The sequence below is a fragment of the Aotus nancymaae genome, unplaced genomic scaffold, assembly GCF_030222135.1.
Source record: "Aotus nancymaae isolate 86718 unplaced genomic scaffold, 86718_ANA_hifiasm-v0.15.2.pri h1tg000014l, whole genome shotgun sequence".
NCBI classification, from domain to species: domain Eukaryota; kingdom Metazoa; phylum Chordata; class Mammalia; order Primates; family Aotidae; genus Aotus; species Aotus nancymaae.
In genome coordinates, this window is record NW_026988425.1 from 97,708,377 (window position 1) to 97,780,465 (window position 72,089).

A 72,089-nucleotide genomic window follows, 5' to 3' on the forward strand; every position below is an offset into this window, starting at 1 on the left:
AAGCTGTGTAAATCAGTTACCTATTGACACAGTAGTATGGCCTAACATACCATCCACAACTCAGAATCATATGACAATGGGCAAGATTTCCTAGAAAAGGGAAGATGATCATTAGCATTTCTTAGCAATGAAGTCTTTTTTAATTAAGATATGTATATTTCATTTTTAGACATAATACTACTGCATACATAATAGTATATGGTATAGTATAAACACAGATTTTATGTGCACCAGGAAACAAAGATTTGTGTGACTTGCTTTATTGTGACATTCAATTTATTGTGGTGGTCTGGAATGAAACCAACAATATCTCCAAAGTATGCCTATATTTTTATCTCATTTCTAACATTGTTTTAATAGCTAGGACCATTTTATCAGTATGTAAATTCACTCTATTATATTTTAATTCCTGAAGTAATTTTTATGTGATATTAGTATATATAACAACTCTAACTTTCTTTTGATTCATCTTGCATGGTATATATCCCTTTACTTTTAACTTACCCATTTTATAATATTTGAATTTCTTATAAACACCTAATAGGAGTACATTTTACTTTTCTCATTCTGACAATGTATAACTTTAATTGTTATATTTAAACCCTGCTTTCTTTTTCTATTTAATTTTTTAACCTTTTAATTTGAAATCATTATAAACTCATGAGAAGATAAAAAATCTGACAGAAATGTCCTATGTAGCCACCACTCCGGTTATACAATGTTGGTAGTTTACAGCATTATAGTGCACTTCCAAATTCAGAAAATTGATTAACTCAATACTATTCATTAGACTATGGATCACCTTTGGAAATTACAAATTTGTATATACAATAATTTTTCATATATTTTAGGAATAATTCTATACCATATCACATTGAGATATTAATATAATCACTACCATACTCAAGATAAGGTATTGTAACATCACTACAAAGGAACTCTATCATACTGCCCCTTATCATATCTTCTTCACCCTAATCTCTGGAAACCACTTATTCACTCTTCATAGCTTTAGTTTTGTCATTTTCAAGAATGTTACATAAGTTGAATTATATAGTATGTAATATTTTTTATAAAGACTTGTTGTACTCAGCAAAATGCCCTTAAGATGTATGCAACAAGTTGTGTGTATAATACTTTATTCCTTTTGCTTGTTGAGTAGTATTCCATCACACATAATACAGTTTATTTAACTATTTACCCACTGAAAAACATCTGGACTGCTTCCAGTGTTTGATTATTACAAATAATACCATGGTGAATATTTATATACAACATATTTGTTAACATAAGTTTTTTGTTTCTAGAATAAATGTCCAAGAATGTGATTTCTGGCTCATAAGGGAAGTGTGTAATTTTTACAAAGCCACCAGACCAATTTCAGAGTGACTGTATTGTTTTATATTATAGCATGTTATGAGTGATCAAATTTTTCACACTCTTTTTATGCATTTATATGCCATTCATATAATTTCTTTAGTGAAATGTGTGTTAAATAATTTTGCAACTTTTAAATTGTATTTCTTGTGTCATTTTACTGTCAACTATAGAGAGATCTCTAAGTATTAGGTATGAGCCTTTTGCTGAATATCGGATTTGCAAATATTCATTCCCAGCCAATGGCTTGTCTTTCCACCCCATAAACAGAGATTTCCAACAACCAGAAGTTCTTAATTCTAATGAAGTTTAAGTTATTTGTTTCTCTTTTATGGGTCTTCCTTTGGTGTCTTTAAGAATATGTAACCCAGCCATAAATCATGAAGATTTTCTCTACTACGATTTTCTAAAAGTTTAATACCTTTATTAGGCATTTGTATAAAGCATGAGGTTCACTTTTTACAATTAATACTCCATTGTTTTATTATCATTTATTGAAAAATGTTTCCTTCCTAGATTCAATGATTGTTGATACTTTGTCTAAAGTTACTTGCATATATTCGTATGGTTTTATTTCTAGGTTCTTATTTCTGTTCCATAGGCCTAACTCTCTGCCAACACCACACTCTGAGGACTACTATAGCTATGTAGATTTTAAATCTGGTAGTGTTATTCTACTAAGTTAATTATTGTCTATCAAAATTGTTTACATTATCCAATTCCTTTTAAATTTCATATAAATTTTAAGATAATCTCTTGTCTATACCCATTAAAAATCTTGTTGAAATTTTAACAGAAATAGAATTGATCTACAGATAAATTTGGAGAGAATTAAAGTCTTCACTATGCTGAAGATTGAATTTATGAACATGGTATATCTCTTCATTTACATCTTTTAAAAAAAATTAATCAGCGTTTCATCGTTTACAGCATATAGAACCTGTTCATATTTTCTATTTATACCTATACATTTTATCTTTGGAACAATTGTAAATATATTCTTCTTTCAATTTTTATTTCCACATTTTCATAGATAACATAAAAATAGAATTTTTACCTAAGTTTTTATTTTATATACTATGATATTGCTAAGTTTCTTTAATAGTTCTAGGATAATTTTGTGTATTCTTTGGGATTTTCTATGTGAGCTCATATGTTCTTGGGATACTTTTATTCCATCTTTTCTTAACCACATTCTTTTATTTTTTTATTGTCTTATGGCACTGACTGGGCCTTAAAGTACTATGATAAATAAGAGTGACATCCTCCTCTTTGTTCCAACTTTGGGAGGAAAGCATTCAGATTTTCACCAGTAAGTATTATGTTAGCTTTAGGTTTTTATTAGATGTCTTTATTAGGTTGAGGAATGTTCCTTTTATTCTCAGTTTGTTTAAGGTTTGTTTTCTTATATGCCAGGAATAAATATTGGTTTTAGTCAAATAATTTATCTGCATTAATTAATAGATATAAATTATAATTTTCTTCTTTAGTCTGTTAATAAGGTTAATTGCATTGATGCATTTTCAAATACTAAAAATGATTAAATTTCTAGAGTAAACCCCATTTAATAATTGTAAATATCTATATCTATATACATCTGTATAGCTATATTTCTATCTACGTATCTTGCTGGATTTGATTCACTAATATATTGCAGAAGTCTTTTGTGTCTATGTTTATGAAGAATACTCTCTCTCTGTGTATTTTCTTTTGTTTTCTTTTTGTACTGTCTTTCTCTCATTTTTCTATCAGCATAATGCTGGCCTTAGGAGTATTTTTGTATTAGAGTTATATTATGACATTTATTAATATAGTAGTATATTTCAGATTTTTGAGTACTTGGTTAATATTTCTCTTTTTCTGGGGTGTATGTCTAAAGAAAGAGGTTTAAAATATGTTATAAAAGAAATGCAAAGAGAAAGAGAGAGGCAATATTTGCCTATTGAAAAGAGAAATATATAAATTAGACAATCTTTTTGAAAGAATCTATCAAGAACTGTCATGGGTTTGAGATTTTACCAATTCACAGGCTACACTACTCTAACACTGTTTCATAGTGCTGACAGAAGATGTAAGTCTCCTATTTCAGTGACAAAACTATTTCACTAATATTCATAGGAGTAGCCAGAGAGTATCAGTGTTTTCTTATGTCAGTTATCTAAGCCCCAGTTCTTACAGGGAGATGTCAAGGGGGTCGGGTGACACCTACACATGTCCTGGGTCACACTACTGGAGAGAAATCTTGAGTTCGGAGAACCTAGTATTTGAAAATGAATAGCAAACATGCCTACATATTGCTCTGGAAGGGTATAGTATCTCTATCTACCAAGTCTAACTGTTATACACATTTTTTTGAAAACATAATTTAGGCAAAAGGTAGTCAATACTTATGCTTTCAAACCATACAGAAACATAACAGAGCCATAAATCACTGTCTCCTAACAGAGAAGTGCCCGTGTTGTTTTCGTTCCTGCCCTTTTCCCCCTTAAGTATAAAGGATCAGTTCTAGAAAACCTGTCTCAAAGGGTCCCACTTTGTAGTGAAAATTATGTCATTGGTCTATAATGCAACAGTGCATGGTAAAAGTAGAAAGCAAGAGTAGCAGTATAAATCTTTTCATTTTACAGGTGTAAAATTTTATAAGGAAAGGAGACCCACAAGCAGGAAGGAAGGGAGAGAGAAACAGAGAGAGACAAACAGGCAAAGAGAGAGAGAGGAGCCAAAGAGCAAGAAAGCAAGATGTAAAATGGGATCAGCTGGAATTTTGAGCATTATATTCAGCAGAGCAAGAGACCCAGGAGAAAAGAAATCTGTGCTGTGAACAAAGGAACTCATGATATGACAAAAATCCCAACTTTATGCTTTCAGATTTCAAGTCACACAATTTTCTCCATGAAGGTTCCCTGTTGGAGGCTGAGGAAAGAGAAGGAAGATTGAATAATTTTTCCTAGGATGATAAAGCAGTATTTGAATGTATTGCTTTTATTGGACTGAGTTGTTCGTTACATTATGCTTTTGGTATGTATTTTTCTTTTGAGAATGGCATACAGAGACCAGAGGTGACCTATAGATTTAATAAAACAATTACTTGTCTGTGTAACGGATTTCTAGGAAGAAAAATAGTAACTTGCTTAATTAACCAAATTGTTAATTAAATCATTATTTCATTAAACATTTACTGAAAACCTGATGTGTTCCAGGTAATAAGATGTTGGAGATTATCCAGAGAAATGTGAGACTAAGAAACAAGAATGGAGAACCTCATCATATTCTTAGAAAATTGTTATAAAGGATACAAAAAAATAAGTCAAAGGCTAGAAGGAGATATTGAGAACTTTTAAACTTAATATTTACAATTTATGGGCTTTCTATCTTGACTAAAAAAACTTTTGAATTTATTTTTTTTTTTTGAGATGGAGTCTTACTCTGTTGCCCAGGCTGGAGTGCAGTGGTGCAGTCTTGGCTCACTTCAACCTCCACCTCCTGGGTTAAAGCAATTCTCCTTCCTCAGCTCCCCAAGTAGGTGGGATTATAGGCATGCACCACCACACCCAGCTAATTTTTGTATTTTTAGTAGAGATGGGGTTTCTCCATGTTGTCGAGGTTTGTCTTGAACTCCATACCTCAGATTATCCACCCACCTCTGTCTCCCAAAGTGCTGGGAGTACAAGTGTGAGCCACCATACCCAGTCAAGACTTTTGAAACTTTTAAACATTAACTAATTTATTTTCTAAGGAAAGATGCAAATGAAATAAAAAGTTTGAAAATTCAGGCAAATGAGAGTACAGTATTATCCTTTGCAGGAAAAATTAGAAGACGGGAAGAAAGACAGCAGAGATGAAGATGAATATAGACCTAGATTGTATTGTAGATGTGGTGGGAGCAAATATTAAGATAGTAGGTTCAGCATGGCTTCATTTATTTTTCCTGTAAAATAGGTGATAAAGTTTTAGCCTGTGAAGGCAGAATGCAGAGAACTGCTAAGTAACTTGAAAATAAAAATGTAGAGCACACAGGAGACACATAAAAAGGGAAATTAGTGTGGATATTCTACAGCTTAGAATCTCAGCAGCTGTAGATCAAGGGCTGGCAAACTACTACTGTAAAAGACCAGATAGTAAATATTTTAGGTTTTGTGAGCCATATGGTCTCTGTTGCAAGTACTCAACTCTGCCATTGTAGCTAAAAACAGCCATACATAATAAATAAACAAATGGGTATGGCTGTGTTTCAATAAAACTCTATTCACATAAACAGGCAACAGGCCCAACAAATTTCTGATAGAGGATAGGCCTTTCAGAATACATTCACAACAAAAATTGGAAACATTTTTGTTTCAACAATTGGCTACATTTCAGGAGATAAATTGAAATATGCTCTATAAATTAACTTGGATGTAACTTTCAATCACTAAAAATATTTGGAAGTGTGGAAATTAAGGGAGAAATTAAAAAGGGGCAAAAGAAAACATAAACAGGTTGGGGTTGGAAGAGGAAAACTAAGTCAACAAATGGCAATTTATGTGAAGGAGAAAGAGCAAAAGGAATGTCAGTGAAGAAAGAAGAATTTCCTGCTATGGCTACTTCTTTCTATTATTTCTGCTGTTCTTCCTCACTCATGGCTGTTCTTTGCTAACTGTACACACACTCTTTTTTCATCCATTATCCAGCGTGTGTGAAATCTTTTTATGATATTTTAGTTGGATGGAATACTAGTATACTAATAAAAGAAGAAAAATTCCTCTTTATGCATACAATTGCCAAAAAAAAAGATAAATGAAATCCAAAACAGCATTTGAAAAACACAGAAATTCTACATATAAAAAAAAAAGATGTAGTACTATATAAAGAACAAATATTTAAATAAATATATTCAGTGCATTTTAATATAAATCTAATAAATTTCTAATATTGTTTGTAAAGTTACATATACTAATATGTATATGAAAGACTACAGTAAAGCATATTGCTCTGTGGAAGACTGTTTTACTTATTTGATATATGAAATGAAGTAGTAAAATCTTTAGTCTTACTTTAAAAAAACAGTGGTATTTATAAAAGTCTAGTAATTCTTCTACATAAACCAAAATTATCATTGGATTTATACCCAGAGTGATAACAAAATATTTGAAAACTTTAGCAGATTTAACCTGAGGAATGAATTTCTCTTGTTTGAAAATTTCTTATTCCTATAAAAGAATGCAAAAAGGCACTGAAACTGTTTTGAAATCTTATTTATGCCACTACTGATATGGCAATGCTGGGAATGGAAGAGTGTGGTCCCTTTAAATAAATAACACTGAAGCGGGAAACAAAAGTGCTGGGTAGAGAGGGTGTGGTCCCTGGCCACGGCTCTACTCCCATGGACATGGACGTGGACCTAGCTGAGGACAGGCACGCCTGCCTTCATGCCAAATGTTACATTTCCCAAGACCACCCTGGCCCGCCTTGCCTCCATTCTGTGCCTAAAAAATCCCAAGATTTGGCCAGGTGCGGTGGCTCACGCCTGTAATCCCAGTACTTTAGGAGGCCGAGGTGGGCAGATCATGAGGTCAAGAGATCGAGATCATCTTGGCCAAGACAGTGAAACTAAAAATACAAAAATTAGCTGGCGGCAGTGGTAGGCACCACCTGTAATCCCAGCTACTCGGGACGCTGAGGCAGGAGAATTGCTTGAACCCAGGATGCAGAGGTTGCAGTGAGCTGAGATCGCACCACTGCACTCCAGCCTGCGGACAGAGTGAGACTCCATCTCAAAACAAACAAACTAAAACCAAGACTGTAGCAGGCACACTCACACAGCAACTGGACGTTGTGAGGAACACATGGGAAGAAAATACAAGCATCTGGTCAGGGAGCACACACCAGCGGAAGAGTAGGCCAATAGATGCCAGCATGCTGGCAGGCCATCCACCTGTGGGACTAGATGAAGTTTGGCTGGGGCAGTCAGAGGACAGCCAGGGCTGCCAAGTGGCCCAACTCCAGGGGAAAACCATCTCCTTTCTGGCTCCCACATAGGCAGAGAGTTACTTCCAGTCAATAAAACTTTGCACTCATTCCCCAAGCCCATGTGTGATCTGATTGTTCCAGTACACCAAGGCAAGAACCCAGGATACAGAAAGTCCTCTGTCCTTGCAACAAGGTAGAGGGTCTAATTGAGCTAGTTAACACAACCACCTATAGACAACAAACTAAGAGAGCACCCTGTAACACACGCCCACTGGGGCTTCAGGAGCTGTAAACATTCACCCCTAGACACTGCCATGGGGCCGGTGCCCCACAACCTGCCAGACCGTATGCTCATCTTGAGATTTGAGCAGTGGGGCACTGAAGAAGCAAGCCACTCCCCCTGTGCCATGCCCTGCAAGGGGGACAAGGGAGCCTTTCCCATGTCAGTATTAACTGAAAAATGTGATGCTAGAACCGTAATATTTATATGTCAACTATCGATGGTCTCCCTCAACTTAACCACAATTTCAAAAATACATATACTATTTACATTGATAAACCAGTAGCCAATACCTTATATATTTTCAAATGTATGAATCATCAAGAGACAAACGTTTTTCACATGGGTACATAAGAATACTCTAAAAATCACCCACAATGAAGACATAGATTATAGGCATGTTGATGCAGTAATGTCTTTCTTAGATTAAGAAACAATTTGTTAACATTTATTATAATTATTAATATCAACTGACACTACCTACAAACAATTTCATAAAAGCAAATCCCCATTTGCTGTGAAATTCCAGGTATATTATGACAGTATAAGTGAACACAATTTCACGATACCTCTTTCTCCCCTACCATGTAAAGGTTTAATATTAACTAATATTAATGTTCCCCTGAATCCCTGAATTTTCTTCATCATCATCTTCTTTTTTTTTTAATCAGAGCCCTTTCAAAAGCAATGAACAGTGCCCAATCATAGGCACATTTTAGAACTCGGTAACTGGTTCTTCATAACTCAGTAGCTTTACGCTATTATACAATTTGCACTGCCCTAAGTGAACTTTTTAGGGAGTGGGTGATATGAAGAGGAAGGTTTGAAAAAATATTAGAATATTACACATATGTTTCACCATGCTCCCATCACCAAATATAAAAAACATGCAGAATTCTCTTCAAAACAAATAGCTTTGTGTTAGCAAAATGGCACTGAGATTTTCTTAAACAAATTGTTTTGAGAGCAATCTTTTTTCATGAAGCACTCTAGTTAATATTATATTTTCTGGATTACTTAAAGGAGCTGGGGAAGGAATGTGATAAGTATTTATAAAGAATCTGTAGTAGCTTATCCAGTCAGCCAAGGAAGAAAGAATAAATCTGAGAGAACAAAAAGAATTTCTTTTTTTTCTTTTTGATTAAAAAAAAAAGATTTTTATGTATGGGCAACAACCTATTCATTTCAGAGGAATGACAGAATACCAGTCCACAAAAGCTTATAGCAAGCCTGAAGCAGTAGTTACACATTCTCAACATTTACTCTAGAAAGAAACATTGGGTCTGTCAGGCTTGATGCTCTGAGATTTATTTGACTGACTTCATGATCTTACTCTGGGGCATTATTGCTTTTCCGATTTCCCTCTGTTTCCTTAAATCCTACTCCTTCTTTAATGCTTGGCTCATTTTCTACCCTCATTCACTATGTTGTTTCTCCAGATTACTCCAGGTTCTTTTGATTTTCCTTTTTCTGAAGTTGCAATGCATATTTTAAAATTCAAACTGCAAAACTCCTTGCTCAAAAACTATTATGTTTGTTTCTGCATCTCTCATACCTAGCTAGGTATTTCATATGTAGTAGGTATTTCAGACATACTTGCTTACCAAAGGAATACTAAACACTGTTTGCTTTTGTATTTATTGTTTAATATGTCTTATTTCAAAGATAATTTAAAAAGTGAAGATGCAATAAAACCAAACCTATAACAGTTTTAGAATTATGAATGAACGGAAAAGTTGTGCTACTATTGAAATTGTTTAATGGAACCAGCACAGTGGCACACACCTGTGTCCTGGCACTTTGGGAGGCAAAGCCAGGCAGATCATGAGGACAAGAGATTGAGATGATCCTGACCAACATGGTGAAATCCTGTTTCTACTAAAAATACAAAAATTAGCGGGGCGTGGTGGTGAGTGCCTATAGTTCCAACTACTCAGGGGGCTGAGGTGGAAGAATGGCTTGAGTCCAGGAAACAGAGGTTGCAGTGAGCCAAGATCACACCACTGCACTCCAGCCAAGATCGCACCACAGCACTCCAGCCTGGTGGCAGAGCTGGCCGTCTCAAAAACAAAAAAACAAAACAAAACAAAAAAATAAATTGCTTAATGATGGTACACAACTGAATCCAGGGAATATAAATATGTTGGCTAGTATAATGACTTCAAATAGGGAATTCTTAAGAAGTTTAGGGAGTTAGAAAAACTAAGAAACTAAATAAACAAGGGTTTTTAAAGATATCTAGCTAGAGAGAACACACACACACACACACACACATATATACACACACACATATTTTGGCAACAAATTTCTATTGAATTTCTTTGAAGCCATGCTTTGCCTTTTTCCATACTTAATCCTATAAGGAGTAAATAATATTGAGAATAGGCATATTACAGTAATAATTTTTTAACTTTAAAATTTATTATGAGAAATGAAAAAATATGGCATTCTTAATTGGGACATAAAAATAGAAGAGGAATTGCTATAAAGTGGGAAATATTTGGAAGAAACCAATAATTTCTTAACACATAGTAATTTCTTGTAATTATACTGGCAGGTTCAGGATACAGAGAGAAGTGAAGTTGCCAAAAAGAGGTCTAAGCCTGGTGCTTTAATGGAGAACAGATCTGACTCATAGAAAATTTATCTTCACGCAGTATTTCTTGGACAGTTAAAGGTCATAAAGAGAAACAGATGAATAAGTGAAAGTCATCAAATTTTCATAAGATACCAGCTCTAAAAGAGAATGTGAGAGAGGAGAAGCATTTTCCCTTGGGGTGTTGTTGAAAACAAATACAAGCATTTTAAAAATTTTTCAACGACCTGAGGCACTGAATAACATTTGAAGCTAATAACATGTTAACTAAAGAGCTTAAAATGAAAACTTGAGTAATATTATGTCCATAAAGGCTTTGAAAAACTCTCATATATTTCTGAGACTCTGGAAGGCCACACATATGCATGGAGTGGTAAACATGCCTAAAGCAGTGCATGCTAAAGAAAATTCTGAGAGGACACTGAGCTCTCACTTCTGACTGATCTTGAGGCTGTCACATGCAGGAAGTGAAGGCTAAGCCACAGATATTAACTGACAAGGTAAGTTTAGAGGTGTGAAAATCACTGCTGATACAGGTTAGCCATCAACAAAGTAAGTCAATATATTTAAAATGATTGAAGTAATACAAAATACCTTGTCTGGTCTTAATGGAAATAAATCAATAACAGAAGACAGTTCAGTAAATTACAAGTATTTGAAAATTCAGCCACAAACGCATAAATAAGCGACGAGAGAAAAAAATCACAAAGGAAATTTAAAAATACTTTGAGATGAATAAAATAAATCAAAACATATCAAAAGTTACAGAACGAAGCTAATAAAATATTTTTAAAATGTATTTCTATAAATGCCTAATAAAAAGTATCAAATGAATGATCCAATTTTTCAACTAAATAAATATAAAAAGCAAGAGTAAACTAAACCAAAATCAAGCATTAAAAAAACGAGAACACATGGACACAGGGAGGGGAGCACTACACACTGGGGTCTGTTGGGGGGAAATAGGGGAGGGACAGTGGGGGGTGGGGAGTTGGGGAGAGATAGCATGGGGAGAAATGCCAGATATAGGTGAAGGGGAGGAAGGCAGCAAATCACATTGCCACGTATGCACCTATGCAACAATCTTGCATGTTCTTCACATGTACCCAAAAACCTAAAATGCAATAAAATAAAAAGAGCAAATCTAAACTTTTCATCTCTTTTTTAAAACTAGAACAGCATTTCATTGCCACAGAATACAATTTAGTCATCTTTCTATTCTTGAGGGATATTGGTTTTATGATCAGACTTTAAAGGATTCATGCCTTCAAATACCTACTCAATTAAAAAAATACTTTACTTTTAAAAGAAAAAAAATTAACAATTTGATCAGACATTTAAAAGTAGACAATAAAAATGTAATTAAAAAATTGATAAAACTAAAATTTTGTGCTTTGAAAAATTGAAAAGTTTTATCTGTACTGTACAAGAGAATTAGACAAGACTCAAAGAACTAAAATTAGAAATACAAGCGGTAACATTACTACAGAACTTAGATTAAGTTAATCAAATTAAATTGATTAGAAGGGAAGGATAAAAACAATTGTATTACAAAATTAGATAGCCTAGATGAAATGGACAAATTACTAGAAAAAGATACTACCACAACTGACCCAAGAAAAAAAATAGTCTGAAAAGACTAATAACAAGTATAATAGATGTAAAACAAGAAAATAATTAAGTTTATAAGATGGTTTCTCAGGTGAATTCTACTAAATGTATAAGTTAGAATTAATATTTATGCTTCAAAAACTCTTCCTAATATGCAGGATGAGGGAGTATTTCCTAACTTATTCTATGAGGCCAGTGTTACCCTGATTTCAAAAACAGAGAAGGACATCCTAAGAAAAGAAAAATTACAGATTAACATTACTTATGAATTTCTACATAAAAATATTCAACAAAAGTACTAACAAACTTAATTGAGTGACATTAAAATAATTACATAGTATAACTAAGTGGAATTTATTCAAGTAATTCAAAAATGTTCAAATTACAAAAATCAGTCAGTTTAATACAACATGTTAATAGAGTGTAAGAGAAAGACTCAATAGAGATGAAAAAATGTGATAAAATTCGACTTTTCCTTGTAATAAAATTACTCAATGAAAATAGAGAGGAAGTAAGGACAAAAAGCACCTATGAAAAACCTACAGATACTATCATAATAGTTAAATAGCTAAAGCTTTTTTCCTAAGATTAGGTAAAAGATAAGAATGGCCAGTCTTGCCACTTTAATTAAACATTGTAGTGGAGGTTATAGTAAGAGAAATTAGTCAAGAATATAGAAAAAATGTATACAGATTGAAAGGAAGAAATAAAACTGTGGATGACAAAATCTTTTATATATAACATTTTAAGGTGTATACACACACATATCACACACACAATTAGAGCTAATGAACACAAATATCAAGATTGTTAGATACAAGACCAATAAACAAAAATCAATTATATCTCTATAAACTAGCAACAGACAGGGTTCAGTGGCTCATGCCTGTAACACTAGCACTTTGGGAGACTGAGGCAGGTGGATTATATGAGGTCAGGAGTTCAAAACCAGCCTGAACAACATGGTAAAACCCTGTGTCTACTAAAAATACAAAAATTAGCTGGGCATGGTGGTATGCACCTGTAATCCAAGCTACTTGGGAGGCTGAGGCAGGAGAATCACTTGAACCCGGAAGGCAGAGGTTGCAATGAGCTGAGATCCTGTCACTGTACTCTAGCCTGGGAGACAGAGTAAGACTTCATCTCAAAAACAAACTAGCAATAAGTAATTCATCAATAAAATTAATTAAATAATTTCATTTATAATATCAAAAATATAATATTTAGGAATAAATATAATAAAAGAAGTACAAGATTTTTACACTGAAATGTTAAAAAGCTATTGAAAATTTTTAATAAGATCCAAATAAATGAATAAAATATTCCATGGTTATGAATTGGTAGACAATATTACTAAGACCAAAATGCTGTCCAAATTGATCTACATATTCAATAAGCTCCCTATCAATATCCCAATATGCTTCTCTTTTGTTTGCAGAAATTGAGAAGCCAATTATAAAATTAATTATTCTGGCAATGAACCCAGAATAAACAAAACAATTTTGAAAAAGCTGAAGAAAAAGGAGTCACATTTCCCAATTTTAAAACTTACCTAAATTTTCAGTAATCAAGATAGTGTTTGATGAGGCATAGGAAAAACAGGTCAATAGAATAGAATTGAAAGTCCAGAAATAAAGTCATACATTAATAGCCAATTGATTTTTGACAAGATCTTCAATATGGAAAAAACAATGCTTTCAATAGAGAGTACTGGGAAAACTAGATACACACATAAGAATAAAGCTGGACCCCTACCTTATATCATATAAAAAATTAATTCAAGATGGATCAAAGACCCAAATGAAAGAGCTAACACTATAAAACTTCTGTAAGAAAATATAGGTATACATTTTTTGTGAACTTGGATTAGGCAATGGCTTCTCAGGCACGTAAGGCAGAAACAACCAAATAAAAGATAAAGTGGACTTCATAAAATTAAATCTTTTGTTCTTTAAATCAGCTATAAAGTGAAAAGGCAGTATGCAAAATGGAAATAATTTTTTGAAAATCATTATATCTGATGTGTGTCATTGGAAGAACATATAAATAACTCTTAACAACTCAACAATAACAACAAAAAATGTCCAAAAGATTTGAATAGTCATTCCTTCAAAGAAAATATACAAATAACCAGTTAGCACATAAACAGATGCTTAGTATCATTAGTCATCAGGAAAATGCAAATCAACATTTTAAGATACTCTTTCATACCCATGAATAAGACAATAACATGTTTTGATGCAAATGTAGAGAAACGGGTAAACTCATACACTACTTATGAAACTGTAGATTTATACAGCCATTTAGGGAACAGTCTGGCACTCTCTCAAAAAGTTAAAATAGTGTCAGGTTCATTTCTGTAGTCCCAGGAACTCAGGAGGCTGAAGTGGGAAGATCACTTGAGACCAGGAGATGAAGGCTGTAGTGAGCCAAGATTGTATCACCGAACTCCAGACTGCCTGACAGAGATAAACCCCAACTCTTAAAAAAAAAAAAAGAAAAAGAAAACCATATGACCCTCCAATACCACTTCTAGTTATATACCTATAAGAAGTGAAAACATGTTCACAACAAAACTTGTGCCCAAATTTTTATAGAACTATTGGTAAGAGCCGAAAAATAGAAAAAAACCATTTGGGTCAATCAAGTGATGAATGGATAAATAAAAAAAAGTGGTATTGGAGGGTCGTATGGTAATTTTTTTTTTTTTTTTTTTTTTTTAAGAGTTGGGATTTCGCTTGTTCAGGCAGTCTGGAGTTCAGTGATACAATCATGGCTCACTACAGCCTCCATCTCCTGATCTCAAGTGATCTTCCCACTTGAGCCTCCTGAGTTGCTGGGACTACGGAAGTGAGCCACTGTGCCTGACCCTAACTATGTTTACCCTTTTTTTGCCGGGCGCGGTGGTTCACGCCTGTCATCTCAGCACTCTGGGAGAATGAGGTGGGTGGATCACTAGATCAGGAGTTCGAGATTAGCCTGGCCAACATGGTGAAACTCCATCTCTAGTAAAAATAGAAAATTAGCCGGGCGTGGCATCGGGCGCCTGTAATCCCAGCTACCTAGGAGGCTGAGGCAAGAGAATTGCTTGAAACCAGAAGGCTGAGGTTGCAGTCAGTCGAGGTTGCACCACTGCACTCCAGACTGGTCAACAAGAGCAAAACTCTGTTTCAAAAAAAAAAAAAAAAATGTAATAAAATAATGATACCTGCTAAAACATGCATGAAGATTAAGAATATTATATTAAGGAAAGCAGTAAGGTGCAAGAAAGCCAAGTATGCATCTATGTTTATGAACTGCCAAAAATAGGTAAATCCCTGGAGGTAAGTCTATTACTGGTTACTAGGGGATAGGGCAGAAGGGAATGAAAGTGACTGCTACTTTGTCGCGATTTTGGGGGGGGCTGATGAAAATGTTCTAAAACTAGATAATGGTGATGGTTGTACAAACTTGATAAATATATTTTAAAAAACAGTGAATTGTATTTAAAAGGATAAAGATTAGAATATGTAAATTATATCTCAAAAAATCAACTTTATTCTGGTATAATTTACATAGAACAATTGTACATTTTTAGTACACAAAATGTTGACAGATACATACACTTCTGTAACCAACACCCCAGATGTCTCCATCATCCCAGAAAGTTTCCTTTTACCACTTTGTAGTGAAAATCTAATCACCCCCTGGGCTTTATACCACATATTACATTTACTCAACTTTCAATTCTTACAGATTATATAAACCTGTATATCCTCCATTTATTTAGTTATAAAATCTCTTTTATGAATGTTCTGTGGTTTTCAATGTGTAGGTCTTGCACATCTATTATTAAATTTCTCTGAATATTTCATAGTTTTGATGTCATTTTAAACACTGTATTTGTAAATTAACTTTCTGATTATTTAATGCTAATATATGAAAATTGAATTGTTTTTATTTTATATATTGATCTGGTATCCTGTAGCCTTCTTAACTCAGTTATTAGTTCTTATGGTTTCATTTTACTGGGGAAGATTCCATAGAAGTTTTTACATAGATGATTATGTTATCTATAATTAAAGACAGTTTTATTTATTCCTTTCCAAATCCACAGGCATCTTATTTCTTTTAAATCTATTGAGTCATCGTGGGATTTTTTTGTTTTGTTTTCATACTAAAACTTCGTGTATCTTGTTATATAGTCCATGTGTGCTTGCAAAGAACTACTATTGGGTGTAGTTTTCTGTAAATGTCAATAAGGTCTGTTTGTTACACAGTTTTTTCCAGTGACTTTCTGTTAGTTATCCTATAATTTAAGAGAAGATATATTGAAATTGCTAACAATAATTGTACATTTTTCACTCTATTAGCTTTTTCCATTGTTTGCTTCTTGTATTTTAAAGGTCTTTCATTAGGTTTATTAAGATAACTCCCCTAATGAAATCATTATAACCCCTAGACAAACTGATTGCTTTATTACTATGGAATAACTTTCTTCATCTTTAGCAATATGTCTTGCTTTGTCTGTCATTAATATAGCCACTCTAGATTTTTTTTTAATAAGTGGTAATGTTTTTCTATCTATAATTTTAAATTATCTGTGGCTTGATTTTTATCTATTATTTTAACTTATCTGTGGCTTTATATTTAGTTTCTTGAAGATACCACATAGTTGGGTGCAGTGGTTTTAAAACATGATTATAAATTATATTTTTCCTTTCAAAAGTTGGAGTCTAAAGCTCTTCTTTAGTATAGACTGTTCTTAGTTACTCATTTTTAACAAATTGAATAAAGTAGACATGGTGGTGTGAGACTTTAGAAACTAGGTCATAAAAGGCACTGAAGCTTCCTTCTTGCTCTCTCTTATATAGCTCATTCTTGGGAAACTATTTGCTTTATCACAATGACATTCAGGGAGCATTGTGGAAAAATTCACGTAGTAAGGACTTGAGGAATCCTGCCAACAAGTGTATCTTCCAGCCCCTGTCAAGCCTTTCAGGGATGATAGTACTGGTCAAGAACTCAATTGCAACCTCACAAGAGTCTGTGAGTCAAAACCTCCCAGTACAGCTGCTTCCAGTTTTCTGACCCGAGAAAATATGTGAGATATAATATTACAGTTGTTGTTTTAACGTGCTAAGTTTGAGGGTAATTTATTATACAGCAGTACATGCTAAAGCAGTGTTTTTCTATTTTATTCAACATAACAATCTTAATATTTAATTGGTTTCTTCAGAACATTGGCATTTAGTGTGATTATCAATATGATTGGGCTTAAATCCGCCATATTGCTAGTTGTAGTCTCTTTCTCCCTCTTGTTGCAATCCATGAACATGAAATACACCTTTATCATTTAGATCTTCTTTCACTTCCCTCAGCAATTTTTTTCTTGTCAGATTAGAAGTTTCCAATATTTTCAATAAATTCATTCCTAAATAGTATACCGGTTTTGACAATTGCAAACATTATTTTTAACTTGTATTTTTCAACCTTTGTTTGTGGTATATAAAACTACAATTGAATTTTGTGTATTGTCTATACATACAGATGTCTTAAAGTAACATTAAGATAGGAAAAAAAGTTAATTTCTTTTATGTCACTCCTTTTTCAATAAGTTTGTTAATTTTGTTTGAATTTTCTGTCAAGGAAAATGTATTGTTTTAGTTCTGTGTCCTGACAGCGTACAATGAATGTTGTAAGGACCTTCTAAAAACAGTGATCCTGCTTTGTCTCATTACAATTTAAAGAAATAGGCCAGTGGGAAGGATTTCAGATTAGATGGTGACAGGTGTGATAGCTCTATATTTGGTTAGCCTGTTACCTGATATTACCAAAACTAAGTCATAAAATATTATAACTTGCCTATATGTAGAAATGATATTGTCTTCATTCTTTGTTTGGGGAACCACTGGCCAGTTTCATGTTGAATGTATGGCAATGTGACATTAAAATAGATATGCAAGTATATTTAGTATATATCTCTAGACACACATCTCTTATTTGTTTTATTGCCAAAAAGGTGAGAAGTATATGTAATTTCTTCTTATTGCCCTAACTCCTAAAGTTCTAAAAAATTATATGCAGGCATTGTCATTTGCTTAAGAATCAAAAGGACAGGCACTTTATAAAAAAGAAGGTTCCTATTCATGTAATAGTCACTACAGAGCTATTTTTTCTAGGCAATATTTATTTTTTCCAAAGATTAAATGAGCATTTATTGCTTAAAAACTCGGAAAACATTTTTGTGATTAAAAAGCAATATTTCTTACCACTCCTATTCAATATAGTATTGGAAGTTCTAGCCAGAGCAATCAGGCAAGAAAAAGAAATAAAGGATATTCAATTAGGAAAGGAGGAAGTCAAATTGTCCCTATTTGCAGATGACATGATTGTATATTTAGAAGACCCCATTGTCTCAGCCCAAAATCTCCTGAAACTGATAAGCAACTTCAGCAAAGTCTCAGGATACAAAATCAGTGTGCAAAAATCACAAGCATTCCTATACACCAATAACAGACTTAAAGCGAGCCAAATCAAGAATGAACTGCCATTCACAATTGCTACAAAGAGAATAAAATACCTAGGAATACAACTAACAAAGAATGTAAAGGACCTCTTCAAGGAGAACTACAAACCACTGCACAACAAAATAAGAAAGGACAGAAACAGATGGAGAAACATTCCATGCTCATGGTTAGGAAGAATCAATATTGTGAAAATGGCCATACTGCCCAAAGTAATTTACAGATTCAATGCTATCCCCATCAAGCTACCAATGGCCTTCTTCACAGAACTTGAAAAAAACCACCTTAAACTTCATATGGAACCAAAAGAGAGCCCACATAGCCAAGTCAATTCTAAGCAAAAAGAACAAAGTGGGAGGCATCACACTACCTGACTTCAAACTATACGACAAGGCTACAGTAATCAAAACAGCATCGTACTGGTACCAAAACAGAGATATAGACCAATGGAACAGAACAGAGTCCTCAGAGGCAATGCCACACATCTACAAACATCTGATCTTTGACAAACCTGACAAAAACAAGCAATGGGGAAAGGATTCCCTGTTTAATAAATGGTATTGGGAAAACTGGCTAGCCATGTGCAGAAAGCAGAAACTGGACCCCTTCCTGACACTTTACACTAAAATTAACTCCAGATGGATTAAAGACTTAAACATAAGATCTAACACCATAAAAACCTTAGAAGAAAACCTAGGCAAAACCATTAAGGACATAGGCATAGGCAAGGACTTCATGACTAAAACACCAAAAGCATTGGCAACAAAAGCCAAAATAGACAAATGGGACCTAATCAAACTCCACAGCTTCTGCACAGCAAAAGAAACAGTCATTAAAGTGAATTGGGAACGAATAGAATGGGAAAAAATTTTTGCAATTTACCCATCTGACAAACGGCTAATATCCACAAACTACAAAGAACTAAAACAGATTTACAAGAAAAAGCAAGCCCATTCAAAAGTGAGTGAAGGATATGAACAGACACTTTACAAAAGAAGACATATGTGAGGCCAATAAACATAAGAAAAAATGCTCATCATCACTGGTCATTAGAGAAATGCAAATCAAAACTACATTGAGATACTATCTCATGCCAGTTAGAATGGTGATCGTTAAAAAATCTGGAGACAACAGATGCTGGAGAGGATATGGAGAAATAGGAATACTTTTACACTGTTGGTGGGAGTGTAAATTAGTTCAACCATTGTGGAAGACAGTGTGGCGACTCCTCAAGGACCTAGAAATAGAAATTCCATTTGACCCAGCAATCCCATTACTGGGTATATATCAATAGGATTATAAATTGTTCTACTATAAGGACACATGCACACGTATGTTCATTGCAGCACAGTTTACAATAGCAAAGACCTGGAACCAACCCAAATGCCCATTGATGATAGACTGGACAGGGCAACTTTGGTACATATACACCATGGAATACTATGCAGTCATAAAAAACGATGAGTTCATGTCCTTTGTAGGGACATGGATGAACCTGGAAACCATCATTCTCAGCAAACTGACACAAGAACAGAAAATCAAACACCGCATGTTCTCACTCATAGGTGGGTGTTGAACAATGAGAACACATGGACACAGGGAGTGGAGCATCACACCCTGGGTCTGTTGAGGGTAACTAGGGGAGGGACTGTGGGGGGTGGGGAGTTGGGGAGGGATATCATGGGAAGAAATGTCAGATATAGGTGATGAGGAGGAAGGCAGCAAACCACACTGCCATGTGTGTACCTATGCAACAATCTTACATGTTCTTCACATGTACCCCAAAACCTAAAATGCAATTTAAAAAAGCAATATTTCAGTTCATATAGGTAGGAGTTTAAAGGAAAATGTTTCTTTGTTGGTCTCCCATATATATAAAATAGATTACATATCAAACAATCTGTTGTTTAAATTAAATAAGTCTCATGAAATCTAACCATCTAATATAATATTTTGTTTAAAAGATATAGAGTTCATTATTTTAATTATTGTTAATTTAGGCATGATTTCAATAGTTCAGCATTTATATTACAGACAATATGTATCTAACTACTTACATGTACAAATATCTACAAAAAATAGAGCTTATATCCAACATTTAAAAAATGAAAACCTAATGCAAACTTCTAGAATAATTTATATAAAATACAAAACTAATAATTTCAAATCGATTATTTTAGGTCCCCAAATTTAAGGTTCTAAATGACCAAATTATAGCTGTATTGTTAAGTAGATGGATAAAGAGACATATTTAGTTTTCTTAAAATAAACATTTATTTAGAAAATAGCAAACTCATGAAAAATAGGATATAATCTTCCACTTCTATCTCCAAGTGCTCACATGTTGCCACATAGAGAAAAAGATTAAGGATATACTTGGAAAGTAGTTGAATATAATTAAATCAAAGATGAATATGATTGTTTAGTTCTACCAAACCTTCTGCAACCCCCTCCTTTACATCAAGAGGAGTGTTTTATCTCTTTATTTCTTTATTTTTAGAAGCATTTATTTTAATTTAGAGAAATATCATAATTATTTAGTAGTTAAAAAATAAAGAGAAAACATATGACCTAATATACTCATCATTCAGATTTAACAACATTGACATGTTGTCACATTTGTTTCTAAACTTTAAAACAAAAAACACAGAATGTTATCAGCACATTCAAAGTTACTTCCTACATATCCTCTTTTCTTTCTCCTTTTCTTTTCTTATTTTTTGGTCAAGGTCCTTGTTTATTTATTTATTTATTTATTTATTTACTTTTATTATTATACTTTAAGTTCTGTGATACATGTACAGAACATGCAGGTTTGTTACATAGGTATACACATGCCATGGTGGTTTGCTGCACCCATCAACCTGTCATCTACTTTAGGTATTTCTCCTAATGCTGTCCCTCCCCCAGCCCTATACTCCATGACTGGGCCCGGTGTGTGATGTTCCCCTCTCTGTGTCCATGTGTTCTCATTCTTCAGCAACCACTTATGAGTGAGAACATGTGGTGTTTGGTTTTCTATTCTTGTATTAGTTTGCTGAGAATGATGGTTTCCAGCTTCATCCATGTCCCTCCAAAGACATAAACTCATCCTTTTTATGGCTGCATTGTATTGCATGGTATATATTTGCCACATTTTCTTTATCTAGTCTATCATTGATGGACACTTGGGTTGGTTCCAAGTCTTTGCTATTGTGAATAATGCTGCAATAACCATACGTGTGCATGTATCTTTATACTAGAATGATTTATAAACCTTTGAGTATATACTCAGGAATGGGATAGCTGGGTCAATGGTATTTCTAGTTCTAGATCCTTGAGGAATCTCCACACTGTGTTCCACAATGGTTGAACTAATTTACACTCCCACAAACAGTATAAAAGCATTTTTAATTCTCCACATTCTCTCCAGCATCTGTTGTTTCCTGATGTTTTAATGATAGCCATTCTAAATGGTATGAGGTGTTATCTCAATGTGGTTTTGATTTGCAATTTCCTATTGACCAGTGATGATAAGCATTTTTTCATATGTTTGTTGGCCACATAAATATCTTCTTTTGAAAAGTGTCTGTTCATATCCTTCACTCACTTTTTGATTTTTTTTTCTTATAAATTTGTTTAAGTTCTTTGTAGATTCTGGATGTTAGCCCTTTGTCAGATGGGTAGCTTGAAAAAATTTTTTCCTATTCTGTTGGTTGCTGGTTCACTCTAATTATTGTTTATTTTGCTGTGCAGAAGCTCTTAAGTTTAATTAGGTCCCATATGTCTATTTTGGCTTCTGTTGCCAATGCTTTTGGTGTTTTAGTCATGAAGTCTTTGTCCATGCCTATGTTCTGAATGGTATTGCCTAGGTTTCCTTCTAGGGTTTTTATGGTTTTAGGTCTTACATTTATGTCTTTAATCTATCTTGAGTTAATTTATGTATAAGGTGTAAAGAGAGGTTCATTTCCAGTTTTCCCAACACCATTCACTGAATAGGGAATCCTTTCCCCATTGCTTGTTTTTGTCAGGTTTGTCAAAGATCAGATGGTTGTAGATGTATGACATTGCCTCCAAGGCCTCTGTTCTGTTCCATTGGTCTATATCTCTGTTGTGGTAACAGTACCATGCTGTTTTGATTACTGTAGCCTTGTAGTATAATTTGAAGTCAGGTAGTGTGATGCCTCCAGCTTTGTTCTTTTTGCTTAAGATTATCTTGGCTATGCAGGCCTTTTTTTGGTTCCATATGAAATTTAAAGTAGTTTTTTTCTAATTCTGTGAAGAAAGTCAATGGTAGCTTGATGGAGATAGCACTGAATCTATAAATTACTTTGGGCAGTGTGGCCATTTTCATGATATTGATTCTACCTATCCATGAGCATGGAATGTTTTTTCATTTGTTTGTGCCCTTTCTTATTTCCTTGAGCAATGGTTTGTAGTTGTCTTTGAAGAGGTCCTTCATATCCCTTGTAAGTTGTATTTTTAGGTATTTTATTCTCTTTGTATCAATTGTGAATGAGAGTTCACTCATGATTTGGTTCTCTGTTTGTCTGTTATTGGTGTATAGGAATGCTTGTGATTTTTGCACATTGAGTTTGTATCCTGACACTTTGCTGAATATGCTTATCAGCTTAAGGTGATTTGGTGCTGAGATGATGGGTTTTCTAAATACACAATCATGTCATCTACAGACAAATAGAAAAAATTTGACTTCCTCTCTTTCTATTTGAACACCCTTTCTTTCTTTCTCTTGCCTGATTGCCCTGGACAGAATTTCTTAAAATATGTTGAATAGGAGTGGTGAGAGTGGCCATCCTTGTCTTGTGCCAGGATTCAAAGGGAATGCTTCCAGCTTTTGCCCTTTCAGTATGATATTGGCTGTGAGTTTGTCACAAATTGCTCTTTTTATTTTGAGATACATTCCAGCAATACCTTGTTTATTGAGAGTTTTTAGTATGAAGGGGTGTTGAATTTTATAGAAGGCCTTTTCTGCATCTATTGAGATGATCATGTAGTTTTGCATTTGGTTCTGTTTTTGTGATGGATATGTTTATTGATTTGTGTACGTTAAACCACCCTTGCATCCCAGGGATGAAGCCAACTTGATCATGGTGTATAAGCTTTTTGATATGCTGCTGGATTCAGTTTGCCAGCATTTTATTAAGGATTTTCATATCAATGTCCATTAGGGATATTGGCCTGAAATTTTCTGTTTTTGTTGTGTTTCTGCCAGGTTTTGGTATCAGGATGATACTGGTCTCGTGAAATGAGTTAAGGAGGATTCCCTCTTTTTCTATTCTTTGTTCAGTTTCAGAAAGAATCATACCAGCTCCTCTTTGTACCTCTGGCAGAATTCATCTGTGAATCGTCTCATCTTGGGCTTTTTTTGGTTGGTAGGCTATTAATTACTGCCTCAATTTCAGAACTCGTTATTGGTCTATTCAGGGATTCGACTTCTTCCTGGTTTAGTCTTGAGAGTGTGTATGTGTCCAGGAATTATCCATTTCTTCTAGATTTTCTAGTTTATTTGCATAGAGGTGTTTATAGTATTCTCTGATGGTAGTCTGCATTTATGTGGGATCAGTGGTAATATCCCCCCTTTATCATTTTTAATTGTGTCAATTTTATTCTTCTCTCTTTCTCTATTAAGGTAGCTAGCAGTCTATCTCATTTGTTAATGTTTTCAAAAACCATCTTCTGGTTTAACTTTTTTTTGAAGGCTTTTTCATGTCTCTCTCTTCTTCAGTTCTGCTCTGATCTTAATTATTTCTTGTCTTCTGCTAGCTTTTTAATTTTTTTGCTCTTTTTTCTCAGTTATTTTCATGGAGATGCTAGGGTGTCAATTTTTAATCTTTCCTTTCTCCTGTGGGCACTTAGTGCTATAAATTTCCCTCTAAACACTGCTTTAACTGTGTTCCAGAGATTCTGGTACATTGTGTCTTTTTTCTCATTGGTTCCAAAGAACTTATTTATTTCTGCCTTAATTTCATTATTTACCCAGTAGACATTCAGGAGCAGGTTGTTCAGTTTTCTTGTAGTTGTTCAGTTTTGCATGAGTTTCTTAATTCCGAGTTCAAATTTAATTGCACTGTGATATGAGAGACTGTTATGATTTTCATTCTTTTGCATTTGCTAAGGATTGTTTTACTTTCAATTATGTGGTCAATTATAGAATAAGTACAATGTGGTGCTGAGAAGAATGTATATTCTGTTGATTTTGGATGGAGAGTTCTTTAGATGTCTATTAGGTCCACTTGGTCCAGAGCTGAATTCAAGTCCTTAACATCCTTGTTAATATTCTATATCATTGACCTCTCTAATATTAACAGTGAAGTGTTAAAGTCTCCCACTAATATTCTTTGGGAGTCTAAGTCTCTTTGTAGGTCTCTAAGAACTTGCTTTATGTATCTAGGTGCCCCAGTATGGGGTGCATATATATTTAGGATAGTTAGTTCTTCTTGATGATTTTTACTTCTTGATGAGTTTACATTGATCCTTTTACTATTATGTAGTGCCCTTTTTGGTCTTTTTGAATTTGGTTGAGTTAAAGTCTGTTTTATCAGAGACTAGGATTGCCACCTCTGCTTTTTTTTTTCACTTTCCATTTTCTTGGTAAATATTCCTCCACCCCTTTATTTTGAGCCTATGTACATCTTTACACGTGAGATGGGTCTCCTGAATACAGCAAACCAATGGGTTTTGACTCTTTTTTATTATTATTATACTATAAGTTCTGGGATACATGTGCAGATCATGCAGGTTTGTTACATAGGTATACATATGACTATCCAATTTGCCAGTCTGTGTCTTTTAATTGGGACATTTAGCATGTTTACATTTAAGGTTAAGATTAGGCCTGCCTTACAAGAGCTCCTGAAGTAAGCACTAAATATGGAAAGGAAACACTAGTACTAGCCACTGAAAAACATACCAAACTGTAAAGACTGTGGACACCATAAAGAAACTGCATCAACTAAAGGGCAAAATAACCAGCTAGCATTATAATGACAGGATCAAGTTTTCTCTCTTTCTCTCTTTTTTATTAAATTCTCCACTTAAAAACAAGTGCAATTCAAAGTCATATTCAGATCATATTGGCATATATATAAAGCAATTAATTTGCATTTCATTTATTTCAATATCACATGCTATTATTGAGTGTCTTCAGTTTACCAAGAAACATGCTAAGCATTATGGATAGAAGGATAAATTGTCTCTGCCTCCAGTGACCAAAATGATGTAGTAATTTGATGCACCATGGTAATGAACATTGTAAGAAATTTTGATTTTGTTAAATAATTTATATTTTTAAAATTTTTTGAGTTTTTACAGAAAGCCATGAGATATTCAATGCACCCTACTAGGATCTAACATTTGACTCAAACTGAAAAGTCTCTATTATTGTTCAATATCAGTAACAGGAAAAACACTTGATCTTTTATTATAAGACTTAAGAGTCACTTAAAAGTTTAGTGATCATTAAAATTCAAATCCTTGGAGCTATAAAATAAAATTATTGCTTTTTCACTAAGTAAATTGGTGCATATATTATTTAAACTACTGCTCATTTGTATGCCACATTGAAATCATTGCTCTGGAGTCCATAATATCATTTGTTGAGGAATTAGGATAGCATTGCTTGATTAGATTTCAATTTAATCTTAAAAATTAACCCAAAATTTTCTCCATTTGATTAGACACATGCCTAGATTATAACTAGTAAATGTAAATAATATTTTTATATATTTACTACTAGATTTCAAAATTATTGCAACATTAAACAGGCTATTTTAGGACATACATTTTTTCACATACTTCTAATCAATATATCTGTATTAAACACAAAACAGAATAAGTATAGTTAAAATATAAGAAAGAAAAATAGTAAAAAGATGAATTTTAAAATAATATTTTAAATAAATGACATTTATTTATTCATTACGAATTATACATACAAGGAGAGTGTGTTATTTCAAGGTAATTTTATGAAGTATACTTCACAGAAAACTACCTGGTACTGAAAATACAGCTAAGCAAAAGATAATGAGTTCAAAATGATAATGAATTTTGTGGTGATGGATTAATGCTACAAAGAGAAATTAAATAACCAACTGTATTGTTTTAAGATAATTGGAACTTTCTACTTTACGTACTAAAAAAATTTACAATTAAAAATTAACATGCAATTTAGCAAATCTTACTCATTTATCTATGTGATATTCTCTGTGTATGCAAAATTTATAATATTTTTGATTAGCTACTAAGTATATGGTTTTAAAACTCATTGATTATACACAGGCATTTTCCTCTCAATATATGCTAAACATAATTTAATAAATATAGATTTTTTCTTGATAAAAATTGTTTCAAGGGAAAATGGCAGATAGGAGACAGAATTATGTGCAGCTTCCACTTACACAAACTGAACAGCCTATGAAGACTCACATCTTGAACTTTTGCTCTGAGAAGTACCACAGTAACACACCAGGAAAAGAAAAATAATTTACAGACCCTTTGAAAGAAGCACTTTGCCACTGCAAACTCCATGAGAAAGCTGAAAAACTATGAGTTCCCAAAGAGTAAGAGGGGAAAAGTCTGCCTCTGAACACACATGCCTACTGGGGAACCCAAAAATCCAGATCACAGGAGAAGGATTTAACCTTATCTAGAGCTGAAACAGATGTAAGAAACTGAGCAAATTATAAAAGTAGAAACAGCAGCAGGAAGAGCCCTGTAGGTACTCCTGGTCCCAGCTGGAGCCCAGGGAAGCCATCTCTCTTTATCTCACAGGGGTCTTTGGGGAGGGCAGTCAGCAGATTCAGGATGAGCCAAAGGGTATAGAAAGCTTCTAGTTGGACTATGTAATGATTTCCACTGAGCATGAATTTTCCTGAGCAGAATTCAGGGGGGCAAAAGGGAAGTGCAGATAAAAGTGCAGAAGCCACAGCTGATGGTGCAGGCAGGTTGAGAGGGGTGAGGCCTGAGAGCCCTGCTTGCTTTCTCAGAAGGGAGGCTTAAAGCCTGGGGCAAGATCTCACCCCTGCGCATCAGCTGCTTGGATATATACTCAGTACTGTTGGCAGGGCACAGTGAAAGTGAGACTTGACTTGCTGGCTGCATAGGAGATGGGTGAGGCCTGTCACTGCCAGCTTTCCCCCACTTTCCTGGAGACCTGAATGATGCAGCAGAGGCAGCAATAATCCCTCTTGGAATGTAACTCAATTGGCCTGAAAACCAACTCCCTACATCACCCTCAGTGGCCACAGGAAGCCCAACCTAAGGAGTATCTGAGCTCAAACAAGCCTAACCCTGCCCCTACCTAATGGTTTTTCTCTTCCAGCCCTGGTAGCTCAAGACAAAAGACATAAAGGTCTTGGTAGCTCTGTGGCCCAGCCCATTGCCTGAGACATCTGAATACTCATCCTGGATAATATATGGCAAGATTATATCCTTTTTCTAGTACTGCAGCTGGTGCTCTCTTGAAAGTGCCATCTCCTGACTGGAGGCCAACCAACTCTAGCCATTACAGCAACCTGTAACAGAAAATCCCTGGTATAAAGAAAGAGAAAACAACAGGTAATTCCACCACCTACAACATCCTGGCTAACTAGAGGTCCTTACTCTGTCCACATGACAACTTCACTGCTAGCATAACCAGCATTAAAGAAAACCAGTGCACTAAGCAAAGATACAACCAAAGACTCCCACAGAGTCCACTTTGCCCCTGCCACTTCCACTGGAGCATGTGCTGGTGGTATTCATGGCTTGGAGACCTGAAGATAAATCACATTGTGGGACTCTTTGCAGACATTCCCCAGCACCAGCTCAGAGCCCAGTAGCCCTGCTGGGTGGCTAGACCCAGAAGGGCAATAACAATTATTGTAGTCCAGCTCTCAAGAAGACCTATCCTTAGGGTAAGGGAGAGAACAGTACACCAAGGCATCACCACATAGGACAAAAGAATCTGAACAGCAACCCTTGAGTTCCAGATCTTTCCATCAAAAAATCTACCCAAATGAGAAGAAACCCAAAAAATAATTCTGGGAATATGATAAAACAATGTTCCATAACACCCACAAAAGTTTACACTAGCTCTCCAGCCGTAGATCCAAACCAAGAAGAAATCTCTGAATTTCCAGAAAAAGAACTCAGAAGGTTGATTACTAAGCTACTCAAGAAGGTACCAAAGAAAGGTAACAACTAACTTAAATATATTTTTTTTAATTACAGAATATGGATGAAGACGTCTCCAGAGAAACATATATCATAAAGAAAAGATAATCACAACCTCTTGAAATGAAAGACACATTTAGAGAAATGCAAAATACATTGGAAAGTTTCAACAATAATATCAAACAAGTAGAAGAAAGAATTTCAGAGCTCTAAGACATGGCTTTTGAATTAACCCAATCCAACAAAGACAAAGAAAAAAAAATTTTAATGCACAAAGCCTCCAAGAAATATGGAATTACATTAAATGACCAAACATAAGAATAATTGGTGTTCCAGAGGAAGAATAAAAGCTTGGAAAACTTTTTTGAGGAAATAATCAAGGAAAACAACCTTGGTCTTTCTAGAGATCTAGATATCTAAATACGAGAAACTCAATGAGCACCCAAGTAATTCAACACAAAAAGTATCATCAACGAGGCACCTAGTGATCAGGTCATCTAAAGTAAAGACAAAGGAAAGAATCTTAAGAGCTTTGAGGCAAAACCATCAGGTAGCCTGTAAAGGAAAACCTATGACATTAACAGCAGATTTCTCAGCAGAAACCCTGCAACCAGAAAGGATTAGGCTCCTATTCTTTGCCTCTTGAAACAAAATAATTATCAGCCGAGAATGTATCCAGCAAAAGTAAACTTCATAAATGAAGAAAAAACACAGTCTTTTTCAGACAAATGGTAAGAGAACTTGCCACTAACAAGTCAGCACTACAAGAAATGCTAAATGGAGTTCTAAATCTTGAAAAAAAAAAACTCAAAATAAACCAAAATGGAACCTCCTTAAAGCATAAATCTCACAGGATGTATAAAACAATAACACAATAAAAAAAAAAAGGTATTCAAGTAAAAACTATTATGACAAATAGAACCGCACCTCACATATCAATACTAATGCTGAATGTAAATGGCTTAAATGCTCCACTTAAAAGATAAAAAATGGCATAATGGATAAAAACCTGTCAACCAAGTATTCGCTGTCTTCAAGAGACTTACCTAATACATACGGACTTGCATGAACTTAAGTTAAAGGGGTGGAAAAATATATTCCATGTAAATGGAAACCAAAAGTGAGCGAGAGTAGCTATTCTTATATCAGAATATTAAAAAACACAGACTTTAAAGCAAGAACAGTTAAAAAAGCAGGAATTTATATAATGATAAAAGTATTAATCCAACAGGAAAATATCACAATCCTAAATATATATGCATCTAACACAGGAACTCCCAAATTTATAAAACAATTATACTGCCATACCTAACACATGAGATAGATGACAACACAATAATAATGGTGAACTCTAATACTCCACTGACAGCACTAGACAGGTCATTGAGAAAGGAAGTCAACAAATAAATAATGAACTTAAATTATACCCTAGAAGAAATGGACTTAATAGACATTTACAGAACATTCTATCCAACAACTGTAGAATATACATTCTATTCATCAGCACATGAAGCATTCTCTAAGAGAGACAATATGATAGGCCAAAAAACAAGTCTCAGTAAATTTAAGAAACTCAAAATCATATCAAGTAAGTACTCTTTCAGACCACAGTGGGATAAAATTGGAAACTATTTCCTAAAGGAACCCTCAAAACTACAGAAATACATGGAAATTAAATCATCTTCTCCTGAATGATCCTTGCATCAACAATGAAATCAAGATGGAAAATAAAAAATTCTTTGTACTGAACAATAATAGAGACACAACCTATCAAAACCTCTGGGACACAGCAGAAGTGATGCTAAGAGGAAAGTTCATAGTATATGCCTACATCAAAAATTCTGAAAGAGCACAAATAGAAAATCTAAGCTCACACCTAAAGGAGCTAGAGAAACAAGAACAAACCAAACCCAAACCCAGAATAAAAATAAATAAATAAATAAAGATGAGAACAGAACCAAATGAAATTGAAACAAAAACAAAATATAAAAAAATAAATAAAAATCTGGTTCTTTGAAAATATAAACAAAATCAATAGACCATTATCAAGATTAACCAAGAAGAGAGAAGATCCAAATAAGCTTAATTAGAAATGAAATGGAAGATATTACAACCAATACCACAGAAATACAAGATAATTTAAGGCTACTACAAACACCTTTATGCACACAAACTAGAAAACTTAGAGGAGACAGATAAATTCCTGGAATTATATAACCCTCCTAGATTAAATCAAGAAGAACTAGAAACTCTGAACAGAATAATAACAAGTAGTGATATTGAAACAGTAATTAAAAAATTGCCAAGAAAAAAAAAATCCAGGAATAGATGGACTCACAGCTGAATTTTGTTAGATTTTCAAAGAGGCAGTGGCAGGATTCCTATTGAAACTCTTCCAAAAAAATAAAGAAAAAGGGAATCCTCCTTAAATCATTCTGTGAAGTTAGTATAACGCTAATACCAAAACCAGGAAAGGACATAACGAAAACAAAAATAAAAAACTACAGATCAATATCCATAATGAACATAGGTGCAAAAATCTTCAACAAAGTACTAGCAAACTGAATCCAGCAGTTTATCAAGAATGTAATACATCATGATCAACTCAGTTTCATACGAAGGATACAGACTCAGTTTAACAAACACAAGTCAATAAATGTAATACATTACATAAACAGAAGTAAAAACAAAAATTATATGATCATCTCCATAGATGCAGAAAAAGCATTTGCCAAAATACAGCATCCCTTTATGATTAAACCATTACCAAAATTGGCATAGAAGGGACATACTTTAAGATCATAAATGCCATTTAGGACATAGCTACAGCCAACATTATACTGAATGGGGAAAAGTTGAAAGCACTTTTCCTGAGAAATGGAACAAGACAAGGATGCCCACTTTCACCACTTCTATTCAACATAGTACTGGAAGTCCTAGCCAGAGTGATCAGATAAGAGAAAATAACAAAAAGCATTCAAATCAGGAAAGAGAAATCAAACTGTCACTGTTAGCCAATGAGATGATCATATACCTAGAAAACCCTAAAGACTTATCCAAAAAGTTTCTAGATCTGATAAATGAATTCAGTAATGTTTCAAAGTACAAAATCATTGTACACAAATCAGTAGCACTGCTATACACCAACAGTGACCAAGCTGAGAATAAATAAATATATATATATATAAACTCCTTTAGCAATAACTGTGAAAAATAAATAAATAAATAAAATACTTAGGAATACACCTAAACAAGGAGGTGAAAGATCTCTACAAGAAAAACTGCAAAACTGCTGAAAGAAATCATCAATGACACAAACAAATGGAAACACATCCCATGCTCATGGATGGGTAGAATCAATATTGTGAAAATTACCATACTACCAAAAGCAATCTGCAAATTCAATGCAATTCTTATCAGAATACAATTATCATTCTTCACAGAACTAGAAAAAAACAAATCCTAAAATTAATGTGGAACCAAAAGAGGGCTTACATAGCCAAAGCAAGACTAAACAAAAAGAGTAAATGTGGAGGCATCACATTACCTGACTACTAACTGTCCTACAAGGCTATAGTTACAAAAACAGCACAGTTCTGGTATATAAATAAGCACATAGACCAATGGAACAAAACAGAGAACACAGAAATAAAGCCAAATACTTATAGCCAACTGATCTTCAACAAAGCAAACAAAAACATAAAGTGGGGAAAGACATCCTTTTCAACAAATTGTGCTGGGATATTTGGCTAGTCACATGTAGGAGAATGAAACTGTACTCTAATATTTAACCTTGTACAAAAAATCAACTCAAGATGGATCAAAGACTTAAATCTAAGACCTAAAACCATAAAAGTTCTAGAAGATAATATTGGAAAAACTCTTCTAGTCATTAGCTTAGGCAGAGTTTTATGACTGATAACCCAAAAGCAAATGCAACAGAAACAAAGATAAAATAAATGGGAATTAATTAAACTAAAAAGCTTCTGCACAGCAAAATAAATAATCAGCAGAGTAAACAGACAACCCACAGAGTGGGAGAAAATATTTGCAAACTGAGGTTTGGATAAAGGACTAATATCCAGAATCTACAAAAAACTCAAAACAAATCAGATATAAAAACAAACAATTCCATCAAAATGTGGGCTAAGGACATGAATAGACAATTTTCAAAAGAAGATATATAAATTGCCACCAAATACATGAAAAAATACTCAATATCACTAATTATCAGGGGAACTCAAATCAAAACCACCATGCAATACCACCTTACTCCTGCAAAAATGACCATAATTTAAAATAAAAATAAATAGATGTTAGTGTGGATGTAGTGAAAAAGGAACACTTTTACGCTGCTGGTGGGAATGTAAACTAGTATAACCACCATGAAAAACAATATGGAGACTCCTTAAGTAACTAAAAGTAGAACTACCATTTGATCCATCACTTCCACTACTGGATATCTATTAAATAATGGTACTGGAAGCAACCTGGATGGAGTTGGAGACCATTATTCTAAGTGAAGTAACTCAGGAATGGAAAACCAAACATTATATGCTCTCATTTATAAGTGGGAGCTAATTTATGAGAATGGAAAGGCATAAAAATAGTATAATGGACTCTGAGGACTCAGGGGAGAAGGGTGGGAGGTGGATGGGAGATGAAACTCTATACATTGGGTATAGTGTACACCGCTCAGGTGATGGGTGGACCCAAATCTCAGAAATCACCACTAAAAAACTAATCAATGTAACCAAACACCACCTGTTCCCCAAAACCTATTGAAATAGTAATAATTAAACTGTTTTAAAATTTTTTTCTATCTCTATGGTGCCTGAGGTATGTCTAGGAATAGAGGAAGATTCAGGATTTACTTAGAATGTATCTGAATATCATTAGATTAAGTGACAAATCTGATGTCTCAATTATTTTTAAAATAATAATTAGCTTACTGAGTTCTGATTAGTTCTAAATACTTTACGATGTTAGCTCATTTAATACTCACAGAAACTTTATGAGATACAAACTATTATTATCACCATTTTACAGATAGAAAAACTGACTTTCAGATATAGATAAAGTTTCTTTTGATCATATGTTCCAGTCATATTTCTTATACTCTTTTCTTGGAAGCAATCACTAGCATAAATTTGGTATATATTCATTAATTTCATTTTCAATTTTTACATTCAAATGTCTACCTATAAAAATATATCATAGCATGTTAAATATTTTAAATATACAATATGGTATCAGACTGTGTGTGAAGTTTTGAAAATTAATTTTCTAAAGTTACAGAAATATTGAAATATGTCTTATTTACCCCTTTAAGTTGTTACATTTGAGTCCAACAATTTTAATTTTACAATTAGACATATGAAAGCTGAGGTATTCTGATTTAATAAAGCCAAGTTATTGAATGAACATTTAGTTCCTCTTAGACTGTCAGTCCAATACCTCTTCTACCACACAGCAACCACTTTCAGTTACATCCTGTGTGATGTTGGCATGATTCAGCACTTTGAATTTCAGAATAGTCATTAGTAGACCTTCCAGAAGATGATACTCCTGAATTAGATGATCTCTATTTTCAAAAACCTAAAAGTCACAACTCTGTTATCTACTTGTTTCATCAGGGCTATTTTTAAACATTTCCTTACACATATGTCGGCTCCTTTCTGTTACATTTTGTGCGTTTTCTTAAAATCTCTCATGGCTCTGGCTCACATAAATAGGGTGGAATAAAGATTTGTGAAACTGGTCTGATTATTCTCATGCATTGATCTGTCCACAGTGCCCTCTAAAAAGCATTCCTGGGGAGGGGCTTTTCTGTGTACTCTGCTTAATCTCTTCATTTTATACTCTGAGACTAACTTAGTGCTACCAAACAAACAAATGTGACTAAAATATTGCAAATTGTCTTTTTTATTTTACCATTGTTATAACTGTTCTTTATACAAACTTTTGCATGTGTATGCAGTTTCTTTAGCTTTGTAAAACATTTACAAGAATCTAATAAATGTAATTAATGATAGTTTTCAGTAGTCTTTTCATTATAAATGATTGAAGGCTTATACATTCATTTTTAACTTCAAATGCAAACCTTCCAAATAATTTTGTGTCATGTGAAAAAATTTCTGAATTCAACAAGTACTGGGATTTTTGTTTATTCTTTGAGTATATTTTTAGTCTCCAGTTTCCTTACAGCCTCTAGTCTCTGATAAATAGCCAGAGGATTAATGTTTTAGTGAAAGTTAGCTTGTCACCTTCAAAAGGAAACCTCCTCAAATCAAAGCCTCTGTAATGCCTTGACTATGAAGTAAATTTTAAATAAACACTTTAAAAAAAGAGAAATTGTTGTCTCTTCAACTATTTGCCTGTTCGTACCGGTTTGTACCCATGTCATACATTCATGCACAAACACATTATATATATATATCTATATATATATATATAAAATGTATAATATATAAAAATAACTATATTACTCACATTTGCTTGTGTGGTATCACTAACTTAGCCATATATCCAATATATCTATAAATATAAATATTATATACCTTATAATATTTATATAAATATAATCTCACTTATATAAGTATATATTATATTATAATATATAAAATATATTTTTATATTATAATATATAATTATTATATATATTTATATTTCCTTACATATATATGTGCATATAAATGTGTGTACATAAATGTACAAATATGTGTGTATATATATGTGTGTGTCTGTGTGAGTGTACAACTATACATATGTTTTAGAGATATTTTTATATGTAGACATTCTTATAAGGGAAGCCTCTCTAAAGTAATAACAAAAATGCCAAAGTAACAAATGTGCACTACTTCAATTAATTTAAACATTTTACTACAGTTCATATACCTTCAGGTGATATAAATCCATAAATATACCATGAATATATCACAGAATCACTTTGCAATAATTTTTAAGGTTTTGAGTTCTAATGTCTAAGTTTGGTTTCTCCAGCACAGTAAGTTGGTATATCCAAAAATTTTATTAGATCCCCCATTTGCTAGAAAAAGAGCAACATAAATAGCAAATGAACATGACAAAATTGTTTAATGTCAATAAAGCACTAGAATAATGTATATGGATGTTACTATTAATTTGTTCAGACTACTAATTCGTTATTTTCATATTTTTCCTTCATTTGTTACCTTCTTACCAAGGTCTAATGTGAAAAGTAAAATGATACAGTAAACCAGTGCTAAAAAGGGACATTTCTAAAAGAAGATATCAAAACACTTTCATAAATCTACAATTGATTAGGGAAATAATGTGGTGACTTTATAAACTGATAACTGTTTACCGTCTATTATGTAATTCTGAGACTTTCCTTGGTTTCTTTTCTCTACATTTTGAGATGGTTAATGGTAATTTTGTTTCTTTGTCTGAGAAATCTTATTGGTCTAGAAATCACCAGTTTTTCCACAGCTTCCATAGCTATAGACTGTTGCATTTGTCATCACAAAATTATGCTACACAATTTTTTATCTAATGACATATCTGACAAATTGTTTTTTAAATACTGGCTCATTTTAACTTGACTACTTCATAATAGAATCCAGGGAAGCACCTTGAATGTTTCCAAATCCATTTTAGGCAAGCTCCTTCTGGAAGGTTTTCATGCTGTTAGCTAATCTCATCCCTAGTGGTTTAATTATTGTTTAACACAAAAAAAGTATTATTTTCCTGTGATTTGCCTGTTTCACCCTTTTCTCTAATTCTCAGTGCCAAACCTTACAATAAACTTAATAGGAGGCATAAAGTTTGGTAGAGTTAACTTGAGTACAACATGGGAGTACTTCTGCATGTTTGACTTTTAAAAAAAATGAGAAAATTCATAATATAGGTAGTGTTCAATTCCATTTTCTTACTTTCTTATGTATCTGATTTAAATCCTTCATCCTGGAGAGTGCCAGATTAAGGCTATTTTTATACAAAATGAAAATATTATTTTCAGATGTATTTATAGTTCCATTATACTTTTGAGAACATGCATTTTCATACAAATGACATGTTATAATTTTAGTTTCATGGCTTAAGTAAAATACAATGGGTAATGAACTAGCATACACTAAAAAGTGTATTTGACCTAAAACATAAAGTAGGAAGCTTATAAGAACGGTATCAATAATGAGTTCCACAAAAATTTATAAGAAAATAACAGTATATGGTAGGATGATATTTAAAGTATTTATAGATGCCAATTCTGTTCATTTAATTTCCAATTTTATACTATAACTCTGTGCTATTTTCTTATTTTGGCTTATGAAGATATGAGTCCAGCATTGTCTATGATGGAGGAGGATGGTCCTAGACTAGTAAGTGTTGGACCAAAATGCCAAATTCATAATTTATGTTTGTTAAAAAAATAACTTTCCCAAAAAGTAAACAAAATAAGCAAAAATGAAACAAAATAACCTTGAAAAATGCAGAAGACAAGATCAGGCAGAAGGAGCCACCACCCAAGCCATTACCACTACCACTATTCTGTAAATAAAAGATTAGAAAAGAATACAACAAGAGTATTAGATGCTAATGGCATAAACCTGTGCCCTTCTCTGTTCTCTCTTCCAAATCCAAAGTTGAGGCTGTAATATCTCCAAATAAGTTAAGACCCTAGCAGAAAAGACATGTACCCATTCTTGGTATGGAATTCTTAAAAGTGTTGACACTTTTCAAATCATCTTTTTCACTATAAATGATGCAGGAACAGTAAAGCAGAAATAGCCGCATAGGGTGTTTGCAACAGTTCAGGCTTAATAATAGTCTCAGGCAAGCAAAGCATGCATCTGAACATTCCTAGAGCCAAAGAACACTGTGATACATAGCTACAGCTGCAGGGCAGCCTATGACCTAGAGAGCTTTTACTGGTATAATAAGAAACTAAAGCCATCGTTTCAGAAGGCTGAGTGAAAAATAGGGCATCTGCTTAGATGCATATATGGGAGTGAATGTATTAATTTCTCTGACATCAGATGAAATATTTCTTGCTACACTGTTGCTGAAATGTTGCTGAGAATGTGGTGAAAATCAATTTATAATTAAAACAAATATATAAATGCTCTATCTTACAGATAGAATCACTCCTGATACAGGCTTTATAAAATATATAATTTAGAAGCACATTCAATGTCTAGATACAGTGAGTTTCCATATATCTAATGTATAAAATCATTACTGAAAATAGCAAATATTTTAAAGTCAAATACCTATTACTTAATTATCTTTAGATAATAATTATTTGGCAAAATATTGTGATCAATTGCAAACTTTAAGATAAGTACGATTTCGGATTATTCTTTTTTTTTTTTTTTTTTTTTTTTTTTTGAGACGGAGTTTCGCTCTTGATACCCAGGCTGGAGCGCAATGGCGCGATCTCGGCTCACCGCAATCTCCGCCTCCTGGGTTCAGGCAATTCTCCTGCCTCAGCCTCCTGAGTAGCTGGGATTACAGACACGCGCCACCGTGCCCAGCTAATTTTTTGTATTAGTAGAGACGAGGTTTCACCATGTTGACCAGGATGGTCTCGATCTCTTGACCTCGTGATCCACCCGCCTCGGCCTCCCAAAGTGCTGGGATTACAGGCTTGAGCCACCGCGCCCGGCCTATTCTTTATAATTTTAGTTTTATAGTAACAAAGTCTCTATACATAAAGAAAAATCACTTTCTCAATCTTACAAAACCTCAAGTGCCCTTTTTCCCCAGTACCATTTCAATGTGCATGTTAGTGACTATTTTTTCCAAACACACTAGATTTAGCCTTACTTTTAGCTTTGTTTATTCAAATATTTCAGATTTTTTAATCTGAAAAAATCTAAATCCTTTTAGTGGTTAACTCTGAGGGCCATTATTTTAATGTGCAAGTAATGCCAGGCTCATAGATTACATGCAATAAATTAAGCTCAATATGTATTTGTGCAGTGCAGTTCTCCAGGTAGGCCTCTACAAACCTAGTTCTCCTCTGTTTCTCATTTGTAGTTTTCAAGAATAACTGTAAACTGGGAATGTAACATCTTAAGAGGTAGCTGGCCTGAACAGCTCAGGATCTGTTCCCCTCCCTCTTCCCAGAAACGGGATGTCCTTATCATTTTAGCCCAGTGTTTCATGTGGAAAAAAAAAAAAAAAGAACACAATGTGGATTGATTTCTGGTGTTCCTCAAATGGGGCACACGTAGTCGAAACTTCTTTCACTTGGGCAGTTTTCTTGATCCTTAGGACATTGGCTCACAATGAATCCTAGGCGTCTGTTGTTTCAGGTTGCATCTATGTCAGTAACAAAGCCACCTCATGTAACTTGTTATGTGTGGCTGTTCTGTTGCATCAGACTCAGATAAGTTGGCAACTAGTGCAAAGTGAACCTGCTTCCACAGAGATGATAATCTACTCAATATGAAATATAGGTACAAAAGAGTGATGCCTGGAGAGCCTGAATGTCTACATGAACTCTGAGTGGCCAGATATGGAAGTATAATTCTGCCAAGTCACTTGTTATCCCTTTAGGTTGTCAGGTATAGATGTATTTAACAAGTTTACCAGCTTTATCTGAAAACATTAAATTTAACAAGTTAACTTTACAAAATCCACCTAATATGGTCAACTTAATTTATACCTATAGACAGTAGGCATGAGCTGGTTGTTTAACCCCACTTTTTACATATCTCCACAATGAACACCTGAAAGGAGTGCTAATAGGGGGGCTATTTTAAAAGGATTTGGGAAGACTTGCAATTTTGCTTTACATTATTTTACTTAATGTTTGCCAAACATGTTAAGTGTTTAGCTAAAATGAAGTATTTAAGAAAAGAAAACTGTGTTTTCTGGAGCTGTCTATGCTACATTTCTTGACTAGGAAGACAAAATGATTTTCTCCTTCTTTATAAATAAATGAATTATTTCAATTTAAGGTGGCATTTATGCTCAATCCAAAGTTAAAAGATTCTTTAACCTTGTAACTTTGTTTTAAGACCGTGTAACTTCTTATATAACTATCATATAAGAAGCAGATTGATAGTGGAGAGGGTCCAACTTCTTTTATGGCATCTCCCTACTACTTCCACACTTTCCTTAGGATTAGTCAGTCATACAGACAACTTTTAACTCTCTAAGGACACTCCAATTACTTTTTTCCAGACTTACTGAAGTTAATTTTCATACAATAAAACTGTTTTTTGGTATACAATTTAATGTGTTTTGACAAATTTGAAAGCGATATAACCACCATCTGAATTGAGATACACAACATTTTTATCATCTCAAATGTTTCCTGTGCCACTTTACAATTAACCCTCTCCCCACATCCATCATTGCCAAACCAGGATCTGGCTATCATTGTCCTCATTTCTGTTCCCGTATTTTCCCATTTCCAGGAAATTATATAAATTTGCAGTGTGTAGATATGTTGTGTCTAGCTTATCTCATTTAGCAAGATTTTTTTTTAGATTTAGCCCTGTTGTTGCATATAACGGTGATTTGCTATTTTATTTCTGAGTAGTAGTTAGTATGTATAAACTACAATGTTTTTAAATCCTATATTTATTCATCCAATAAGTTGATTATTATTTGGGTTGTTTTCAGTTTAGGATTACTGTGAATGAAGCTGATACAAATGTTCATGTACTAATTTTATATGAACATATGTTTTTCTCTTTTGTGAATAACTGAAAGTAGTATTTCAGTGTCTTATAGTACGTATAAGTTCACAAGACTCTGTCAACCCCTCATCCATAATGGTTACACAACTTTGTATTTTCACCAATGTATGGTATTTATACTTACCTGAATTCTTACCAGCACCCTAATTTTTTTGTTTTTTCATGTAGTAGCCATTCTAGTAGATAAATTTTAATATTTCATTGTGATTTTAATTTACATTTCTCAAATAACTACTGATGTTTATGCTCTTATTTGTCAATCATTTCATCTTTGATAGAGGTCTACTGAAGTATGTATGTTACCTACTTTTTAATAAGATTGTCTTTAATTAAGTTGTAAATATTTTTCATATTTTCCGGACAAAAGTTCTTTATAAAAATGTTTTTAGCAATAATTTTCTCCCATTCTATAAATTGCTTTTCTTACTGTTTTAGACGAACAGAAGCATTAAATGTTGACAGTTTATTAATTTTTCCCTTTTTATGATTTTTGTCTCATGTTGAAAAAATAATTTACTAAACAAATATTTTTTCTGTGATTTTTTTAAAGAAATGTTACAGTTTTAGCCTTTATGTTTAGGTCCATTACCCACCTAAAATTGAATTTTATATATGGTGCAAGACATAAGTCAAGGTTAATATTTAGTTGATCTACCGTGATTTGTTAAAAAGACTCAGTTTTTACCAATGAATTATATCAGCACATTTAATTTTGTAAAAATCAATTAAATATGTACGTGTTGGTATATTCTCTGTTTTGTTTCATTGATCCACATGACTATATCTTTGCCAATTATTTACTCCTTGGTTTTTATAGGCATATAAGTTTATTTTAATGTTGTTTGGTTAATGTAGGTCCTCTAGCTATCCATATAAAATATCAAATAAGCTTATCAAGGTGTTCAAAAATTCTCCTGATATTTTGACTGTGATTGCATTGAATCTATTTAGCAATTGGGAGAACTGCTACCTTAACAATATTGAGTTGTCCAGTCCATAAACTCAGTATATATTTATCTACATATGTTGATAAATTTTAATCATTTTCATCTATATTTAGTAGTTTTAAGCTCGTAATTCACATATTGTCTTTAGTTTTATAACTAAGTATATGGTGTTATTGCTGTTATCAATGGTATTGGGTTTTGTTTCTGTCACTTTTTAGATACACATTTGATTTTTTATTTATCTTTTATTCCGAACCCTGAATCAAATCACGTACTACTATTCAAAGCTGATTTTTTTTTCAAGATTATTTAGGGATTTCAATGTTTTTTTTTTCTGTTTTCTTACACATACACACACGTATCACAGTGTTATTTCTTGTTTTTTATATTAATGTCTTTTAATTTATTTTTCTTAACTGCATTTCACTGACTGACTTTCAGTAGAATGTTAAGAATAGAGAAAGTGAATATCATTGCTCTCTTTGAGATTTTAAAGGAAAAGAATTCAGTCATTCACCATTAAGTACAATAAGTGTTTCTCATAGAAACTGAAAGTGGGGTGTTGTTATTTTGCCCAGGCTGGTCTCAAATTCCTGGTCTTAAGTGATCCTCCCATTTGGTCTTCCAAATTACTGGGATTGTAGAAGTAAGTCAGCCAACCCAGGGTTTCTGTCTCTTTTCTGTAGGCATTTAGGCTATAAAGTTTCCTCTTATCACTGCTTTTGCTGTATCCCAGAAGTTTTGATAATTTGTGTCACTGTTATTATTCATTTTGAAAAGTTTTAAATTTCCATCTTGATATTATTGTTGACACAAAGATAGAAACAGATTATTTAATTTCCATGTATTTTTATGCTTATGAGGGTTCCCCTTGAAATTGATTTCTAAATTTATTCCACTATGGTCTGAAAAGATATTTGATATAATTTTGATTTTTTATAAATTATTGGGACTTGTTTTATGGCCTGACCTATGGGCTATCTTGGAAAATGTTCCATGTGCTGATGGGAAGAAAGTACATTCTACAGTTTTAGAGTAGAATGTTCTGTAAATGTCTATTAGACTTGTTCAAGAGTCCAGGCTAAGTCCAGTGTTTCTTTGTTGACTTTCTGTCTCAATGATCTTTCTAGTGCTGTCCATGAAGTATTAAATTCCCCCAATATTGTGTTCCTGTTTATTGCTTTTCTTAAGACTATTACTATTTGTTTTATAAATCTGTGTGCTCAAGAGTTAGGTGCATATATACTTAACATTCTATCTTCATATTGAATTGACACATTTATCTTTATGTAATGACCTTCTTTATCTTTTGGTACTGTTTTTGTTTTAAAGTCTGTTTTATCTGACTTTAACATAAACTAATTTAAGTGGGGCATTTAGACCATTTGCTTTGACACTAATATTGCTATGTGAGGTACCGTCTTAGTCATTACTTTGATTGTTACCTAGTTGTTTTGATTGTTGCCTTGTTGCTTTTATTACCTAGTTGTTTGATTGGTACCCAGTTGCTTTGTTTTCCTCATTGTGTTACTCTTTTATATGTCCTGTGAGTTTTATACTTTCAAATCCATAGTTGTATATATCAGCTATTTGTTTCCATATTTAGAACTCCTTAATTTAGCATTTCTTGTAGGGGTGGTCAAGTGGTGACAAATTTCCTCAGCATTTGCTTGTCTGAGAAAGACTGTATTTCTCCTTGATTTATGAAATACTTTTTCTAGATGCAAAATGTTTGGCTGATGGTTATTATGATTGAGGAGACTAAATATAGGACCCTAATCCTTCTGGCTTGTACAATTTCCAGTGAGAAGGCATCTGTTAGTCTAACTGGTTTTCCTTTATAAGTTATCTAATGCTTTTATTTCACCGCTCTTAGAATTCTTTTCTTCATGTCAACTTAATGTAATGTCATCATATAAAGTCGCCATGCAGAAAAGAATTCTAAGAGAATGATGAATATATTCTTGTTAATGTCCTTTTTTTGCAATTAATCTCGAGGAGTTCCTTGAGCTTCCTGTATTTGATTTATAAATATCTAGCATGCCCAGGAAAGTCTTCCTGAGTTATTCCTTCAAATAGGTTTTCAAAACCTTTTGATTTCTTTCCCATGCAAGAACACCTATGACACTTAGGTTTGAACATTTTACATAATCCCACATTTCTTGAAGAATTGTTCATTTTCTTTAATTATTTTTTTTACATTTTTCGTAGCTCTGGGACTTTCCATGTGAACAATGCCTACATGGGCAAACCACATTCCAATATAAAACAGTGAATTGAAACTAAAAACTGTACCAATTCAAAAACCACCCAACCATCATCAGAGACTTTCTACTCTAACCAATCAATATTGTTTCCTTGTACAACCAAAATTGTCTTGCTTTTACAACCAAGTGGTACCAATTTCTTCTCTTGCTCTTCCATGTAGAGTGCTAATCATGTACAGTCTAGTGATGCCCCATTCATCACTAGACTGTACATGATTAGCACTCTACATGGAAGAGCAAGAGAAGAAATTGGTACCACTTGGTTGTAAAAGCAAGACAACCAGAAACCTCAAATTAACTATTAAAAATACAAATAGGCTTACATTTTTCTTTTATCAGTTTATACATGTCATCTTTCCTAACAGGATTTTGTTAATCTTTGGATATCAGTTTCCTTGGTTGCCTTGCAATGTCAGCTTTTTGACAAGAAAAGTTAAGTTTATTGATGATTCCATTTTTCTCATAACTAGTATCAGAGAAACATTCTCCTGTAGTTTTTTAAATAGTAGGTGGAGACAGAATTTTATTTATTTTCTTTCTCTTTGTTATTATTTTGTAATTTTTCTGTGAATAAACTATACATAAGTAAAGACACTGAAATTTTCTTGATTATAAAATCTCTCACATTAAATTTTAAGTATAAGTAATATCATACAAAAAGGCATGCTTCACAATGATAAGAACTATGAACTGGAGTTTCTCTAGGTTCATGTACAGTACTCATTTTTAAAACTCTTAAAATACATAAAACTTACAGATTATGGAATGTCCCCCTAAATCAGATATTTCAATGTAGTTATCTACCATACTCTAGCAGAAAGTCATTTAAAAAAGACCTTGAATTAGGCATTCAAGTAAGATAAAATTCCTGCTTCTAGTGCAGTGGTACAATGCCCTGGCGTTATACTGAAGGCTGCATTTGCTTATATATGTGTGAGTGTTGGGGTTAGTGTTTGGAAAAGAAAGAAAATAGAGTCATATGCTCAAATGAACATTTTAATAACTTAGTCATAAGTACTTGTATAGGTTAGCCACGTGAAACTATTTACAAATAAATGTATTTACCTTAAAACTCTTAAAATGAAGGAACTAGACCTGGAGCTGGGTTGAGGGAGTTTGCTGACCTGAAGGGAAGGACACAATACTGGTTGGTTTGCCACCTGCTGACTGAAGAACCCTTGGACCTGAGTGAACATCAGCAGTAGCCAGGCAATGGTTACTCAGGCATTGGATGAGATTTAGTGCCATGCTGGTTTTAGGCCTAACCAAGTGCTACCCATGCAGTGGTGGCCACAGGGGTACTTGTGTCACCCGTCCCCCAAATCCAGACAGATTGGCACAGAGAGAGACTGATTGAGGAAAAGGAAGGGAAAAGAATACGAGTCTCTCCCTGGTAATTCAGGGAATTCTCCTGGATATTACCCGAGACCACCAAAGCTATACTTCTATGAGTCTGCAAGAGTCACAGCAATACTGGGATTTAAGTGCCCACTAATGCAGACATGGATGCAATGATCAAAGATTTAGATCACAACTATCAATTCTCTTTATATATTTGGAAAACCTCTCAAGAAAGACAGAAACAAACACACTCAAACTTTGAAGACTACAAAAAAATACCTGACTCTTTGATGTCCAGACATTAATGATCATCCACAAACATCAAAATCATCCAAAAAAACATGACCTCACCAAATGAATTAAATTAAGCACCAATGACAAATGAGGGGTTACAGAGATATTGACTTCTCTGACAGAGAATTCAAAATCGCTATTTTGAGGAAGCTCAAAGAAATTCAATGTAACAAAGAGAATGAATTCAGATTTTTTTTTTTTTTTTTTTTTTTTTTTTTTTTGAGGCAGAATCTCACTCTGTCACCCAGGCTGGAGTGCAATGGTGCAATCTCGGCTTACTGCAACCTCTGCCCCCCAGATTGGAGCAATTCTCCAGCCTTGGCCTCCACCTGGGATTACAAGTGCCTGTCACCATGCCCAGCCAATTTTTGTATTTTTAGTAGAGATGGGGTTTCAGCATGTTGGCAAGGCTGGTCTTGAATTCTTGACTTCATGATTCACCTGCGTCAGCCTCCCAAAGTGCTGGGATTACAGTCATGAGTCACCAGATCCAGACAGGAATTCAGAATCTTATCAGATAAATTTAACAAAGAGGTTAATATAACTTTAAACATTCAAACAGAATTTCTGGAGCTGACAAATGACATTTGCATACTGAAGAACACATCGAAGTCTCTTAACAGCAGAGCTGATCAAAGAGAAGATAAAATTAGTGAAGTTGAAGTCAGGCTACTTGAAAATACAAAATCAGAAGAGACAAAATAAAAAAGAATAAAGCACAACTATAAGGTCTAGAAAATTGTCTCAAAAGGGCAAATCTAAGAATCCTTGGCCTTACAGAGAAGGTAGAGAGAGAAATTTGTGAAGAATGTATATTCAAAGGCATAACAACAAAAAAACTTTCCAAATCTAGGAAAAGATACAAATATTCAAGTAAAAGAAAGAGAACACCATGTAGATTTAATGCAAAGAAGACTACATTGAGGCATTTAATAATCAAACTCCTGAAGGTCAAAAATAAGGAATGGATCTTTTAAAAAGCAATAGAAAAGAAACAAATAACAAATGGAACTCCAATACATCCAGCAGAAAACTTTTTAGTGGAAAACTCACAGATCAGGATGGAGTGAGTGGCATGACATATTTAAAGTGCTGAAGAAATAAATTTATCCTAGAAGAGTATACCCAGCAAAAATATTTCTCAAACATGAAAGAGAAATAAAGACTTTCCCAGATAAACAAAAATTGAGAGATTTCATTAACACCAGACCTTTCCTACAAGAAATGCTAGAGAGTTCTTTAATCTGAAATAAAAGGACAATAATGAGTAATAGAAAATCATCTCAAGGTACAAAACTTACTGGTGCAAGTAATTACACAGAGAAACACAGAACATTATAACACTATAACTGTGGTATGTAAACTAATCATATCGAGTAGAAAGACTACAAGATGAACCTATCACAACTAACTACAACAACTTTTCATATATAGACAGTATAACAAAATATAAACAACAACATATTTAAAGGGGAGGAGATCAAATTAATGTGTAGAGTTTTTAATTGGTTTTATCTTTGGTTGCTTTTATAAATCAGTGCTTTCATCAATTTGAAATAATAAATTATAAGATAATATTTGCAAGCCTTGTGGTAACCTCAAATTAAAAAACCTGCAACAGAATCACAAAAATTAAGAAAAAGAAAATTAAAACATATCACCAGAGAAAATTACCTTCACAAAATGAAACACAGGAAGGAATGAAGGATGGAAGAGAAGACAATAAAAGAAGCAGAAAACAAGTGAAAAAATGGCGGGAGGAAGACATTACTTATCAGTAATAAGATGGAATGCAAATAGACTAAACTCTTCAATCAAAAGACATAGATTAAAAAAATATATATTTTTAATTGGATGAAACAGGTTAAAACAACAAGACTCCATGATCTGTTGCCTACAGGAAACAGTCTTCACCTAAAAAGACACATATAGAATGAAAATAAAGGGATAGAAAAGGTATTTCATGTCAATGGAAACTGGAAAAGAGCAGGAGTACCTATATTTGTATCAGACAAAATGAATTTCAAGACAAAAACAGTAGAAAGAGGCAAAGAAAGTCATTATATGATAATAAAGGGGACAATTCAGCAAGAAGATATATAATTGTAAATATATGTGCATCTAACGCTGGAGCACCCAGATGTACTATAGCTAAAAAGATAGACCAAAGTACAATAACACATTGGGACTTCAACAACCCACTTTCAACTTTAGACAGATCTTCCAGACAGATAATCTAAAAAAGAAAGATCATACTTAATCTACACAATAGACCAAACAGGCCTAAGAGATATCTACAGAACATTTGATCCAACTGCTGCAAAATAAACATTCCTCTCCTCAGCACATTGATCATTCTGAACAATAGACCATATATAAAGCCTCAAAACAAGTCTTTAAAAATTTCAAAAAATTAAAATCATATTAAGTATCTTCTCTTACCAGAATGGAATAAAACCAAAAATCAATAACAATATGAATGTTGGAAATTATACAAACACATGGAAATTAAATAATATGCTCCTGAATTACCAGATGGTTCATGAAGAAATTTTTAAAATTTAATTTCTTGAAAAATAAAATGATCATGGAAACACAATATATCAAAACCTATGGGATACAAAGAAAACAGTACTAAGAGGAAAGTTTACAGCAATAATAGCCTACATGAAAAAAGTAGATAAGCTTCCAATTATCAACCTAGCATTGTATCTTAGAGAACTAGAAAGGCAAGCACACACCAAACCCAAAATTAATAGAAGAAAATAAATAATAATCAGAGCAGATATAAATAAACTTGCAATGAAAAATAATACAAAACAACAATAAAATAAAATATTTTTGGAAAGATAAACAAAATGGAGAACTCTTTAGTCAGCCTTGTTCAGAAAAAAGAAAGACACAGCAAAATCAGAAACAAAAATAGAGATATTACAATTGACATTGAAGAAATCCAAAGGATTATTAGAGACTATGATGAGCAACTATATGTCAATAAATTGGAAAATCTGGAACAAGAAATAGATAAATACCTAGACACATGACACCTTTGAAGACTGAACCATGAAGAAATCTGAGACTGAGTAGAGCAATGACAGATAATGAAATTAAATTTCAATAAAATTCTCCTAGGAAAGAAAAGCCCAGGATCCAATGGATTCACTGCTGAATTCAACCAAACAATTAAAAAGAAGAACCAACACCAACCCTTCTCAAACAATTCCAAAAGTTAGAGAAGTTAACTTCCAAGCTCATTCAATGAGCTTAGTATTATCCTGATTAAAGAAAAACAAAAAACAAAACAAACAAACAAAAACAAAGACACATCAAAAAAAAAAAAAAAGAAGAAGAAGAAGAAAACTTACAGGCCAATATCAATGATGAACATTGATGCAAAAATTTTCTCAAAGTATTACAATATGAATTCAACACCACATTATAAAGATCATTTATAAAGGCCAGTTGGGATTTATCCCAGGAGATGCAAGGATTGTTTAACATATGCAAACCAATCAAAGTGATACATCATATCAACAGAATGAATGATAATACCATATAATCATTTCAACTGATGCTGTAAAAATTACTTGATAAATTCAACACTGCTCCATAATAAAAACCTTAAAAATGGATATAGAAGGAAAATACCTCAACATAAAGCTACATACAGTAGACCCACAGTTAGTATTATATCGAACCAAAAGCCTTTCCTTTAAGATCAGGAACACAACAAGGATGCTCACTTTCATGACCGTTATTAACCACAGTACTGAAAGTCCTACCTAGAGCTATCAGATAAGATAAATCAATAAAGGATATCCAAATTTGAAAGAAATAAGTCAAACTATTATTATTTGCAGATGATATGATTTAATATTTAAAAGCCACCAAAACTATTAGAACTGATAAACAAATTTGGTAAAGTGCTAGGGTATAAAATTAACATACAAAAATCATTAGCATTTCTATATGCCAACAGTGAGCAATCTCAAAAAGAAATCAAGAAAGTGATCCCATTTACAACACATATACAAAAATTAAATACCTAGGAATTAACCAAAGAAGTGAAAGATCTCTACAATGAAAACTATAAAACATTGATGCAATAAATTGAATAGGACAAAGACAATGAATTGGAAAAATAAATGTTAAAATGTCCATGCTACCCAAAGCAATCTACAGATTCAATATAATCCCTATCAAAATAACAATGACATTCTTCACAGAAATTGCAAAAAAAAAAAAAAATCATAAAATATATATAGAACCACAAAAGACCCAAAATAGCCAGATACATCCTAAGGAAAAAGAACAAACTGGAGGAATCACATTATCTGTCTTCAAATTACACTACAGAGCTATAGTAACCAAAACAGCATGGTATTGACATAAAGATATACACATAAATAAGTGGAATGAAATAAAGAACCCAGAAATAAATCCATACATCTACAGTGAACTCATTTTTGACATCTCTTGCCATATGCGAAAATCAAATGAAAATTGATTAAAGACTTAAATCTAAGACTTCATACTGTAAGACTAATAAAAGAAAACAGAAAACTTTAGGACATTGCTCTGAGCAAAAATTTCTTCAGATATACCCCACAAGCATATCAACCAAAGCAAAAATAGACACATGTGATCAAATTAAAACTTCTACACAGCAAAGGACATAATTAGCAAAGTGAAGAGACAACAAACAGAATGAAAGAAAATATTTTAAAGCTATCCATCTGACAAGAGATCAATAACCAGAATATATAAGGAGCTCAACCACTCAGGAGGACAAAATCTAATAATCCATTTTTAAAATAGGCAAAAGAATTATATAGACACTTCTGAAAATAAGAATAAAAATGGAAAATGTGTATATAAAAAGGTGGTTAACATCATTGGTAATCAGAGAAATGCAAATCAAAACTACAATATTTCACACCAGTTAAAATGGCTTTCATTCAATAAACAGGTAGTAATGAATACCAGTGAGGATGTGGAGAAAAGAGAACACTCATATACTGTTGGTGGAAGTGTAAATTAGTACAATGACTATACAGAATGGTATGGAGGTTTCACAAAAGTATAAAAATAGAGCTACCATACAATCCAGTAATGCCATGGTTAGATATATATGCAAAATAATACAAATCAGTATATTAAGAGATATCTGCACTCCTGTGTCCATTTCAGCACTATTCACAATAGCCAACATTTAGAAGCAATCTAAGTGTCCATCAACAAAAGCACAAAGAAAATACGGTACATATACACAGTAGAGTACTGTTCAGCCATTAAATAAAGGATGAGATACTGTCATTTGCCATAACACAGTTGGAAATGGAGGATACTGTGTTAAGCTAAAAATTAAAACATTAAACTCATGGAGATAGAGAGCAGAATGATAGTTACCAGTGAGTGGGTGGTGGGGGGAATAGTTAATGGGTACAAAAATATAGTTAGATAGCATGAATAAGATTTAGTATTTGGTAGCATAACAGGGTCACTAAATCAACAATAATTTATTACATATTTAATAATAACTAAAAGGATATCATGAGAATGTTTGTTAACACAAAGATATGATACATGCTTAAAGGGTTATATACTTCATTTACCCTAATGTGATAATTATCATTATATGTCCTGCATCAAAATATCTCATGTGCCTCATAAATACATATACCTACTCTCTATAAATGAAAATAAAACAAATTAGAAAGTAAAAACTAATTAAGAAATTAGATTAGACTAGTGCTTTTTTAATTGTTTTTTAAATTAGTAGATTCGTGACTCCAGTCTCCCGTACTCTCATTCACTAGCTCTATGGTTGGGCCAAAAAAATCTTCATTTTTAATGAACTCTTTGGTAATACTGATGGAGGTGTTTTAAGATTATGTTGTGAGAAATTCTAATTCTTCACTATACTAAAGCCCCTGGAGAGTAAGAATCTACTAAAATTTGACTTTTATTCCCTAGCAACTGGAATTTTATATATAATTATATAAAATCATTTATATAATTATATACAACATATGTTCTTATAAATATTATATATAGTTTATAATAGATATATAATAGAGCCATACTATATATCTGTTGAGTTAATCTAAAGTGGTATTCAGTATCTCTGCCAGGTATTAGTATATATGAATTGGGTGATTAATAACTGAATATAATTTTTGGATTTCCTGAATTCAAATTAATTTTATGATGCCTGTTTCGTGATAAGCAATATGGCAATTGTCCACCATATGGGACAAAAGCAGAAAACAATGATAAATCAAGAGAGACACATTTTATACTATGGAATACTATAGAGAAGTATGTATTTTTGTTTATGAATTAGATAATGAACTTTTTTATTAACCAAAAAATGAATTTATTTACTTTTTCAGAGTTCACTTAGGATAAAACTTGTCAATTTTGGCACTTTTGACCTTATAAATATAGACAAGATTAGTAATTTTAATGAAACATGAACAGCTGTGAAAACGTGGACACCATCAGTTTCACAGAAGTTAACATGTTTAATTTTATTTGAAAAACTGCACTGAAAATAAACATTTTCATTCATAAATATCAAAATCATATTAATCTTTTAATCCTTTCCCTCATGGGCGTACACCCAAATATTAGTTCAGCATGATACAATCATATCATATAGGATACATAAGTCTAGAAAAAGTTTTATCCAAAAAGCACAGCACAGTTCAGTTTCTTTGAACTGCAAATGGCCAATCTCAATGATCACTCACTGAGCCAGAGGAAAATTAAATTGAATTTAGTTTTGTTTCAATTTATTTGCAACTGAGGAGGCAAACCCTGTACAGACCTGTAACATTTTATCTTTGAACCAATAACTAAAAAGTCTAAAATTGTTAAGGCATCTTGTAAAAGTTGAGAGGTCAGTGAAGGATTTGAACCTGAGTAACACAGCACTCTTTCAATCTTTTAGTTCAAAACAAACAGAGAAGACACGGTAAGCTCACTGACAGAAAATCTGTTTTATTTCTCTGGTGTAGATAATTCACATGACCTGTGTGGTTCACCTCTCTCTTTTCATATAAATAGTGCACTCCCTTCACCTTCAGATCCTTCTATGCAGAGGGGCTGTAAGACTCTTTTCTGTTGTTGTCCTTCAACAGTTCTCAGGGTTCTGGGGAAGATTTTCTTCTTTTCCTCCTGAAATTCCCAATAATTTCTCAAATACTGTTATTCTACACTTACGCTTATAGAGGAGACAAAATGACATCTCTCAAATATATGTTATATTATCATAAATGTCATTCATTTATCCCCAGAATTAACTATGTGCCAGCCAGTATTATAGGCACTATATCTATATATAGTACATTTCACACACACACGAAGACATAAAAACATACATATACTTACAAAATCCAGATGTTAAACTGAGTTTATGATGAAATTTTATTGGAAGTCAATACGGTCTTGGTTTCTAATTTTGTTAGATCCTCCATGATCATTGTGTGTGTGCATGTGTGCTTAGAGTAACTTAATTTTTAGAAAGTTGAATAACATTATAATATTACATTTTCTGCTTTGTAATATCATACATTGTAGCAACCATTAATTTTTTTTACTTCAAATGTCATTCAAATTGAATTGTAAGAGAGATGTCATACATTGTTATGCTACACTGCCACATTTCATGTACTCCATAGACATTTTAAAAACATATTTACCTCCTTAACTTTACAATTAATTTTCTGTCCACTTAGCATCCTAAAGACGATGTGGTTTCTAATCATTCTGGAGGCTGATGTGTGGGAAAATCTTTGGGACAAAATGCAATTATATACACATATGCCTGGTAATGGCTTAGCCAGCTATTATCAGAATATAAGGCTTTTCATAAGCTAAAAACTACCTTCCTTTAATATTAATATTAAAATGGAACATGCCACAAAATTAATTAAAACACTGGTTAAAATTAATTAAATTTTAAAATATTTTCATGAATTATCCTATTATGTCATATTGGATTAAAAAAATCTTTCTTGTAGTTAACTATTAAAAAAAAAAAGCACAGGGCAAATATTCTCTATGGAGCAGATATGGCCAGGAAATTTGCTTTGTTTGGCTCACATAAAGTAAGTTATTTGCCTACAAATTAAGTATTCTGTAGAGAAATTGCCTACCTGCAACACAGGCCCACATTCTCACAGGGCAATAGTTAATTGAATCACTGTAGTGGCTGTCCATTAATGTTGAAGTATGCTCTCTATAGCCCAACTCAGCCCACTCCACCCCTATTGTTTTACACTGTTCCTATTCAAATCATTTATATTATATTTCTGATCATTGTTAGTTTTATAATTTGATAGAGGTTCCTGTAACCTACTGTCATCATTTGGTAAATAGAGATAATGCAATCCAATCATCCATTTTACTTTTGTAATTTAGTTGCTAATATGTATGGTTGGTTTGAGTGTAGGATAATTTTAGACTGTATTTTTCAATTGAAATATAATTTGATATTTCTTTTATTTAAACTTACTTATTATACTTTAAGCTCTGGGGTACATGTGCAGATCATACAGGTTTGTTACATAGGTATACATGTGTCATGGTGGTTTGCTGCACCCATCACCCTGTCATCTACATTAGGCATTTCTCCTCATGCTATCCCTCCCTAATCCCCCCACCCCTTGCTGTTCTTCCCCTAGCTTCCCATCCCCCAACAGGCCCTGGTGTGTGATGTTCCCCTCTCTGTGTCCATGTGTTTTCTTTGTTCAAAACCCACTTATGAGTGAGAATATGTGGTGTTCGGTTTTCTGTTCTGTGTCAGTTTGCTGAGAATCATGGTTTCCAGCTTCATCCAGGTCCCTGAAAGGACATAAACTCATCCTTTTTTATGGTTGCATAGTATTCCATGGTGCATATGTGCCACATTTTATTTATCTAGTCTATCATTGATGAGCATTTGGGTTGGTTTTAAGTCTTTGCTTTTGGAAATAGTACCACAATAAACATACGTGTGCATGTGTCTTTATAATAAAATGATTTCTAATCCTTTGGGTATATACCCAGTAATGGGATTGCTGGGTCAAATGGTATTTCTATTTCTAGATCCTTGAGGAATTGCCACACTATCTCCCATAATGGCTGAATTAATTTACACTCTACCAACAATGTACAACAGTATACAAGCCTTACTATTTTTCCACATCATCTCCAGCATCTGTTGTCTCCTGATTTATTAATGATCACCATTCTAACAGGCATGAGATGGTATCTCAATGTGGTTTTGGTTTGCATTTCTTTAGTGATCAGTGATAATGAGCATTTTTATTCATGTTTTTTGGCTGCATAAATGTCTTCTTTTGAGAAGTGTCTGTTCATATCCTTTGCCTACCTTTTGATGGGGTTGTTTGGTTGTTTTTTTTGTTTGTTTTGGTTTTCTTTTGTTTTGTTTTTTTGTAAATTTGTTTAAGTTCTTTGTAGATTCTGGATATTAGCCCTTTGTCAGATGGATAGATTGCAAAATTCTTTTCCCATTCTGTTGGTTGCTGGTTCACTCTAATGATAGTTTCTTTTGCTGTGCCAAAGCTCTTAAGTTTGATTAGATTCCATTTGTCTATTTTGGCTTTTGTTGCAAGTGCTTTTGGTGTTTTAGTCATGAAGTGCTTGCCCATGCCTATGTCCTGAATGGTATTACCTAGGTTTTCTTCTAGGGTTTTTACTGTGTTTAAATCTTTAATCCATCTGTAGTTAATTTTTATATAAGGTATAAGGAAGGGATTCACTTTCAGCTTTCTGCATATGGCTAGCCAGTTTTCCCAATACCATTTATTAAATAGGGAACCTTTCCCCATTGCTTGTTTTTGTCAGGTTTGTCAAAGATCAGATGGCTGTAGATGTGTGGCATTATTTCTAAGGCCTCTGCTCCATTTCATTGGTCTATATCTCTGTTTTGGTACCAGTACCATGCTGTTTTGATTATTGTAGCCTTTTATTATAGTTTGAAGTCAGGTAGTGTGATGCCTCCAGCGTTGTGCATTTTTTTTTTTTTTTTTTTTTTTGCTTAAGATTGTCTTGGCTATGAGGGCTCTTTTTTAGTTCCATATGAAGTTTGAGGTGGTTTTTTTCCAATTCTGTGAAGAACGTCAATGGCAGATTGATGGGGATAGCATTATTTTGTATCCTGAGACTTTGCTAAAGTTGCTTATCAACTTAAGAAGATTTTGGGCTGAGATGATGGGGTCTTCTAAATATACAGTCATGTTGTCTGCAAATAGAGCCAATTTGACTTCCTCTTTTCCTAATTGAATACCCTTTATTTCTATTTCTTGCTTGATTGTCCTGGCCAAAACTTCCAATACTATATTGAATATAAGTGGTGAGAGAGGGCACACTTGGCTTGTGCCAGTTTTCAGAGAGAATGCTTCCAGTTGTTGCCCATTCAGTAAGACATTGGCTGTGGGTTTTTCATAAATAGCTCTTATTATTTTAAGATATGTTCCACTGATACTTAGTTTATTGAGAGATTTTTAGCATAAAGGCTGTTGAATTTTGTCAAAGGCCTTCTCTGCATCTACTGAGATAATCATGTGGTTTTTGTCTTTGGTTCTGTTTAGATGATAGATTCCGTTTATAGATTTGTATATGTTGAACCAGCCTTGCATGCCAGGGATGAAGCCAACTTGATCGTGATGGATAAAGTTTTTGATGTGCTATTGGATTCAGTTTGCCATTATTTTATTGAGTATTTTCTCATATAGGGTCATCATGGATATTAGCCTAAAATTTTCTTGTTCAGTTGCATCTCTGGTATCAGGAGGTTTTGGTATCAGGAGGATGTTGGTCTCATGAAATGCATTAGGGAGGATTCTCTCTTTCTGTACTGTTTGGAATAGTTTCAGAAGGAATGGTCCCAGCTCCTCTTGGTACCTCTGGTATAATTCAGTTGTGAATCTGTCCTGGTTCTGGACTTTTTTTGTTTGGTAAGCTATTAATTTTCTGCCTCAATTTCAGACCTTGATATTGGTCTATTCACAGATTCAATTTCTTCCTGGTTTAGTCTTGGGAGGATGTAAGTGTCCAGGAATTCATCCATTTCTTCTAGATTTACTGGATTATGTGCATAGAGTTGTCTGTAGTAATCTCTGATGGTAGTTTGTATTTCTGTGGGATCAGTGGTGATATCCCCTTTATCATTTTTATGGCATCTATTTGATTCTTCTCTCTTTTCTTTTTTATTAGTCTGGTTAGCCATCTATTTTGTTGATCTTTTCAAAAAACCACCTCCTGGATTTATTGATTTATGAAGGGATTTTTGTGTTTCTATCTCCTTCAGTTCTGCTCTGATCTTAATTATTTCTTGTCTTCTGTTAGCTTTTGAATTTGTTTGATCTTGCTCCTCTAGATCTTTTAATCGTGGCATTAGGGTGTCAATTTTAGATCTTTCCCCACTTCTCTTGTGGGCATTTAGTGCTATAAATTTTCCTCTAGACACTCCTTTAAATGTGTCCCAGATATTCTGGTACATTGTGTCTTCATTCTCATTGATTTCCAAGAACATCTTTATTTCTGCCTTCATTTGATTATTTATTCAGTAGTCCTTCAGGAGCAGGCTGTTCAGTTTCCATGTAGTTGTGTGGTTTTGAGTGAGTTTCTTAATCCTGAGTTCTAATTTCCAAGAGACGGTTTTTTATGAATTCTGTTCTTTTGCATTTGCTGAGGAGTGTTTTGCTTCCAATTATGTGGTCAATTTTAGAATAAGTGTGATGTGATGCTGAGAATAATGTATGTTCTGTGGATTCGGGGTGGAGAGTTCTGTAGATATCTATTAGGTCCACTTGGTCCAGATCTGAGTTCAAGTCCTGGATATCCTTGTTAATTTTCTATTTTGTTGACCTAATAATAACAGTGTGGTATTAAAGTCTCCCAGTATTACTGTGTGGGAGTCTAAGTCTCTTTGTAGGTTATTAAGAACTTGCATTATGTATCTGGGTGCTCCTGTATTGGGTGCATATATATTTAGGATAGTTAGCTCTTCTTGTTGCATTGAACCCTTTACCATTATGTAATGCCCTTCTTCGTCTCTTTTGATCTTTGTTGGTTTAAAGTCTGTTTTATCAGAGACTAGGATCGCAACCTCTGCTTTTTTTGCTCTCCATTTGCTTGGTAAATCTTCCTCCATCCCTTTATTTTTAGCGTATGTGTGTCTTTGCCTGTGAGATGGGTATTCTAATTACAGCACACTGATGGATCTTGACTGTTTATCCAATTTGCCAGTCTATGTCTTTTCATTGGGGCATATAGCCCATTTACATTTAACGTTAATATTGTTAAGTGTGAATTTGATCCTGCCATTTTGTTGCTAGCTTGTTGTTTTGCCCATTGGTTGATGCAGTTTCTTCGTATTGTCAATGGTCTTCACAATTTGGTAAGTTTTTGCAGTGGCTGATACTGGTTGATCCTTTTTATGTTTAATGCTTCCTTTAGCAGCTCTTATAAGGCAGGCCTGGTGGTGAGGAAATCTCTCAGCAGTTGCTTGTCCATAAAGGATTTTATTTCTGCTTTGCTTATGAAACTTTTTGACTGGATATGAAATTTTGGGTTGAAAATTCTCTTCTTTAAGGATGTTGAATATTGGCCTCCACTATCTTCTGGCTTGTAGGGTTTCTGCTGAGACATTCACTGTGAGTCTGATGGGCTTCCCTTTGTGAATAACCCAATCTTTCTCTCTGGCTTCCCTTAGCATTTTTTTCCTTCATTTCAATTCTGGTGAATCTGATGATTATATGCCTTGGGGTTGCTCTTCTTGAGGAATATCTTTGTGCTGTTCTCTGTATTTCCTGAATGTGAAAGTTGCCCTGCCTTGCTAGGTTGGGGAAGTTCTCCTGGATGATATCCTGAAGAGTGTTTTCCAACTTGATTTCATTCTCTCTGTCACTTTCAGTTACACCAATTAAATGTAGATTTGCTAGTTTCACATAATCCCATATTTCTCTGAGGCTTTGTTTTTTTCTTCTCACTCTTTTTTCTCTAATCTTGCCTTTCTCTAATCTTGCCTTCTTGCTTTATTTCATTGAGCTGATCTTCAATCTCTGATATCCTTTGTTCCACTTGATCACTTCAGTTCTTGACACATGTGTATGCCTCACAGAGTTTTCATGCTGTGTTTTTCAGCTCCATCAAGTCGTTTATGTTTTTTCTGTATGCTGGTTATTCTAATTAATACTTCCTCTAATCTTTTTCAAGGTTCTTCATTTACTTGCATTACGTTAGAACATGCTCCTTTAGCTTGGAGAAGTGTGTTATTACCCACTTTCTGAGGCCTGCTTCTGTCAATCTGTCAAATTCATTCTCCATCCAGTTTTGTTCCCTTGATTGTGAGGAGTTTTGATCCCTTGGAGAAGAAGAGCCATTCTCATTTTTGGCAATTTCAGCCTTATTGTGCTAAGGCAAGTGATCTCCACATTTCCAACCGAGGTACCAGGTTCATTTCATTGGGACTGATTAGACAGTGGGTGCAGCCCAACAAGAGTAAGCTGAAGCAGGGTGGGGTGTTGCCTCACCCAGGAAGTTCAAGGAGCTGAAGAACTGCCTCTCCTAGCCAAGGGAAACCATTAGAAATGTTTCCTGACACTCTGGCACTCTGGCTCAGACACTGCGCTTTTCCTATGGTCTTTACAACCTGCATACCAGGAGATTCCCTCTGGTGCCTACAACACCAGTGCCCTGGGTTTCCAGTACAAAACTAGGTGACTGTTTTAGCCTAAGCAGTTTTTTCTATTTTTTTAAATCTCATAGCCCAGTGGCACCTGGAATGCCAGGCAGTGGGACAGAACCGCTTATTCCCCTGAAAAAGGGGGCTAAAGCCAGGGAGCCAAGTGATCTTGCTTGGCAGGTTCCAACCCCATGAAGACTAGCAAGCTAAGATCCACTGAAATTCTTGCAGCCAGCACAAGAGTCCAAGCTTGACCTTGGATGTTTGTGCTCTATGGGAGGAGGGGGGTCTGCCATTGTTGAGGCTCCTGTGAGCAGTTTTAACCTTGCCTGTGTAAACAAAGTCACTGGGAAGTTTACATAGCAACTAGGTGGAGCCCACAGAAGCTCAGCAAGCCTCTGCAGGCAGACTATTAACTAGACTCCCTTCTTGCTGGGCAGGGCATCTCTGAAAAAAGGCAGTAGCCCATCAAGCACCTATAAATAAAGCCCTCACCTTCCTGGGACAGAGCACTTGGGAAAAGGGGTGGTTGTGAGTTCTGTTTCAGCAGACTTAAATGTCCCTGCCCAGCACCTCTGAAAGGAGCAATGGATCTCCCAGCACAGCACTTGAACTCTGATAAGGGACAGACTACCTCCTCAGGTAGCTCCCTGACCCCTGTATATCATCACTGGAAGACATCTCATACAGGAGAGCTCTGGCTAACATCCAGTGGGTACCCTTTTGGGAGGATGAAACTACCAGAGGAAGTAACATGCAGTAATCTTTTCTGTTCTGCAGCCCCTGTGGGTGATTCCCAGGCAAGCAGGGTCTGGAGTGGACCTCCAGCAAACTCCAGCAGACCTGCAGCAGAGGGGCCTGACTGTTAGGAAGAAAACTAACAAACAAAACAAAATTGCTTCAACATCAACAGAAAGAATAGCAACTCAGAGACCCCATCCAAAAGTCTCCAACTTCAAAGACCAAAGGTATATAAATCTATAAAGAAGGGAAGAACCAGCACAAAAAGGCTGATAACTTGACATTTCTAAGAGATCATTTAAAAACTTTAAAATGTAAAAAATAATTTATTGTTTAGAATTTTACAAACCTTATTTTGACTCTAACCCAGATTAGTTAGATTCATCTACTATTGCACAACCACTTCCTGGCAGAGCTGAGTAAAGACTAGAATGAAGATTTAGTGACTCGAAATACATCTTAAGTATTTTTGACATGTTGGGAGCCTTCCTGAGCGAGTTTCACAATACGGGAAGGTTAGGACCCAGACATTGACAGATATATAAACAATAAATTTTACATGGCATGTAAATATTTATATGAAGATTATATTGCTATTTTATGGACAAAATAATTCATATGTACTGTTATAATTACTAAATATTGTAAGATATTTTTATAGTATATCCTTTCAAATTTTAAAATCTTGCTTAAAATGTATTCTACCATTTTATATTATTATTAAAATTGTTAATCAAAACCAAATATACTTACTATGTAAAAATACATTAAAATGCTTATATTGAGTAAAACTGCTGAGTATAGCACATCCATATATTATTATAACAGTAATAGCACTAAAATAATATGTGGTTAATTTTAATTGCTTAGAATATATGGTTCTCATTTGTTCTCACTGGTTTGAAAAACATTATTCCTGTTACTAAATATTATTGAGTGAATAATAAAAATTTATGATATAATGAGTATTAGAGTATATAAAACTATTTTTTCAAAACGTTTAACATGTTAGCCAATTTTAGATAGAGTTATAATCCTCAACTAATTTCAAAATGTTTTAAATTATCTTTCAATTCTGAAAGACTTTTCTAACAGAAATCAGAGTGAGATTTAATTTAATATAGTCAACAACCTAATAAGTTTTTAACCATGGTAGCGTGTTAACTATTTTCACTTTTGATATTTGAGATATTACTGAAGATTATCAATCTACCAATTAAGCTATGCACTGCTATTTTCACAACAATGTGTTTGTTAAATATTCTTTGAAGTGGCTATGTATTCTATACTTTTAAATAGTTTGATAAAAGATTAGGGACTTAGTGACAATATGAAGTCAGATTTAATGATCATATTTAATATTATTTTAATAATCTATAGCCAAACCTAAACTTATTATTAACCTAAACACATGATTTACAAAATAAAAGAATATAAAAGAAAAATCTCTTGCCCATTTTTAAGAACTAATCCATTCTGGCTAGCAGATAGTTTTAAGTAGGTTTTCTTTCTCAATGGCTAATTTCATGTCTATAAATAACATACTCTGCTTTTCTTTCTTGATTTACAAAGGTTAAACATTACCTGTTGTCTGTATGCTGTGGTAGAAGAGAGTATATATTTATTACACACTTGCATCATCTTTTTCCTTTACATATTTTTGTCATTCTACTTAGTTCATAGATCAATTGAGAGAATAATGTTGAGAGAATAAACTCAACATTAATTCCTTTTCTATCAACCATAGATAACACTCCTTGACTCTTCTTGTAAAATGCAAATATTTTTATATTTTATGTTCCCTTAAGATTTTCTTCTTCCCATCTCATATCTTAATATACAACAACTTACTATTCAAATTTAAATTTTTTAAATTTCATATAAAATATTATAAACCTACTATATAAATCTACCAAGGAATATGTATGGATTGATTCTGAATGTGAAAAAATCAATACACCCATTATTCACATTGTTATGACTCCAGAGTCTGTTTTCAAAGCACAGACAAGAAATTCACAATGATTAAATATTCTTCTTTAAGATCTTAATACCTTAAGCTTCTGCTATTGAAAACATTGTCTTATGTATACTAATGAAATTGCACAAATATCTAAGTTTTGTTTCTGAATGTATAGTGTCTATTTTAATATTGTTTATATAAAACAACCCAGGTATGGAATGTGTGTACTGAAACTCTTTTGCCCTAGATCAGCTATCTTTCACTTTATTCTCTGTATACTTTCTAAGAAAAGAGTTGAGCAAAAAGAAAGTTTAATTCTATTTATAATCATCACAGTGATTTTTAAAATTACTTGGGTTTATTTCTTTCTACTTTCTTGATCTTTTTGTAAGCTGACTTGATATTAAAATTTTGAATTAATTTTCTTTTCATTAAACTGCAAACACAATATGGCATGTTTCTATGTTGTATTATTGTTTATCTACTTAGAATATTTAGAGGTTGTTTTGATTTGCTATATTTGTTTTGCCATATTTGTTTTCCATCAAAGTTGATTCATGCAGCTTATAGTTTTGAAATTAACTCCTCAAAGTTCCTTGCTGTGTAAACAAGGATAAGGTAAACATCGTTCATAAAAATGTACCTTTTAAGCTGTGTCATATTTGACTTGTTGAATCAATGTACCCTTGTGATCAAGTGATTAAGCTATTTACTGCTGTTGCACAAAAAGCTATTAAATAGATCATAAACACAAGATTATGGAGTGGGTGTCAGGATCTCTAAATTCTACTCACCCGTTAGTTGTATGACCTTGAACAAGTCGCTTAATCTTTCTGACCTCAGCTTCATTACATACGTAGCAAGGACAACAATTATCTCATTGGGCTTCTTTGCTTGTAAAGCTCTATAATGTTTTTCTACAATTATCTCTGGGATGGATTTAGCATGAAGGAGGAAAGCTTCATTGCAACAGTTATGCAAATTATCTAATATGAATTATGGAGTTAATTTAGTAAGCCTCAGTTTTTTTCATAATTTTCAGAAAAAGTAAATATTCATTTAAGACATGTACTAAAGATTACATTTAGCACAAAAGTTGCAAAATATTTTCTTTTATAACTAGCATTTCTGCCAGCTGTTTATCAATCATGTTTCAAACATATTATAACTATGACTCAGAAAGTTCCACCTTACTGGTACTAATAACTGAAGCAAATTAGTTACAGAACCTATAACACTAAACTTATTTTATTTTCTTGTTTTTTTTATATAATTTATTGATAACAATTGATCAAATATAGATATTAAATAGATTTCTGAGGAAAAAACATTTTTGTTATAGAAATATTTTTGTATAACACAGGAATAAAAGAAAGTCAAAATATCTGTGGTCATGCCCTTATTTGGCTGCTCTTGACTTGCTGGGTGGCCTACAAGCAAGCTGATCAAGTTACTATTTTGTAGAACTTGCCAAATATTGTCAGAGCTTTGGAGGAGGTAATGAAACCATAAATGTAAAATGCTCTACAAATAGAAAGGTCAAAGATCAGCATATGGGAAACACATTTTCATTCTTAATGAGCAGTCAGATACTTAGTAGGGAATGTCAAAAAAACTTCAAGAGCCACTTCAATTTGTAGAAATTCATGGAGAAGTGGCAGTATTTATTGAATAAGTTTGTTGCATCATCATTTAAAATACATGTATTTATAAACAACATACCAATAATGTTCGGAGTAACAATACCTATAGCTAAAAATAAAAAGTTATTAGTGTTGTATTAGAAAAATTGTAGCCTTAGGAATTAGATAAACTAGGTTCAAATTACAAAGTTACTACTTATTAACTCTGTGGGTCAAGCTTTTCTGCTCTTCCAACCCAGTTGACAGTGTAGTGGAGTTGTTTGAAAGTCGTTTTTTAAGAGGAAACATAGCTTTGCCAGCAGCTTAGTTCAGGGCAGACTGAGAAGTTCTCTTCAGGCACAAGTCATCATTAGCCTCTGAACCTTCTCAAAACGATCTTCACTCTTCTCCCACTGTGATTGTGAAGGTTGGCTAGTTCTACCTAGTACTACCACTGTGATTATAGTAGTTACATCTGTGAGTCTCTTCTCAACTGGCAATGTGTAACATTGGCAAATGAGCCATTTAAGAGAGTAAAAACTCATGGTTAGTATAGTTCAAGAGTTACCTAAAAACCCAGTTCAATGGATTTCACATATTCTAAAATATTACTGGAGATGAAAACATTGTATTCCACAACACTTCCTTCTCTCAACACTTCCTTCAAAGTTTTTGTATTTGTATAAGAATAGCATTTGTATGGAAATTATCCATCTTATACTGATGCTATTGTTACAAACAAATAAAACAAAGCCTTAACAAAACAAAAGCCATATTAAACTTGAGCTTAAATTATTTGTTGAATGTGTTATCTAATATTACAAAGATTTTAATGAAGCTCTTAGAAAATCTCTATTGACTTCTAGTCCTATGATCAGTTAAATTTTCTCAATCAATATTCCTTATTTTTAGACAGTAAACTGCAATGAGTGTGCTATAATTTAAATATATCCCCCAGAGAGCATGTGTTGGAAACTTAATCCCCCATTCAACAGTGTTTAGTGGGGTCTAAGAAGAGGATGAGAGAATGAATGAATGCCATTATTACAGAAGTGAGTTCATTATTGTGGCAATGGGTTTGTTATACAAGTGGCAGTTTGGCCACATTTTACTCTCCTTTGCTTGCCTCTTTTTCCCTTTTTACCAAGAAGACCGTCACCAGATTCTTGTCTGTGGATCTTGGACTTTTCAGCTTTCAAACTGTCAGTTAATGAATTTCTATTCATTATAAATTACCTAGTCTGTGGTATATTGTTATAGAAGCACCATATGAACTAATACAGGGAATCAGTACCAGAGAAATGGAGTGTTGCTTTAACAAATACTGAAAATTCTGGAAGCATCTTTAGAACTGGGTAATGGCTAGAGGCTGGAAAAATCTGGAGGAGAAGCAGGATAGTAAAAGCTGGTTTTGCCATTAATGGAGTATTAAGGGTGATTCTTGTGAGGGCTCCAAACAAGAGGAATGCTACAGGGAATGTCTGAAACTTCTTAGAGACTACTTAAGTGATCATGATCAGAGTGTTGGTATGAACACAAATAAAAACAGTGAAGACCATTCTGATGAGCACTCAGAAAGAAATAAGGAGTATCTTACTGGGAAATGGAATACAGTCTGTCCTTTTTATGAAGTGGCAAAGAACTTGGCTGACTTCTGTTTATGCCATAGGATTTTATGGAAGGCAGACCTAAGAGCAACAAACTAGAATATCTGGAAGAAGAAATTTCCAAATAAAATATTGAAGGAGCTACATAGCTTCATTTAACTGCATATAGTAAAATGAGAGACGAGACAAATGATTTAGTGACAGAATTTATAATTAAAAGGAAAATGATGTAAAAAATGGAAACATCTTCAGCTTGACCATGTAAACAGTAAAAAAAATTTCAGGAGAAAATGCCAAGGGTGTTGCCAAGTGACCTTTTGGTAGAGATTGGTATGCATAAAAGTAATCCAGTTGTTATTCATCAAGCCAATGAAGAATGATCCCAAAAGCAGTTTGGCAATTCTTTATCTTTGAGATTGGCCCTCTCATCACAGGCCCAGTCCCCCAGGAAGTTAGAATGGTTTTGTGGGATGGGCCCAAGGCGCCCTCCATGGGTTCACTGTCCAGGGCCTCCATGGGATTCTGCTCCCTGCATTCCAGTGCAGTGTTCTTCAGCTGCCCCAGCTGTGGCTCAAGCAGACTTGGGTATGGCTGGGGCTGCTACCCCTAAACTTTAGCAGTATCCAAATGGTGCTAATTCTGCAGGCACACAGAGTATGTGAGCTGTGAAGGTATGGCTAGTTCTACCTAGATTTCAAAGGATGTAATGTATAGTCCAGTAGTCCTGCTTGTAGGAGCAGAGCTTCCATAGAAAGCTGTGCCTAGTGGAGCTGTGGGAATGGGGCCACACCCAAAAACCCAGTACTGTGGAGCTCTGAGTGTGGAATGCTAGCTGTGAGAGAAATAGGCATGGGACTCCAACCCATAAGAGCTGTTACATGGGCTGAGCCCAGCAAAGCCATAGGGGAGGAGCCATCCGATGCCTTGGGGGTCTCAACCCTCTTCTATTATGTCAAAAAAGGCAGGACATGGAATCAAAGATTATTTGGGAGCTTTGAGGTTTATTGTTGCTTTCTCTATTGGGTTTTGGACTTGTGTGAGACCTGAAAGTTCAGAAATAAACCCATGTGTAAACCATCAACTAATATTCAACAAAGGTAGAAAGAATACTCCATGTTGAAAAGGTAGTCTCTTAATAAATAGTGTTAGAAAAACTGGATATTCACAGGCAAAAGCATGATGTTGAACCCTTATTTTACTCTATATACACAGATAAACTCAAAATGAATTAAAAACTTAAATATAAACTCCAACTATAAACTTCTATAATAAAGAGTAGGAAAAAGCTCATCATTGATATTTTCGATGCTTTTCCTATGTATGATACCAAAAGCACAAGCAACAAAAGCAAAAATTAACAAGTGAAACTACATAATATTAAAGAGTTTCTACACAAGGAAACAATCAACAAAATGTGAAAAGGCAACCTATGTAATAGGAGAAAATACTTGCAAATCATATATCATAAGATGTTAAGATCCAAAATGTGTAAGGAACTTATACAACTCTATGGCCAAACAAATAATCCAATTAAATAATGAGCAAAGGATCTAAATAGACATCTTTAGACTTTCTGTCTTCTTCCTAAAGATGTCTGGACATTAACAAAGGACCTAAATATACTGTCTATTTAGGTCATTAGCAGAGGATAGCCTAAATATGTCTATTTAGGTCCCTTGCTAATAATGTCCAGACATCTTTTGAAAGAAGACATACCAATGACAAAATAATATGTGAAAAGGTGTTCAGCATCACTAAGCATGAAGGAAATGCAAATTGAAACCACAATGAGATGTTTATTACCTCACATGTCAGAATGGTTATTACAAAAAACTCAAAAGGTAAATGTTGGCAAAGACATGGATGAAAGAGAACCTTATACTGTTGATAGGAATGTAAATTAGTACAGTCATATGGAAAACAGTAGGGAGGTCCCCCATACTCTTTTCCATACAAATTAAAAATATAACTACCATATGATACAACAGTCTCACTACTGGGCACATATCAAAAAATGAAATAAAATCAGCATCTTGAACAGATATCTTCTTTCCCATGTTCATTGAAGCATTATTCACAATAGCCAAGATATGGAAATAACCTAAGTGCCCATCAATAGATTAATGATAAAGAAAATGAGAGAGAGAATGGAAAGACTGTTCAGCATTACCAAATAATAAAATGCTGTCACTTGCAACAACATGGATGAACTCGAAGGACATTATACTAGGTGGAATAAGCCATACACAGAAATACTACATGATATCACATATATGTGGAATCTAAAAATGTCGAATGCGTAGAAACAGAGAGTAAAATTGTGATTAACGGGCTGGGGGGTGGGAGAAATGGAGAGATGTTCATTAAAAGGTACAAACTTTGAGTTATGAGTAAGTTTAGGAAATCAAATGCACAACATGGTGACTGTAGTTAATATTAATGGATCATACACTTGAAATTTGCTGAGAGTAGATCCTAAATGTTCTCAGCATGCATACAAAAAAGAATAACTATATAACATGAGAAATATGTCAATCACCTAGATTCTAGCAATTATTTTGTAAAGTGTGCATAAATTGAATCATGTTATACAACAACGTATACAATTTTTATTGTATATCCCAACTGTTTCTGCAGATTAGGTATAAGGTTTACCACAAAAACTATAGATGCTCAGTTAAATTTGAATTGCAGAGGCACAAGCCCAACTTTTCTTTTTTTCAGTAAAGTAGGTCCCAAATATTGGATAGGACATACTTGCATACTTACACACAAACTTCATTGTTTCTCTCCACAAAAATTTAACTGGGCATCTGTATTTTGCTACATCTGACAACTCTACCAAATCCTTCCTTCCAATATTAGCCAACATTCCCCTGCCGAATAATGGATGAGGTTTCCAAGGGAGGTTTTGTGGCTTTACCTCACACAGCAGGAGGCATTTAAGTTATATAACATCTCTATTTTATACCTGCAGAGTTGTATGACATTCTCTAGGGAGCCATGCCTCATAAATCCGGTGACTGCAATTTTATTTACTATAAGTAATCCTTTAGCCAGGGGCATCCTGCTAAGGGGCTCTGTAGGTTAGGTCTCTTCTCCCAAGCAAATATCATCAGCCTATTTACCCAGAGGTCCAGTTGACAAGGAGATAAGGACAGGTCACTTGCCCTATTTTCTTTCTCCTGGAGTTACACTCTGGTTAAAGAACAAATGGATCACAGGCCAGATATTTTAACTACTTCCTTGCAATTATATTCATGTACTTAATATCTGAGGAAAAACATACTTTCATATATAACAGAAATAAAATCAAAAGCTGATAAAAAATTTAAATTTCCCATGTGAATTTTAGACTTAATGTCCCTCAATGTGAAAAAGTTGTTTTTCTAATTAGTACAAGTTTTATCCTTCATAAATATTCTCATGTAATTTATATATTAAGTTTTGAATACTAAGTTCAAGATGCTATTTCAGAAGAAACACTTAACAGCAGTCTCTTAGTTCCACCAAATAGATATATCATTTCTCTAAAATTTTGTTTAATCAAATATATGATATCTAGTAAGTATCTTAGAAGGAGTAAGACAGAAATAAAAAGGAACAATCTGATGACTAGCAGGCCATGGAGACCAAGGTATTATTCTCAAACCACTGACTATTGATGTAATATATTTTAAAAGTTCCAACAGAGTAAAAATCTGAGATTTAACTTGGGCTACATAATTTTTGTCTATAAGAATAAAATAAAGGACTCCATCATATGCACAATTAGAAATATAAAAATTTAACCAGTGCTTTCATGTCTTTTATAAAGATACACAATTTTATGACTTACATTAGACTCCCTCAGTTTGTTTTCAAAAAGTTTCTTTTGATTTTCCTTTTTTCATGTTCAATGAGCAGTGAAAAAGAATGTTGACAGTAGAATTTCCAAGTCACTTTAAATGGTTAGTAAACCATTTAAAAGTTAAGATATAATATATCATCTTTTTTTTCTGAAAAAGCGTATTTTTGGCCTTAAAATTTGTCAATGTGAATATCAAGATAATTAAAACCTCTGTATTCTAGTGTAGACATGTAAAACCACAATTCATTACATTTTTCTCAGCTATTTTACCTATGTATTCTGAATGCATGGTTTTCTAGGTAAAACAGATTATAGCTGCTAAGCCAGCATTTTGACCAATTTGTAAAGATTTCTAATGCTATGGAGGTGTATGGCTATGATCTGAAAGCTCTGCCCCTTATTCTTATAGATGTTTTACATTTTCTATATTAAAGTAAAATAATAAATACTATTTTAAAATCTTAAGTTAGCATATAGAGCACATTGTGCTGCATATTAGTTTCTTTTGATATATTATTTCATATATCAAGTAGTTTTATTTTTTTTTGTTTTAGCATAAACTGGTGAAATAAATATTTATGTACTTCTACTGGTTTTGAATGTGTGTTCTCATAGTTAAACACACATTAATCTTGCAAGTCTCCGTGCAGGTAGAAAATATTTTCTGATTTCACAAATGAAGACATTGAGGATTAGAGTGATTATTATTGCTCCAGTGTAACACTTCAATAATCAGAATACCCAGGACTATGTTTTCACACCTGGATCTGGTTTTCTAGTTTTCTTTTCACCATATACAACTGTGTCTCCTGTATCAGCCAATATAGATTTGTTAACAATCAAATACTCAAAAAAAGTGATAGTCTTTTCTTTTCAATAACCATATCTAGAAGAAAGTTCTATCTGAAGGAATTCACTTGAATCTATGTAATTCTTGATTTCTTTATACCTTTTCACAGTTAAGAAAAAAAAATCAAGAAATTCAATGCACTCAATTTCTATGTATTCTTCCCCCCCACCCACTCTTATCAACTACCATCCTAACCAATTCACTAAAATGAATCTTAGGAATTTCACCCATGACTTTGACATCACCAAAAACAGTGAACACTTCTCTGTCATAGTGGTCATTGTCACAAAATATGAAAAACCACCCTCAGCTATATTCCATAACATAGCTTTTATTATTTTTATCCCAATTTTCACTGGTTAAATGTTTTCCCCTTTGCTATCCTCCTACTCTCCTGCGTGTACTTCACTGTTCATTCCATCTCCTTAGGGTGAGTGTATACAGTCATTAGACTTTAAAGACTATACATAGACTAGTTTTCCTAAATCCCAGAATTCCTCCTTCACCTGCAGACATAAATCCAAATGTTTACTTAGCACTTCCATTTCTATATACAATATCAAAATTACTATGTCTAAAACCAAATTATTGGATCTGAGCCTCAATTCAAACTTCTAACAATTTTCTCAAAATAATCATAATTACCAGCCACACCCACAAGATCTGGATTCTGCTAAATCTTTAGCAGTCTTCCACACTTTAGGCTTCCTCTGTCCTGGTCTTTTTTGTTATATTTCTTGAATATTTTATATTCTCACTCATATTATTATTTTTTCTTTGCATTAATTTTACCTTTGTATCTTCAGAACTCAGCATCAATGGCAAAGAACCTTTACTTAAACATGTCCCTCTCTATACATCTATTTTCTTTCATCATACACTATGTAATTTTTGTCTAGTACATATGGCTATTAAATTGGAAAGAGTGAATGGTCTGAAAAAAAATTTTTTGAGGGAGGAGTCTCATTCTGTTACCCAGGCAGGAGTGCTGTGTGCAATCTCAGCTCACTGCAACCTCCACCTCCTGGGTTCCAGCGATTCTCTTGCCTCAGCCTCCTCAGTAGCTGGGATTAGAGGTGTGTGCTACCATACCCAGCTAATTTTGTATTTTTAGTCGAGAAAGGGTTTCTCGATGTTTGCCAGGCTGGTCTTGAACTCTTGACCTCAGGTGATCTGCCTGCCTTGACCTCTCAGAGTGCTGGGATTACAGGGTGAGCCACTGCTCCCAGCCTAGGTCTGAGATTTTTACCCTACTTTTGAGCTGTTAGCCTGCCAGAATGTTACAGATACACAGATACACACATACACACACACACACACACACACACACTCCCAAACACAAATACTAAAACATACATATATAAAAGAACAAAAGATTTTTATTTCTGAGTCAAAAACAGACCACAGCAAAAGATCAAAAACAGTAGCCAAAGCAGCTTCTTGTTCCCACAGAGGAACATGATGAGGACCAGATGTTTACCTGCACGTGCAGTGGGTTGCACCACAGGAGAGGAAGCCTGAAATTAGGAGCCACTAAGAGTTTATGAGGCTGCTGGCAAATCCACCTACCCTCCTCTGTAGACAGTGAGATTACTCATTTTTCTGGAATATAGAAAAATCTCTTCCTGGAGGAACAGAGAGGGTTTTATATTACTACCTTGACACCTTCAAAATGTATCTCTAAATTTGTCCAGAGGGAAACACTCTCTCTAGCTTCTAAGGCTGTTTGCTATTGAAACATGTATTTTGCTTAGAAGACCCAGCCTGTGCAGAAACCTGAGGAATCCATGGAAAATGTTATACTATCAATGATAATTTATAAATACCTATTTCATGTATTTGCTTATTTTCTTTTTCTCTCTAAAAATTTTTACCACATGAGTAAAATTGCCCAATAAGCAATTTTATTTGCACAGATTTTATGGTTGTTGATCATTGTTATATTCCCAGTGTTTGAAATATTCCTTGGCTTACAATAGGTAAGCGATACATACATACGTACATACATACATATAATTACTGAATGAAATAGCAAATAAATAATTAAATGAGTCAATAGATGAAAAACTAATGGATTTATTAATTCTTAAAATGATGGATAATTTTGTTTTTAATTGTTGCTGATGCTCTAATCACTGCTTTCCCTTGTATATATATTTTTAAAGTTTTTAGTCTCCAGTCTGTATTGATTGAGTCAGTCTCAGAAATTTAAGAATGTGTAACTACATAAAGAATTCAAGATATTACTTGAAACTTTTATTTTTTAAAAAGAGTTGTGTAAATTCTTAAAACATTTAGGGTAAAAATATATGAGAAATTGCAAAGCACAGGTGTTCCTTGTAGTTCAGGTATTTCAAGAAATTCTAAAAGATATGAAACAGACTTACTGGTGGAGAGATTGTGGTCAGGAGGAGATTGGGGTCATTCTAAGAAGGAAGACAAGATAATTTGGCTGTGGCAAATGGGACATATAATTATTTCCCTCATGGTGCAGTGCTTGGATGGTGGTAAGCACATTACTTTTACATTAAAAGGAAAAAGAATTCAAAATCTGCCACTAACTACTACCTAAAATCTAGGGAGAAATACAGTAAAATTTTCAAATGTTGGTACTTTGGGAAAAGAAAACAAATTTCAGTTTAAAATTGTACCCATAAGAATAATTAGATTTAATTGATGGGAAGAAAGATACAGAAAAATTAGAACTGTGATGGCATATCAATGCCATATAATCACATAATTTA